The sequence below is a fragment of the Elephantulus edwardii genome, unplaced genomic scaffold, assembly GCF_000299155.1.
Source record: "Elephantulus edwardii isolate Elephantulus edwardi_28Jun2011 unplaced genomic scaffold, EleEdw1.0 scaffold00052, whole genome shotgun sequence".
Taxonomy (NCBI): Eukaryota; Metazoa; Chordata; class Mammalia; order Macroscelidea; family Macroscelididae; genus Elephantulus; species Elephantulus edwardii.
The window spans coordinates 7472562-7529257 of NW_006399802.1; the positions used below are offsets into that span (position 1 = coordinate 7472562).

At 39.8% G+C, this 56696-nt stretch overlaps 4 protein-coding genes across 6 annotated transcripts in view; 1 reads left to right on the forward strand and 3 right to left on the reverse strand.

Annotated features, from left to right (window-relative positions):
• Nucleotides 1-6469, reverse strand: part of BAAT (bile acid CoA: amino acid N-acyltransferase (glycine N-choloyltransferase)) — a 15589-nt gene extending 9120 nt beyond the window's left edge. The window contains exons 1-2 of the mRNA XM_006886974.1: nt 5998-6469; nt 930-1132 (exon numbers count right to left, since the gene is read on the reverse strand). Of these exons, the coding sequence (XP_006887036.1) occupies nt 930-1132; nt 5998-6469 (675 nt within the window). The remainder of the gene's footprint in view (nt 1-929; nt 1133-5997) is intronic.
• A 9884-nt stretch (nt 6470-16353) lies between these two features.
• Nucleotides 16354-18246, reverse strand: MRPL50 (mitochondrial ribosomal protein L50). Its single transcript, XM_006886887.1, has 2 exons — nt 18155-18246; nt 16354-16741 (listed from the first exon to the last, which is right to left on the reverse strand). The coding sequence occupies exons 1-2, from the start codon at nt 18244-18246 to the stop codon at nt 16354-16356; spliced, it is 480 nt and encodes a 159-aa protein (XP_006886949.1).
• A 550-nt stretch (nt 18247-18796) lies between these two features.
• On the forward strand, nt 18797-31096 carry ZNF189 (zinc finger protein 189). Of its 3 annotated transcripts, none has more exons than XM_006886888.1 (3): nt 18797-18829; nt 19530-19656; nt 29117-31096. In XM_006886888.1, exons 1-3 carry the CDS (start codon nt 18797-18799, stop codon nt 30835-30837), a joined length of 1881 nt encoding a protein of 626 aa, XP_006886950.1. In that variant the 3' UTR covers nt 30838-31096. The 3 variants fall into 3 exon arrangements, with proteins under 3 accessions (XP_006886950.1, XP_006886951.1, XP_006886952.1); XM_006886889.1 differs by having other exon boundaries at nt 19572-19656; XM_006886890.1 differs by having other exon boundaries at nt 19575-19656.
• An 11960-nt stretch (nt 31097-43056) lies between these two features.
• ALDOB (aldolase B, fructose-bisphosphate) lies at nt 43057-52058 on the reverse strand. Its single transcript, XM_006886891.1, has 8 exons — nt 51947-52058; nt 51391-51602; nt 50266-50320; nt 49244-49404; nt 47095-47178; nt 45316-45490; nt 44711-44910; nt 43057-43152 (listed from the first exon to the last, which is right to left on the reverse strand). Exons 1-8 carry the CDS (start codon nt 52056-52058, stop codon nt 43057-43059), a joined length of 1095 nt encoding a protein of 364 aa, XP_006886953.1.
• Between the last annotated feature and the right edge of the window lie 4638 nt (nt 52059-56696).

Sequence of the window (56696 nt, forward strand, 5' to 3'; positions counted from 1 at the left end):
AGGGAGGAAAGGAGGAAGTAAGGAGGACAAATAGATTTCAACAAAGAAGAAGACTCTCCAAGAGAAGGCTTGGCATAGCGACCTCAACAAGTGTGAACACAGAGGAAACAGTGAGGATGGTACAATATGAGGAAAGGTTTGATTCTGTTGTACTTAAGGTCTCTATGATTTGGAATCCACTTGACAGCACTTAACAATTACAACTACTTTTATATATACTTTTGGAGTAGAGTACTATCCCATGAACTGCCATAAGAACAAAGATATGTCTTGGGAAAAGTGCCGTCAGAGTTCTCCTTACAGCAAACATGCTGAAATTTTTCTCATACTTGGGGTATGATGTTAAGAAAGGCTATTCCTCCTAAAAGGACATCAAACTTAAATGAAAAAGTGGAAGATCAACAAAAGAGAAGATGAGTCTCAGTGAGATGGTTGGACAGAGGCCTGCAACAATGGACTCAAGGGTGTCAGAGATGACGAGGATGGCTCAGGACAGGACAGGATTCTGGTCTCTGTTAACAAGGTCATTACAAGCCATATTCAACTCACTGAAACCTAACAACAACAATAATACATATTTTACATGAATAGAAACTATTAATCATTTTATACATTTATTTAGAACTGTATTCTTCTTGCTATTATGTGCTATTTAGTCAGAACCAACTCATAACTGACCCTCTAATGGGTTTTCAGAGGCTGTAAATCACACAGAAGAAGATTGCCTATATTTCTTCCAAGTGAGTTTGCTAGTGAGTTTGAATTGCCTGACTTTCGGGTTGACAGCACAACTCCTTATCCAAGAGGTCACCCGAGCTCATATTTATATATATATATATGTGTGTGTGTGCGCGCGCGCGCATGTATTCATATGAGAATCATATCACATCATATCATATTTAAAAATATTCTGAAAAGGCAAAAATTACCTTAGGATGTCTCAGGAGAAAGTTGACAGCTTCCTCAAAATATTCCAAGTCTAGTTCTTCTGAGTCAGAAGGCAGCTCTTCATAGTCAATGAAAGCCAAGGCCAAGGTGGCAAATCCACGACTGGCCAGGAGGCTGGCCCGGAATTCAATGAGACCGCCAGCAGCACCAAACATATCAATAATTGCTGGGAAAGGGCCCGCTCCTGAAAAACAACAGAACAAAACAGACTTGTGTATGAAGACACTGAGGAGAAGTGAAGAAAAACATGAGACTACAAATGTTGCCGTTAGGTGTCATTGAATAGACAGACTCTAACTCATGGCAATAGTATGTACAACAGAATTAAGTGTGTCTCATTGTGAGTCATCTCCACAATCCCATTGGGCTCAAGTCCATTGTTGCAGTCATTGTGCCAAGGTATCTTGTTAAGATCTATCTCTTTTACTAACCCTCTGTTTTTCCAAGCATGTTGTCCAACTCCAGGCTAGCCACTCCTGAAAACATATCCAAAGCCGGAGCACGTCCTCAACATCCTTGCTTCGAAGGAGTGCTCTAGTTGCACTTTCTTTAAGAAGGGTGTTTGTTCTTTCGTCCACAGCTTCGGTTTGCTCGGCTCCACAGTCAACACTCTTGGCACCAGCAGCCAGGAAATAAAAAAACGTATTGCGATGAGAAAGTCTGCTGTTAGGGACCTCTCCAAAGTACTCAAAAGCAACAGTGTCTCTTTGGAGACGAAGGTACACCTGATACAGGCCATGGTCTTTGCAATCACTTGTTATGCATCAGAGAGCTGGACAATGACTAGGGAGGATAAAAGGAGAATTGACGCCTTTGAGCTGTGGTGCTGGAGAAGAGTATTGAATATACCATGGACTGCCAAGAAAACAAACAGATTCATCCTAGAGAGGGTTAAACCAGGCTACTCCTTGGAGGTAAGGATTCTGGGGCTTCGTCTGACATACTTCAGACATGTTGCAAGGAGAGACAGGTCTTTGGAGAGGGACATCATGCTGGGTAGAGTAGAGGGACAGCGCAGGAGGAGAAGACCCTCCATGAGGTGGATCGATTCAGTGACTGGGGTAAGCGGGATGGGTGTGTCAGAGGCAATGCGATTGGCACAGGATAGAGCAGGGTTTAGGGCTGTTGTACATAGGGTCGCTATGAGTCGCAAACGACTCGATGGCACATAACAACAACAACAAGTCTATTTACAAGATTATTTGTCACATTTATGAACTAAACTATAGTTTCAAACACAATTCTAAAATTTCAAAAATTTCTGTTTGGTAAAGCCACTTGCTTGAACCATCTCTATTATAGTAGGAGTTATAGCTAAGGCAGCTATGGTGAGTAGGGAATTGTGCTGCCAACCTAAAGGCACATGGTTCAAATCCTCCAACTACTGCATAGGAGAACAATGGTCAGTGAGTTGAGCTGTCAACCTACAGGCAAACAGTTTGAATCCATCAAATCTACCAGCTTCTCCACAGGAGAAAGATGGGAAATTCTCACTCATGCAATTTATAACCTCTCAACTATGAGCTGGTTCTGATTTGAAAGCAATAAAGTTTTGAGAGGTAACTAAGACAATGTGCACCTTACTAATGATTCAGTAAATAGAGTTCACTGAAACCTCAAAGAAGTGTCTTTCTCAAGAATGGTAATGAAATATTATGTGAGATAAAATCTGGACTTAATACATTTCTCTGTTGCATCCATCTGACTATTCAGTATCAAATCTCAAATAAGAAGATACAAATGATGAACCCTTTAATGAACCCATTAACACCATAAATAATTTAAAAAGTAGTGATGGCTAGTCTATATTATACTTCACCCTTTATGTATGCAACCTGTCTTCAAGATATAGAATAACTGAGTGAAGTTTACTATATAGTTATAGGGAATATTCTATATTGTCTAATTGATTTTAGATAAAATAAATCTTATTAATATGTTAAAGGAGTTACTTTATTAAAAGATACATTGAGAATTTGCTCCAGAATGCCTATATTGTAATTACATTATCTTGAGAAAATAAGAAATAAAACTATACTGAATATATCTTAATCTTAAAAATATTATCTGATGCACAGCCACCAAAGCTTATTAGTGGGTACCCACTGCAGGGAGGAAAGAGAATGAGGGGTGATTTTTAAGAAGCACTGAGTTTTATTTATGATGATGGGATATTTGGAGGAGATGTTGGCAGTGCCACTCAGTTGTATATGTGAAAAACATTGAACTATCAAGTGTTGTTTGTTCTTTCAGCAGGCCACAATGTATTTAATACTCTCCACTAATAGGACAATTCAAAGACATCAATTCTTTTTTGGGTCTCCTTTACTCATTATTCAACTTCCCTATGCATGGGTAACATTTAAAATATGATTATCTGAATCAGACACATCCTGGTCTTTAGACATCCTCACTCATTCAAACTTTAAAGAGGTCCTTGATAGCAAAGTTAACAAACCTCTCTTGAAGGAAGAATAATCAGAGTATTCTTTAAAGGCAAGGATGATGAAACTCTGTCTCACAAACTTTGGGCATGGTGCCAGGAAGGGCCAGTCCTTGGGGAAAGATATCATGCTGGGGGGAAAAGCAAAACTCCCCACAGTGATGACAACAGTGAACTTGAATGTGACACAGGTTGTGAATATGGTGCAAGATAAAGCAAGCTCCAGATCTGTTCTGGTGCAAACTGCTGTCAACTCAACAAAAGCCAATTACATGTTCTCATGCATTAATTTTAAAAACATATCATTTCAACAAACTAGTAAGGGTATCAGGCAATTAAGAGTTGCTGCTGTTGTTACAGCATCAAATCAGAACTGATTCATACTGACCCTCCAGCTGATTTTCGGAGGCTATAACAGCACAGGAGGCAATTTTCCTTCATTCTCCCATGGAGCATGGAGCAGCTAGTGGATTCTAACTGCCTGCCTTTGGGCTGGGAGCACAATTCTTTATTCACTAGGCCACAGAGCATTGAGACTGTTTTTTTTTTTATTATTATTATTTGTGTGTACCGTCAAATCAGATCTGAATGGTACAGGAGGAGACTGTCCCTCCTTCCCCAGCAGAGCATCTGGTGGATTCGAACTGTGCACCTCTGGGATTGCAGTGCAGCTTCTTGCCACTAGGCCACCAGAGCTCCCCAGCATTGAGACTCTTATGTTAAGACTTGACTGAACTATTTCATGGCTTCATACACTCAACCCTTTTCTTGTCTCCCACTGAACAAGAGCCTCCCTCAGGAGATCAACCACAAAGTCCATGAGCATTCCTAACAGTATGCTCTAAACCAGCACATCAGCACAAGGTGGAAGTACCGCATTGATATTTAGAATTTTGATTGGGATAGAGTCACAGCAGGATGTGTCAGTAACTTCCTATACCCCACACACAATAAAATGTTTGTATATTGATTGCTGTATGTTAAAGGAAACAACTCAAAAATGCAAAACAAAACAACAACCAAACAAAAAAAAGCCCATCCAGATTCATCCGTATTGTGGTGGTGGTGGTGGTGGTGGTGGTGTGTGCCACCAAATCGCCTGTGACTCATAGTGACCCTATGTACAACAGCTTTGAACCTGCTCTAACCTGAACCAACCTTTTTGTCTCTAACACACACCCCCCCAATACTCCAGTCATTGAATCTATACATCTCGAGGGTCTTCCTCTCCTGCGCTGTCCCTCCACCTTCCCAATCATGATATCCTTCTCCAAGGACTGTTCCCTCATTGCAACATGTCCAAAGTATGTCAGATGAAGTTTCAGAATCCTTGCCTCCAAGGAGCATCCTGGTTTCACCCTCTCCAGGAAATCTGTTTGTTCTCCTAGCAGTCCACGGTATATTCAATACTCTTCTCCAGAACCACAGCTCAAAGGCATCAATTCTCTTTCTATCATCTCTAGTCAGTGTCCAGCTTTCTGACTCCTAGCAAGTAATTGAGAAGTCTAGAGCCTGGATCAGGTGTACCTTATTCTCCAGACTCATTCTCATTGCTTTTCAGTATTCTGGAGAGATCCCTGACAACAGACTTTCCCAATGCGATTTATCTTTTGATTTCCTGGCTGCTGGTACCAAGAGTGTTGATTGTGGAGCCAAGCAAACTAAAGCTGTTAGCAATCTCAATCTCTTCTTCATCGTCTACCATGATGCTGCCAATGTGGTGAATTTTAAAAAGGAAGCCTTTACTCCTATGCTTTCCATAATTACTTCTTGTCATGAGCCATAAAAAAAAACAAAACAACAAACCACACACACATAAAAACACCTCAGGGTTTTTTTTTATTCATCTCCTTTCTACTAGTGGATGACATTCTAATAAGGTGATGATTATGTCTCAGATTAAAATTTTAAAGAAATAGACCTGAAGCCTGGACCTCCTGAGGGTGCTTTGGGATGGTGACTTTGCTGTATTCAGTTCTATAACAAATTCAGAGGAATGTGCTCCCAGATCTTTTGCATTATTGGTATGAATCCTCTGATAAGTCTTGGAGCCACTAAAAATTGGGTTATGTGCCTGCTAATTTATGCAACATTCTAGAAATATGTTAATATTGATAGAACAAAGAGTATAAAATTTCTATTTGTCACCTATCTTTGTTGCAATCTTTCTAACAGTCATATGACGAACTTACTGTGGCAACTATACAATGACCGATGCCTAAATTGCATCTTAGATATAACAAGTTTCCCAAAGGAACAAGGGTATGATTCCTTGATAAATAGACCTTTTTCAGATAGATAATGCAATCAGATTGCTCATAAATCCAAAGATATAAAAATGTACAGTCAGGGACTTCAAAAACTACTTGGTGTTTTATCTTAACACAAGCTGAAGAATTGGTAAGATGAAACTTGAATGTGAATGAGGTATTGTTGCACTCTTATTATTATTCAAAGTTAATCCTTCGTCTAAGTCAGGTACTCTATCTATAACCATTAGTCTAAGTGTTTCTTTATGTATTTTCTCCATCCAAGGTAAACTTCTAAAATAAGACATTCAAAATGGGAAAATAAATGATGACAGTAGCTAGAGTAATTCTACCCACCTGGAGGGATAAAGAGGGCTCCCCGAATGCGACCATCTCTGACCTGGGTCCTTGTGACACCGGGTGCCACATACCACCTCTCCACAGTCAGGCTTGCCTTTGGAATATCTTTACTCTTGGCGAAAGGGAAACTGCTTTTATTTAAGTCATAAAGTTTCAACTCAACCAGATCGGGGCTGTTCATCACTCTTCTTTTGATATTTCTAGTTAACATCTTCTCAGGTTTCATAGACCAGAAGAGACCCATGGGATGCACCCCAACATAGTCGCCACCGAGAGCAGAAGCGTGCTCCAGATCCACCTCACCAACCTCGTTGGCCCTATAGAACGCCTGAGAAACGAACAAGTTTCCCTTTTCATTTTTCATTGATGCCACAAAAACTACAACTTGAAAAGGATTCAGTCCTGTAGCTCGGATATGAATTGGTTCATCAACAAGGGCACTTGTAGGAGAAGCTGTCAGTTGGATCATTGTGACACAATGGCACTCTGGATGATTCTTCAGGAATACCTTCAGTAAAATCTCAAAACAGAAAGAAATAAAGAAGAAGTAAGGTGGTGGTAAGGTTAACTAAAGAGAACATTGACTGGAAGTCAGGTTCCTTAAATGCAGACCTGACATTCTAGTTACTTAGTGTTGTAACGATCTATGCAAGACACTTGAGAGCTTTCAATAGATTGACTAGCAGATATACCACTAGTAGATAAGTTTTAGAATCATGGTGAACCAGGATTAAAGAAACAGCGGATAGTAACATTTATGAATAGTGTACAAACACTTCCTTTATGGGACAGCTGACCCAATCCACTTGATTATTATCATCCTCCTCTTCCGAGGTCATCCTTTATACTTAATCATCTGCAGCCTACTATAATTTCAGTATAGAAACAAAGATGGATAGTGGAGATAGGTCTTGAGGGACATCAGCAGTATCTTGCAAGACAACCAGCTCAAGGAGACTCTCAGAAGTTCTTCAAGAAAAGCTGCATTAATCCGCTAAGGCAAATAAGGGTGAAAACTGCTTCTACAGACAAAAAGTCAGGAGATACCTACTGACCTACCTGGTCAGTAGATACCTACCTGGATTTAAGATACCTGGGGATTCAATACCCCCAGCTTCATCAGGATTTGTCTACATAAATTCCATTCAAATAAGCAGGATCTCATTCTATCCCGATCATTTATTTAAATAGCAAACTCCCTGCAAGGTTTGAAATTCCCTTGACATTGCCTTTCAAGAAACAAAGAGATTTTTGCACTTTATAAAAAAAGTCATGAAAGAAAGGTTAAAATATTAGGATGGCATAGTGGAATCAAATTTTTTTTTCTTTTTAAACAAAGTTTTCTCTTTCGTCCTGAAGCACAGCTAGGCCTATTGCTTTCTGGTTGTGAATCTCTACTTCCTGTAAGGAATCAGATGTTTCATTTCAGTTCCTAAAAGGTAGTAATTGGAAGTTCCACTCTATACAGTCTGTGAGTCAGAATAGGATTTACAATAACTACCAACAAAAACAAAGTTCCTAAATTGTATGTCTTTGGAAGTTGCGAACATTTTACTCAAAACGTTTTCACAGAAGAGTAGTTCTACTGAGATTTTTGTCAGGTTATCACATAATCCTCTTTTAAAGAAAATAAAGATTGCAGATTTATTATTACCCATTATAATGGAGACTAATTCTATTTCCTGTTTAACATTTTATCATTTAAAAAAATGAATGTCTTTTTTTCCAAGTCATATTGTTGGAAATTTATCCATTTCTATGGGACGCCAAAATATTAGAGTGGGTAGTGGGATAGAACATTTGTTTTTCCTCCCTCAATAACATTTCTCTGTTCTCCTAAAGCAAAGCTATGTCCTTTGATAGCTGGTTGGGAATCCCCATGTTGTTTAAAGAATCAGATAGGACAGTTAATTAGCAGTCTAAACTGCAGTGAATTAGCAGTTCTGAGGATGCATAGAAATACACTCAGATTCAAGGTACTACTTTATTTTTGTGTACATGAAAAACTTTTGAGCATACAGATTAGTATAAAGCATTACCTATGTGAAAGAACTCGATTTTGAGATAAATTGGAAACTTAAATGTGTATGCTAAAATTTTAAACCTTTATTCATTCACTTGTGTAGATAAATTTGTCATTCCTTTGATAACTGCTGTGGTCACTGCTAAAAGTTAAAAAAAAATACATCTTAAATATGCATCTTTCTATGGGTAGAATAAATCTAAATCTATTACTACTGTAGGGGTACTTTCCAGTAAATCTACTGATCATGCTTGGCTAGGGAGAGGAATGAGAACACGAAGAACCAGGGAACACATCACAGACTGAGATGATGGCAGAGTTTCTATGACTTAAGCAGATTACTTCTTAAAAACTTAACTCCACCTTGAAAGTGAAGTGGGTATTAATTATTTTGAGTATCATTATCATTGCAGAGTATATATGTCTCTTAATGATGACATAAAATTGCCTCATTCAAAAGGAATTAATTCATATGCATTCCTAAAAAAGAAAGACTTTATTATTGGGTGTAAAAAAAAATCAAGTATGTTCCATTCCAGTCTCTAAATAGCCATAATTAGAAGCCCTACCTGAAAAAACAAATGTTCCTAAAAGTACAAACACATACCTGAGCGCTTGTCAAGACACCACTGCTGCCTCAGACGCTGAAATGAAAACAGTATCTGTCTTCTTGAGCCGCTAAGATTCAAGGTCTGGAGAAATTACCTCTATTTAGTTCTGTAATTTAAACAGTAATGATTACATAAAAAAGTACTAATCTCTTTAATATTGACTTTGTCTTTACAATAATAAATGATTAACTTCACTCTTTTCCTGGCGCCTCTGAAAAGCCTAACCTCTAAACGTGCCCTCTGCAGTCTAAGAGAGCTAAACTAAGAATACTGTGGATAGTCTTCACCCGCTGTGTCCATGCGACCAGGATTGATTTGCAGCTAAGCCACTGGACTAGCACCAAGGACTCAACATTTCGGTCCTCACTCTAAGATAACAGCGTATTGTATTATAGTTTTATCCTCGTAAAGATTTATCCAGATTTTGCTGTTTTTCCAGTAGTGGGCTTTTTTTTTTTTTTTGTCATTGTTGTTTTTTATCCTTTAGGGATTTGAATGAAAATAATCTATGTTGTTGTTGTGTACTGTCAAGTCAGAACCAAACCATACCTGACCCTCCGATGGATTTTCAGAAGCAGTTAATCACACGGGAGGAGAATGCTCATCCTTCTCCTGGGAAAATAATACCTAAGTACATAAAATGGGAATTTAAGAAAATTTAATTGTGCTCATGAGGAAACTATACAAAGACTAAGAAGCAGTAACTTGAACAGAACAAGGGAAATCTGCATGGTCTTAAATCAGGAAGGCTGTGCTCCAGGACTGTGCCCTTAAATTGTACTTATTTGTACGATGAGCACTAATCCAAGAGATGGGCTATGTGAAGAGGAATATCATAGTAAAACCCATTGAGATGCTCTCACCATATTGTGCCTAGAAATCTGGAGGACAACCACTTGACCAACTGACTGGAAGAGATCAATATTTATGACCATTCAAAAAAAAAAAAGGTGACCTAACAGAGTGTAGAAATTATCAAACAATATAATTAATACCACATGCAAGCAAGATCCAACTGAAAATTGGCCAAAAATGACTGGAAATGCACATCAGGTGAGAAATGCCAGATGTGCATGATGGGTTTAGAAGAGGCTGTGGCACTAGGGATATTATAGCCAATGTTACATAGATCTTACCTGAAAGCACAGAGTACTAGAGGAATGTCTGTATTTCATTGACTATGCAAAAGCATATGACTGTGTGGATCACAGCAAACTGTGGCTAACTTTGAAAAGAATGGGAATCCTAGAACACTTGACTATCTCATGCGAAACCTTTGGACCAGAAGAGTTATCAGAATAGAGCAAGGATAAAAATCAGGAAAAAGTGTATGCTAGTGATGCAGCCTGACATAACAGATTTTCTGGGAGGCTTGGCTCTATGAGGAGGAATGTGGCATCAGGATTGAAGACTCATCAACAACTTGCCTTATGCAGATGACACAACCTTGCTTGCCAAAACTGAGGAGCATCTAAGGCATTTGCTGCAGAAGGTTAAGGACTGCAGCCTTCAATACAGATTGAAGCTCAACATCAAGAAAACAAAGATTCTCACCAATTGGCAGCATTATGATAAGATAGTGAAGAGACTATTAACAGTTTCAGCTTGCTTGGCTTCACAAGCAACACTCTTGGTTCCAGCAGCCAGGAAATCAAAAGACAAATCACACTGAGAAAATCTGCTATCAGGGACCTCTCCAGAGTACTGAAGAGAAATGGTGTCAGTTTAGAGAATAAGGTATGCTTGAACCAGGCCAGTCTTCACAATCATGTGCTATGCATCAGAGAGCTATACAATGAGATAGAAGAATCAATGACTTTGATTTGTAGTGCTGGAGAAGAGTACTGAATATACCATAGAGTACCAGGAAAACAAACAGGTCGGTTATGGAGAGGGTGAAATCAGGCTGTTCTCTGGGGGCAAGGTTTTGAAACTGTATAACATACTTTGGGCATGTTGCCAAGTGGGAAAAGTCCTAGGAGAGGAGTATCATGCTTTGAAGGGCAGAGGGACAGGGCAAGAGAGGATGAGCCTGGATGAGATGGAATGACTCAGTGACTGAGGTAATTAGGATGGGTATGTCAGAAATGATGAGGTTGGCTCAGGACAGAGCAGGGTTTAAGAGTTGTTGTACACAGGATCGCTAGAAGTCTCAAGTGACTCAACAGCACATAACCACCTAAACTCTCGTCAAAATAGTGCTACTGCTTCAGACGCTGAAATAATCAGTGTCTGTCTCTGAGGTGCTAGGATTCAATGTTTGATGAAAGTACCTCTATTTAGTTCTAATAACTTTAGAAAGTTATTGATTACACAAAAAGACTGCCCAATTTTTTGTTGTTTTTCTTTCCAATAATCAATTATTAACTTCATTCTTTCCAGGTTTCCCCTAAAGATCCTAATCTCCAATTGTAATGTCTGCAGTAATAGAGCTAAAATAAGAATATTGTAAATTGTTTGCTTTCAGTTCATCTGCTTTACCAGGGCTGATTTACAGCTAATCTAGAAAAAAGTTCTAGGAATTCAACAATTTGAGAGTAACTCTTAGCTAAAATAGCAATAAAATATAACAGCTTTTTCATTTTTGTAGATTTCTTGAAACTTGTTCTTTTTCCAATAGTGTTTTTAATTTTGTTATATATTTGAATGCAAATAATATATGAAAACAGAACTAGAATTCCAGAACACTTGTGTTCCTAAGGAACTTGTTGACCAAGAAATTATTATTGCTGTTATGTGCCATTGAGTCACCTGCGACCCATAGTGACCCTATGTACAGCACCTCTGAACCCTGCCCTGTCCTGAGCCAGTCTCACTAATTCTGACACACCAACCCCTATTGCCCCAAATAAAACAAGAGAGCATGACATCAATCTGTGTGTCAAGCCTGTTTCCTTCAAACAGCCTTATTCAATCTGTGTGTTAAGCAATTAATCTGAAACCTGGACTAAATGAAGAAAAATGTCATGTCAGGATTGTTGTTGTTGTTTGATGCCGTCAAGTCGTAGACGACTCATAGCGACCCTATGAGCGAACAGCCTGAGCACTATTCGTACATACAGTTTCCGGAGGCAAGCCATTTCGGAAGTGGATGCCGCTCCTGCTTCCAGCTCTTGGCACTGCTAGGCAACAGAGGCCTGGACAATGGCCAAGGATGACAGAAGAATTGATGTCTTTGAGTTGTGGCTCTAGAGTAGAGCACTGAACACGCCATGGACTGTTCATTCGCTTGGCTGTCCATGGGATATTAAGTGCTCTTCTCCAACACCACAACTTAGACATCAATTCTTCTCCTGTCATCCTTATTCACTGTCCAGCTCTCAGATGCATAGCTATTAATCAGAAAGACCTGAATCAGACACACTTTAGTCCTCAAACTGTCATCATTACTCCTCAATTATTTGGAGAGGCTTATTAAGAATATGTGGTAGAGAGATGACACAATGTTGTTGCTGAAAGTGAAGTGGGCTTGTCTTTACTTACAGATAAACATGAAAATCTATAAACTTCACTATGAATTATAACTCAGTATTTAAAAAAATAGAAATCCTCACAGCTGGACCAGTAAGTAATATTATGATAAATGAGGAAAAGGTTAAAGTGGTCAAGAATTTCTTTTTACTTGGCGCAATTATCAACCTTCATGGAATTGGCTTTACTGTTTTAAGAGGGTCTCAGACAAAACAGAAGGGAAATGTGGAACAAAACTCATAATGACAAGAATGACCAAGCTTCCTGGCCCAGGAGAGACTATTAGGACCCCAGGCTATTACTGACCCTTTGAGCATAGAACTAAACTTGCCTGTGACTCCATGTTCAGGGAAACAAGAGACGTGCTTATAAAGTGAGCATGTCTCTCACTGTAACACCAGGGAGAGACCCCTTAGGGAAAAGAAATCAAATGACATATTCCTTGGGGATATATGCAATAAAGAACCTTTTTAAAGTGCTAAAGAGAAAGGATAGCGCTTTGATGAAGGCAACCCAAACCATGGTACCTTTAAGTCACATCTATTGGGCATGGGGTCACTATGAGTCAGTTGACTTGATGGCACGTAACAACCCCAATGATATGTTGCAGTATAATATATGAGCACAAGGGAGGGTAGAAGGGCGGGCAGGTTTTTTTTCATATCAGGGCTTTGAACTGCTTCATTCTGGCTCAAACTCTGCTGAGTTGCCTTTCTACCCCAGGTTCTTCTACATCTGACAGAGAAAGAAATGCCCACTGAGGTCAGGGTACTGCCAAGTCATGCAGGGAGGCAATAGCAGAGCCAAACCTTGAACCTGGATCTCCACTCATGCAGTTCAAAGCAGGCAATATCCTCTAGAGTGATTAACCGCTTGTGAAAACCCCTGCAAAGTCAGGTTTAAGTCGATTCTGACTCCACAACACACAATCCAAAATTCTCTCAACATGACAAAGATGGGCAATCTCCTCCCATGCAATCTACTACCTCTGAAAACCCACTGGAGGGTCAAGTATTGGTAGGTTCCAACTAGATGGTGATTCACACTCCAGGAATAACAAAATCTAAATCTTAACACAATTCCCAGGTGATTTTTATGTGTCTAAAGGGTTCTATAAGAATTGTTGACCTTGTTAACCTGTTGATTTTGATTCCATATACCTGGGGGGATGGAGGTTGTTGTGTATTGTTGAGTTGAAACCAACCCATAGCTGACCCTCCAGTGGGTTTTCAGAGACTGTTAATCTCAGAAGAGGAGACTGCCCATCCTTCTCCCACAGGGCTGACAGTGGATTCGAACCATGTGCCTTCGGGATTGCAGAACAGCTTCTTGCCACTAGACCACCAGAGGTGGAACTCTAAATTCTCAGCAAGCGGTTGTACAGGAGTGGAAAAGTTTGAAGCCTTGTTTTATACTGCTTAAAACATACTCATTTTTATTGGCCTTCACTGTTTTATAAGCAAGTTTTATACAACTCTGTTTACTGACCTTTAAGATGATCCAGATAAGTAAAACTGCGTTGAAATCATATATATTTAAAAAAGGAAAAAAAATCCTAAACTCACTTAGAGTCCAACTCCCAACAACTCATCAGTATTCTGTGGCTGAGTTTTTACTGGAGGCGTCTGACCATCTTTCTACCAAGGTGGAGTGTGGTGTTAGTGGTTGGTTAACCTGTTGGTTAGCAACCCATTACTCACTGTTATCTCCAGGGCCCCTTACTAGTTAGTTATATGCTGCTGCTGTTATGTACTGTGGAGTCAGAACTGACTCACAGCTGACCCTCCAGTGGGTTTTCAGAGGCAGTAAATCACACAGAAGACTATCTTCCTCCCACAAAGTAGCTGGTGGATTTGAACCTTAAGCCTTTGGGCTGGCAGCCCAACTCCTTATCATTAAGCCAACAGAGCTTTCGTATTCATTATTTAGGGATTATTTCCCACCCCACCCCCCATCATTCCAGTCTTTCTCAAATTGCATACTTGGTTATTACAATAAACAAATCAGCAAACCACATTAAATCTATTCAGGAAAAATAAAGGTCATTCTGATACATTCATTGCACCCAACTATAAACCAGCAATGCCCTCCAAAGTTACTGACAAAAATGCAGTTAACTTGTAGATAAATTTATAAGGGCTGTAGTCTCAGGTAGTGATCCTGCTCTCTCCCCTCAACCCTAGCAGCAACCTAGGACCATGTTGTTGGGTGCCATCGAGTTGCGTATGATTCACTGCAATCCTACAAACACCACATCTGAAACCTGCCCTATCCTGTGCCATCCTCAGCTCTGCCACACTAGAGCCGATTGTTACAGTTACTGTGTCAATTCATCTCATTGAGGGTCTTCTCCTTTGCTGACCCTTTCCTTATTCAAGGATGTCTTTCTCCAAGGACTGGTCCCTGCTAACACGCTCAAGTACAGTTCCTGGGAACATCAACTGAAAGTTTATTTGAAATATGCTCACAATCCATTCCACTCCTATTAAACTAAAATCTACACTTCAAAAGACTCAAATTATTGATGTACACACTAGATCCTGAAAACCACTGCTCTAAGATAGCACTGCTTACAAAGAAGTCATTTCTTCTGCCTGAACAAGCAGCCTGATTTTTGCCGAACTTCTCCAGCGGTAGCCAAGTCTTCTGCTTGGACTAACTCATCCCTCATTTCCATTTTACCCATGGTAGTCTTTTCTGTCTGCAGGTAATATGGGAAATGAATTAACCAAATGTTGTATGTAAAATTCAAGTGTTTTCACACTGAGCCCCATTTTGTAGTAGAAACTGAAGGCATATAATTATGACAACTCTGTTTAAGCGCCACCTTTCTAAATATAAATCTAAGGCACATCCAGAGGGAGTCATGCTTTAAAGCTCTAACAGCCAATCTCACCTCCTCCCGTTTGACTTACAATCTTGAAAATTTGACTTAGCTGAAGATATTTCAGGGCCTAATGATAGCCTGATTTTTCTAACAAAAAGGCCAGAACTAACATTTCTATTTTAATTTCCGCCTCTTCGGGAGTCACCTTGGGGAAGAGAATAATGTCTGTTATTTAAAATTTGTGTTCTTTCAGAATTCTTGGATGAAACAAAATAATTTAAGCAATTCCTTCCCTATCTCAGTTTGACCACAGAAAATTCCTAATCATAACTTTTCCCACTCAGAACCATCTGATATCTTAATACATGAGAACTCTGCACAACTAAGTACATCCAAGTGCAGTGACCCTATTAGTTACTCATATTTGTCACTGGTACTAAATTTCAGAACTCATAAAGGGCTTAAAATAAGCATTACTTCCTTTGTGGTGGAGGGAAAGTTATTTATTAAAATCTGGTATAAGTTGTGCTGCAATCCCCAAGGTACGCGGTTCAAATCCACCAGCTGCTCCCTGGGAAATACCAGAATACTCAGGGGATAGGCAAGCTCTTCTCCTGAAATTAACTGCCTCTGAAAACTGGCTGGAGGGTCACCTATGGGTCGGTTCTGACTCGACAGCACACAACATATTGATGAGTAGAAAAAAAATAAATGGCAGCAGTGAGTACTTAACACTTATGACAACTTTTTCAAAGTTTTCACACTTAAGGCATTACCTTGCTTGGAAAGGGGGAAGAAGACATCAATGCTTCTTTTCTAAACTGCCCAGGAACCCACTTTCCAAACTGGGAGGCAGATTACTAAAAATAAGGTCTTCTGATATAGACCTACTTTAAATATTGAAGAAATAAAGAATATCTCTGACTGCACATTTGATGAAATTCTGAGTTAGGCACAAGTCACCATCAGTTAAGTGTGTCAAGAGATTATACCTCAGATGACCATCTTCTAAGACGTTCTGTCAAATTTCACCCTCAAATTTTTTAAAACACACTTCACAAACTCTAATTCCAAGAGAGATGAATACAGAATGCACTTCTTTCTACTTTTGCTAAAGAAAGCAGTTACCTATAATAAGCAAATCAGCCTTTTATATTTCTTTTATTAATAACTTATCTGTTTCTTAGATTTAAGAGTTTGAACAGGATTAAACATTTTTTTTCCAGCAACTATTTCATGCCTACAAGTATAAAGGCCATATCTGAATTTTAATGGCTGTCTTAGTTAATAGAGTTGAATCTGGAAGCAGAAGAGAAAAAAATACATTGTTAATAACCGATTATTATTATCTCACACAGTAAAATATTAACAAGTCTTCGCAAGATGAAATGAGATTTTATTATGTTCCTCTTCTGAACTGCTCAGTAATTCCAAGTGATTTTCAAATTGGGAGGCAGATTATTGACAATAAGTTCATCAAATTTAGACTGATCCTTAACAGGGACACTGTAGAAATCAAGCACGTCTCTGACTGTGCATATCTGATGAAGCCTTGAGTTAGGCACTGCGTGGCCCAGGTCATCAGCTAGCTGTGCCAGGAGACTAAACTTCAGATGACCGTCTTCCAAGGAGATGTCCTGCCAATCCCGAGGAACAGATGGGCCAAAAACTTCCTTGACTCGAGATTCCAGATGACTCTGCAGATCATCAGGTGGCACATACCTTCTGCTTCGTAATGGTGGACACACCAGGACGGGTTCCTTCTTCACCTCCTCTACCAGCTCAGCCACCACCGGCTCTTTCTCATTTCTGGAATCATCAAATGCATGTTATGTGAGTCTTTAGTTCACTGCATTAGTGACAAACACCTGACCCAGTCTTACCCACCAATCAAAATAAAACACATAAATATGCACACTTAACTACCATTCTGATTCCTGGAGAACAGAATTATTACAGGGTCTCTGGACCAAGGCTGTGTATAGTTCAAACTGACATGGAGAGAAAATAAAAGCTAGCAATAATATTAATGACTGTGCAAAGGCATTTAACTGTGTGGGTCATTAACAAACTATGTCAGAGACAACTAGACAGCACATAACCGAAACTGAAAACTTCTATTCCTGTCAAGAAATGGTTGTTAATGCTACTCCCCTCTGACTATTCAAGGACTTTCTTCCAGCAGTTAATTCCTCTTTATATACAAATTTCATATTGCTTCCTCCACCTTTACTAGCATATCCCCACAGTCAAACAATCCTCTATTATCTTCTATCTTTAAGGGGGGAAAAAAATTCTTCCTAGACTACATGGTCTCATCCCTCAAAACAGTTTCTTAAACAAGATGTCTCCTCACCTCTATTCTCTTCAAACTAGTCTCATCTCATGACTAGTTAAAATGTAGTTTATAAAAAAACCCCTTTTTAATGTAGTTTATTCCTTTTATCTCACTAATAAACTTATTCTGCTGTACTTAATTCTTCCTAAAATAGGAAACTCTGGTGGCCTAGTGGTAAGGGGTTGTGCTCCCAATCCAAAGGCAGGTGGTTCAAATCCACCAGCAGCAACAAAAGACAAAAATGAGCAAACTCCTCCCATGAAATGTACTGTCTCTGAAAACGCACTGGAAGGTCAGCTATGGCTCGACTCGACAGTACATAACAACAAAATATTCTATTTTACATCTTTCTTTCTTTCATTGCAACATACCCTTCATGAGGACAAAAGCTCTGAACTTTAGCTTATTCACTACTGTATCACTAGGCGCTTAAACTGCAACCTAGAATAAAGCTCTTATGTGCCAAAGAGCAAGGACGTTACTTCGAGGACTAAGGTCAGCCTGACCCAAGCTGCTGCACATTCCAGACCCACGATGATCATCTGAGCCGAGTTATTTGTTTCCTGACACTTCACCTGGCACCTGATAAGTAACAGAGTCTGCTTAATACATTACTGAGTGCACTGGAGGAGGAGCAATATTTCTGTTGTAACTGAGGCCAGGAGAAGTGCCTGCGTCCCACTCCCGTGGCAAGCCCTGCGGAAGCTTGTGAATTCAGGCACCTCAGGCATAACGCTCCCTTCTGAACATTTCCCCTCCTGCTTCCCAAGAAACTTTCAAGCTATTCAATCCAGTCCCGTTAACATGATGCCTCCTTCAGAATGCTCGTCACTTCTCTCTTTACTGTCCATCAAAGTGAACCACCCTCGAACCTTCGGCTTTACCTGGATCGAGACCAAAATTCCCGGCGTGGCACCCCAGAGACTAGCCGCGAGAGGCCTCTCCCGGTAACACGTAACATGCCGAGGGCCGCCATTTCCGCGGAGACCCGAGGGCGGGAGTTCAGCCTCCGTCAGCATAGACGCCGCCAGACCAGCCAGTGGGGTGTAAGCTTTGTAGATGACGTCACTTCCTCCTGTTGGGGCTCGCCGGCTTCGTCCTCTTCCTTTGCATGCCGGGAAATGTAGTCCTGGACCGTGGCGCTCTCTCAGAGCATGACGGGAATTGAAGTTGAGGGGTGCGTCCCGGGAAGATTCTGGGTGACGCCTTCTGGTCCGGGGGCGGGTGGTCACAGCTCTCCATAGGCTGGAAGGAGGAGGTCCTAGCAGCTGGGAGGAGGCTTTAGAGAGGCCTGCAAGGCTGCGCACGTTGGCAGCGGTAGGGGCTGAAACCTAGGAGCTGGCCTTGGAGCGCATCAGATATGGTGTTGGGGTCGTGAGCTCCCGGGAACCGAGGTGAGACCTGGCCGGACCCAGCCAGGAGACCTCGTCTCCGTCGGGTCTAAATCTCCAGTGGTCAAGTAGGCCTTGCCAGAGGCTTCCTTCCGTGCAGCTGCTGCAGGTTCCTGTCCAGTTGTCTGGTCAGTGATGGCCACTTCGAGCCCCGAGCCTGAGCTGAAGGTGAGTCGCCTGCCTGTAGCGCGCGGTTCTCCATTACCTGAGCTAGGCCGCGCCACGGGGCCACCCCCACGGCGTTCTTTAGGGTCAGTACCTGCAGGGAGCTGCCCCCTAGTGCTTTGGGGTGGGGTCGCGACCGTACGGCCCACGGACACCCTTTTTTGCCCTACCACCGCGACTTGATGAATCAGCTGGAGAGAATTTGTAGTGCTCCAGGGCGAGCTTTCACTTACGAGTTCCTCCAGATGAAGCTCTTATCTGTGCCTTCTGTCCCTCCCTTGTATCTTCGTGCCAGACACTGCCTGGACCAAACGTAGATGCCTAGAGAAACTGGTGGAACTGAATTGAGCAGGGTCACTAGCGAGTGCAGTCAGAGAACAGCAGAGCAATAAAGTGAAAGAAGCTGGGAGAGGCCTTGGAGTATAACTTACTAAAATTATTAGGGCACAGTTATTAAACCAGCGATGCTTTATTAGTAGGCCTGAAGCCAAGGAGGACAGGGATCTAGCTCATTTACCCCACCTAGTCTGAGGAACCTGCCTGTTACAGCCTCTTCTCAGAATTGGTCCTCATCAGGAAGGAACTCTCCAAGTTACTGCATTCAAGGCTACTGAGTGCTGATAAGTGATTGCTTCTGCCACTTCTAGTTGTGGAATTGTCCTTGAGGCAACAGGAACTGATGACAGAAATCGTACTATTTCAGGGGTTGCTGACTTTTGAGGATGTGGCTGTGTTTTTTACCCAGGAGGAGTGGGATTATCTGGACCCAGCTCAGAGAAGCCTATATAAAGATGTCATGATGGAGAATTATGGGAACCTGGTGTCTCTGGGTAAGAATCTTATTTCTCTAATTAAACTCTCTGAAGGACCACTGGAAATCAGACTCTGAAAGCACAAGTGCCACTAGCAAAATGGCTTTATTCCCAAGTTCTGCCCCAAACCTACAAGCCCATTATTGTTCTGTGACTCTCATCCTTAGTGTCCTTGCAGTGACCAAAATGCCAGCCTTTCTGGCCGCCTGTCTCATAATCTTATTTCCGTGTTGCTCTGTACGTTCTTTCCTGGCTCATTCTCCCACCACTTTCCTCCCACCCCTTTTACTCTGCCTTCTGGAGCCCCTGTTCCTCTTCACATAATGTTCCTCCTGAGTTGAACCGAAACCTGGCACGTTCTCAAGGACACTACTTCTCTGACAGCCCTTCAGATGGGGGCTACTTGCTCTCCCACACCTTTCCTCCTTTCCTTCTTTTCAGTGCAAGTCCCGAAGCAGTCAAACCAATGTGTCCAAGATCTCAGCAATCTGGCTTTACCCACTCAATTCCTTTTCACTGTCCTCTGTCTGCTTCTTCACTTCCCACATGTAAATTTGATCACACATTTTATGGTCATGTCCCCTTTATAACGTTCATACTATGTTTATACTAACTTTATAATATTTATATTATGACATATATACACTGTTAAAAATGTCAGCACATTAATAGAGATTTATTTTTGTGTACATTAACCAGATCAACTTTGAGGTGTTTGCTTTCCAGTTTTATCACACATAGGATCATACTCTCAATTTTGCTATAACGTACAAATGTTAAACCCGGTTATCTATATTCTGATTAGTTATTTAGGCAATTGATGTTTATTGACTACAAAGGGGTGACTAGAACAAATATTCTGTCTGCTTTTGTGGAACTTCCTATAACTAATCTTCTATTCATTCTTATTAATTTTTCCAATCTTTTGATTTCTCAGTTGTTCCTCCCACCCCTTAACTCCCACAGACTATCAGTTCCCTCCCGGCTGGACCTCCTTATTATATAACCCATAGAACTATAAATAAATCAGTCTCTACCGATCATGCACTCATGCCACATTGTCATGTCAGTAGTATACCTGCTCTGCAAACTTCAAATCCTGTTTCCTTCGTAAAATCTGCCTTTCCTCTTCCCTATCTGAGTTGTAGGAGAAATTCTATAATCAAGAGGCTTGATGCTTCCTATATATATATGAATTAGTTTTTTCCCTGTTTAGTTTCTCAGCAGATTTATTTTTTGTGTTTGATTTGCTCCTGCCCCTTTTCCTTTCAGTGACGATGGTATTCCAGAAACAGGGGGTCTGTCATACAATGGTAGAATTCAACTTCTGTTTCACAGAGAACAGAGAGACCACTAAATATGAACTGTATTTTGCTTTGCTTGCAAACGTAAACCTGCTACCATCTTCTCATTTCAGCAGAAACTTAATGGTGGTAGTAATTGAGTGTTGCTGTAACAGAGCTGTCCTAAGATGATGCCTTTAAAAAGTAGAAATGCATTCTCTCTTCTGTGGAGCAGCTGGTAAATTCAAACAGCCTGCCTTCAGGATTGCAGCACTGCTTCTTGCCATCAGGTCACCAGTGCTCCCATTTCGGAGACTAGAAGTCTTAATTCCGGGTATTGGCCCTGGGAAAAGGCTTTCTCTGTGTGTCTTCTGGATCTAGTTTACACCACACAATAATTAAATGATGCTGAGAATTCTGGCCTAGCCAAGTGGATCTATATTTTGGGAAGACACTTAAGCTCTCAGCCCTCCTTTTCTTCATTGCATCAGTCTCTCCTCTTCTGTGACTTTATGGTGATGATAGATGTGTTTATGTCTATATCAACTGGTGAAGAAAGAAGGCGAGAGGGAGAGCCTTTGAATCAAGGTCTAATCCATTGTACTTCTCATGCCGTGCCACTCATTCTGCATAGTTAAGTTTTTCTAAGAATAGAATCATTAATTCATGCTCTACATTTTTATCTCTTATTTGTCTCCTTGTATTGTCACCACCACTCCCCATAACTTTTTTCTATGATTTTTTTTTCTTTCTAAATGTTACTTCACCCAAAATGAGCAGTCTCCTGGGGGATTTACAGTCTTTGGAACCCAGTGGGGAGTCAGCTATGAGGTGGTTCTGGCTCAGAAGCAAAGAGAAAAAGTAAGAGTTGTGGATATTTGGAACTCTTGTTTGTATTACGGCTTGCATTTTCATACTTAAATCAGCCCATATGCTTTCCTTTCCGTGGGGGACCTTATCTATGCTAACTTCATCAGCTACCACTGTTGTTATATGCCGTCGAGTTGCTTGTGACTCATAGCAACCCTATGTATACTAGCCCTAAACCCTGCTTTATTCTGTGCCAAACTTATTGTCTCTGACACACCTACCGCCATTACCCCAATCACTGAATCAATCCATCTCATCGAGGGTCTTCCTCTTTTGCGCTGTCCCTCCTCCCTCCCAAGCATGATATCCCTCTCCAAGGACTGGGCCCTCCTTGCAACATGCCCAAGGTATGTCAGATGAAGCTTCAGAATCCTTGCCTCTAAGGAGCAGCCTGGTTTCAGCCTCTTTAGGATGAACCTGTTTGTCTCCTAACAGTCCAAGGTATATTCAGTACTCTTCTCCAGCACCACAGATCAAAGGCATCAATCTCTTTCTATCCTCCCTAGTCATTGTCCAGCTTTCTGACGCATACCAAGTAATTGTGAAGACTATGGCCTGGATCAGGCACACCTTAGTCTTCAGATTGACATCATTGCTCTTCAGTACTCTGTAGAGATTCCTGACAACAGACTTTCCCAGTGAGATTCGTCTTTTGATTTCCTGGCTGCTGGTACCAAGAGTGTTGATTGTGGAGCCAAGCAAACTAAAGCTATTATCAATCTCAATCTCTTCACAAATCCCAAGATGTAATAAGGTGCCTGACTACTTAGGTCCAAATGAGGACTTATCCACTTGCTGATCTTATGACCATGGGTGAACAATTTAGACTTTTTGTGCCTCAGTTTCTTTTATAAAAAATAGAGAGGATAATAACACTTCTTCAAATTATTTTGAGCTTTTTAACTGAGTTAATATCTGGAAATCACTGTAGAACATTGATTGACACATAACAAGTATAAGCATTTTTGCTATTGTCACCATTATCTTCTCTATTTAGCTCCAAATTTCTAGACTTCTCCTTTGAGACCGAGACCCAGTGCTATCAAGCCAATTCTGACTCCTGTCAGCCCTCTATCAGGTTTCTGAAGCTATAAACCTTCACAGGAGATCATCCCTCCATCCTTTAGATTAGCAGAGCTATAGGCTATGCCACTGGAAGTCATAAACTACCTAAATAACTCATACCTGGCAAATCTCGGGTAGTCTATAGTTATTTCAGGGGTCTTCTCTTCAGGAAAGCATGCATTTTTATTAAGCATACTACCTTGTATGGGAAGCCAAATTTTGAACCAGTAACCCTTGGATTAGCAGCTGAGTGCTTGCTCAGTGGGCCACCAGGGACCCTATGGGAAGCCAAATTTTATATTAAGTATTTGTAATAAGCAGAATATTACTTCAGGTTAAAAGGGAGGTTGATATCAGCTGGAATTAATCCTAAAGCACTAAGGCAATCCTTAAGCATTTACAGGATTTTTGCATTGCCCCTTCCTCCTGAGTCAAGCAGAAGGTTGTCAATAGAGAAAGCTTAGCTTCACCTGTATTGGATTCTCTTGGCGATTTACTTCCTGGCAATTTTCAATAAAGACAGGAAAGCTGGAATCAGCAGCTAGTTCCCTTCAGTGGTTCGAGAACTGTTTGCTTCCTGCTTTACCTCTGTTTTACTCCTACATTCCTGGTGTTCTGTTTCATTATTAATACTTATAAAAATACTTTGCCCCTGGTCAGCAACAACCTTGTATACCTTTGTGTTGTTGAATTTATCATGTATCCTAAGTGCTATCATGTGGGCTCTAGCTAAGCAATCCTATGTACAATAGAATTAAACCTGCCCAGTCGTGCCTCATTCCCATAATTTCTGCTGTGCTTACACTCATTTTTACAGTCACTGTGTTACTGCATCTTGAGAGTCTTACTCTCTTTCATGGACCTTCAAGGTTTCTAAGCATGATATCCTATTCCAAGGATTGTCCTCTCCTGATAACATGCTCAAGACAAAATCTCATTATTATCCTTGCTTCTAGCAGCACTCTATCTACACTTCTTCCAAGACATACTTATTTGCTCTTTTGGCACTCGGTGACACATACAGTATCCTTTTCCAACACCACAATTCAAAGATGTCAATTCTTCTTTTCTCTTCCTTACACATTGTGCAACATTTTCACATGCAGATGAAGCAATTGAAAATACCATGGGCTTGAATCAGGTAAACCTTACTCATTAAATTGACATTCTTGTTTTTTAGCACTTTAAAGAGATCTTGAATGGCATATTAGCCCAATTCTCTGTGTCCTTTGATTTAACTCATTTCCCTAGGTGTTGATGTGGATCTAAATAAAATCCTTGACAACTTCAGTCTTCTCTTTCTTCATCATAATGTTGCTGATTAGTCCCATTTGTGAGGATTTTTGTGTTGTTTTTGGTTTTGTTATTTGGGGGTTTTTTGTGTGGTTTTGTTTGTTTGTTTGTTTTAAGTTTAATCCATGCTAAAAGCTATTGTCTTTGATCTTCAGAAAGTACTTCAGGTTCTTTTCTGTTTCAGCAACAATGTAATAACATCAGTGTACTTTAAGTTATTAATGCATCATCTTCCAATCCTAATACCACATTCTTCTTTATATAGTCAAAGTTCTTGGTTTATTTTCTTAGTATGCAGATTAAATAAGTATGAGGAAACAATACAACCCTTACATACACCTTTTCTAATTTTAAATTGTGCAGTACTTCTTCTTTTTGAACAACTGCTTCAAATTGGTGTGATATCCCTTTGTTCAGTTTGAATCTATACAGATTCTTCAAAAATACAATTGTTTGGAAATTCTAATTCTCAGTGTTAGTCATAATGTATTATGATCCACAAAATCTAATGCATTTACATAGTCAATAAAACACAAGTAAACATCTCTCTGGTGTTCTCTGTTTTCAGCCACGATCCATCTGACATCAGCAGTGACATCCCTCGTACCATGGCCTCTTCTGAATCCAGCTTGAATTTCTGGCAGTTCCCTGTTGATGTACTTCTCCAGCTGTTTTTGAATTATCTTCAGCAAGATTTTACTTGTGTGTGATGTTAATGATACTGTTTGATAATTTCTTCATTCTGATGGATCACCTTTTTTGGAATGGGCAGAAATATGGATCTCTTCCACTCCTTTAACCAGGTAGCAGTTTTCCAAATTTGTTGGCATAGACAAATGGTCCCACCAAGATTGCATCTGTTCATAGAAACACCTGAATTGGTATTCTATCAATCCCAATCCCGGGAGCCTTATTTAAAAAAAAAAAAAAGCCTTCATTATAGCTTGGATTTCTTCTTTCAATACCATTGGTTCTTGATCTTATGCTACCGTGTGAAATGACTGAGCGTCAGCCAGTTCTTTTTGGTACAGTGACTGTGTGTTTCTTCTGTTTTCTTTTGATGCTTCCTGCATCATTCAGTATTTTGCCCAGAGAACCCTTCAGTGTTAAAACTTTCAGCTTGAATTTGTTTTTCCATTCTTATGAGAAATGCCCAGTTTGTTATTTTCTTTTCATTTTCTAACTCCAGGTATTTGCACATTTCATTATAAGATTTTGCTTTGTCTTCTTGAGCTGCTCTTTGAAAGTTTTTGTTCGGCTCTCTTAATGCATCATTTTTATCTTTTTCTTTACCTTTTCTATGTTTTACAGACGTTTCAGAGTCACTTCTGGCATCCATTTTGGTCTTTTCTTTTTTTCCTGTCTTTGTAATGACCTCTTGATTTCTTCATGTGTCGTTGATGTCATCCCACAACATATTTGGTCTTTAGTCATTAGTATTTAATACATCAAATCTATTCTTGAGATGGTTTTTAAATTCAGGTAAGATAAATTCAATGTCATATTTTCGCTGCCTTGGACTTGTTTTCCTTTTCTTAAGCTTCAGTTTTGACTTGCATATATGCAAGTGATGATTTGTTCCACAGACTCTGACATTGTTCTGACTGGTAGTAGTTAGTTTTCTACCATCTCTTATCATAGATGTAGTTAGCTTAATTCCTAAGTATTACATCGGTTGAGGCCCATGTATAGTAATTGGTTATGTTGTTTTAAAAGAGTATTTGTAATGATTAAATTATTGGTAGCACAAAATTCTGTTAATTCTAGCCTTATTTCTATCATGAAAGGCATATTTTCTTAAGGTCAGTACATCTTTGTTTCCAGCTTTTGCATTCTAAACACTAGTTACTAGTAATGAATCTTGATTGCATGATTTATTAATTTCAGACTACAGAAGTTAGTAAAAATCCTTAATTATTTTGGGTACAGGGATTGATGGGTAATGAATAATAGTTGGATTATCAGATCTTTGTATGTCTATGGATTGGCTCCTATCACTGACAACATTGTATTTCAGGATAGAGTAATTGCAACACCATTCTTCTTCAATTTGTGGTTCCTACAATGTTCGGCCATATGATTAATTCAGAATGGCCAATACCAATCCATTTTGGCTCACTTATGCCTGTTGTTGTTGTTGTTGTTGTTAATGTGCCATCGAGTCGCTTGCGACTCATAGCAACCCTACATACAAGAACCCTAAACCCTGCTCTATCCTCTGCCAACTCACTTGTCTCCGACACACTCCCTCCCTCCACCCCAATCACAGAATTGATCCATCTTATCTCCTGCACCATCCCTCCACTCTCCCAAACATTATGTCCCTCTCCAAGGACCAGTCCCTCCTTGCAACATGCCCAAAGTATGTCAGACGAAGCTTCAAAATCCTTGACTCCAAAGAGCAGTCTAGCTTCACCCTTTCCAGGACAAACCTGTTTGTTCTCCTAGCAGTCCATGGTATATTCAACACTCTTCTCCAACACCACAGCATGAATTCAAAGGCATGAATTCTCTTTCTATCATCCCTATTCACTGTCCTACTCTCTGATGCATAGCACGTAATTGTGAAGACTATAGCCCAGATCAGGCGCACCTTAGTCTCCAGCCTTACGTCGTTGCTCTTCAGTACTCTTGTTAGGTCCCTGACAGCTGACTTTCCCAATGCAATTTGTCTCTTGATTTCCTGGCTGCTGGTACCAAGAGTGTTGATTGCAGAGCCAAGCAAACTAAAACCGTTAACTATCTCAAGCTCTTCACCATCATACTGATGCTGCCAATTGGTCCAGTGCTGAAAGTCTTTGTTTTCTTGATGTAGAGCTTCAATCTGTATTGAAGGCTGCAGTTCCTGACCTTCTGCAGCAAGTGCTTCAAGTATTTCTCAGTTTCGGCAAGCAGGATTGTGTCATCTGCATAACGCACGCAGGTTATTGATGACTCTCCCACCAATCCTGGTGCCACATTCCTCCTCGTATAGTCCAGAGTCTCGGATGATCTGTCTGCATACAGATTGAAAAGGTCCGGAGACAGAATACATCCCTGGCAGACCCCCTTCTTGATTTTGAACCATGTAGTGTCTCCTTGCTCTGTTCTGACGTCTGCCTCTTGGTCCAAATACAGGTTTCACATTAGCACAATCAAATATTCTGGGATTCCCATTCTTCTCAAACTTAGCCATAGCTGTTTGTGATCCACATGGTCAAAAGCCTTTGCATAGTCTATGACGCACAGATACACATTCCTCTGGCACTCTCTACTTTCTGCCAAGATCCATCTAACATAAGCTATAATATCCCTAGTACCACAACCTCTTCTAAATCCAGCCTGCACATCTGGCAGTTCTCTGTTGACAAAGGAGCTTGCTTGGAGTCAAATAGAAATTTTACTCTCCTAGTATACTTATCCAGGCAGCAAAAGATGAATAATTAGGAAAAAAATATGAAGCAAACATTTGCTGCTTTGTTTCATCATAAACCATTATTTTCTCTTTTCTTCATCACATGCACGAAATGTCATACATCTCATTGGAACAAGATGATGAGCCTTTGGTCTTTTATGTTTCATTGAGTTCAAATTAAGTTATACTTGGTGATAAAAAGCTATCATTTGTGGCAAGTGGAGTTAGTCTCTCCCACAGTCTATTCTCAGTTTCTACCATTAACTCTGACCAGATTGTTTTATACCTTCTTTAGCCTGTTTCTGTGGTGTTCACTCCTTGTCACGTCAGCCTTTTTTTCAAGTCATTTTTTAAAAATAATTACCATTTCTATTTATTTAATATTTGCTTTGTCTTATTTTCACATTTGTGCTTATACTCCATTCAGATTGATAAAGGGCTTTTTATCTTTATCCTGACTTAGTACACAGTGCCTGGAATACTTTTATGTAGTAAATAAATTCTTGTTAATAAATCAATTGTTACTTCTCCTAGTTTTTCCTCTTTATCCTTCTCACTAACTTTTTATGTGTTCTTTTCTGTCATTTGACCAATTGCATTGTAATAATGCTGTCTTATCTTAATTATTTCTCAACTTACTGATTTCTTTCCAGGCTCTTTCTTCATTGATAAACCAGTATATCTGCTGCTATTTGTTTTATTTTCTTATTTGACTCTCTTACCTTACAGAGTTCTGATGTGCCTGGTGATAAGGATTTGTGCTGCCAATACAAAGACAGCATTCAAGTCCACTAGCTAACTACTTCACAGGAAGAAGATGGGGTGTCTCTTCTTGTGTGATTTATAGGCTCTGAAAATCCCAGGACGATCAACTCTGAGTTGGTTCCAACTCACCAGCACATAACAGCATTTTACCTTATATTGTTAACTATTAATTCTGTTAACCCTTCTTCCTAACTCACTCCCACTTGTCTAATTCTTTGCCTCCTAAATTCCCTTTACATGCTTTACCCAAGAAAAACTTTTCTTTGAGTTATATGAAATATTAGTTAAATGTTGTTGTTATATGCTGTTGAGCCAAATACAACTCATAGCAACTCTATGCACAGTAGCTCTGAACCCTGCTCTATCCTGAGCCAAATTCAGTAACTCTGACACAGCTATCCTCATTACCCCAGTTATTATATCAATCCAGCTCATCAGGGTCTTCCTTTCCTGAGCTGTCCCCTTGACCCTTTTAAGCATAATACCATTCTCTAAAGACTGGTCCCTCTTGGCTGCATGCCCAAGGTATGTGAGATACAACTACTGTTGCCAGCAAGTTTTTTCCAACTCCTACCAACTCTCCATTGGGTTTCTAAGGCTGTAAGGAGCACAGAAAAAAGACTGCCTATTTCTCCCACAGAGCAGCATAACCTTTGAGTTAGCACAGATGTACAGACTCTGCCATCAGAGCTCCTTTTTTTTTTAATAGATTTAGTTCTCTTGTTTGCTTATTCTGGTTGGTTTTTTAAAATACTTCTTAGTAGGAAAAAACTTGACTGATGTTTGCATTTTCTTTTTATTGTTCTAGATGTTTTGAGTAAAGATAAGAATGAGAAACCAACTGTGAAACAAGAAATTGAGGAAATAGAAGAAGAAGTGGAACCACAAAGTGTAATTGTTACAAGAATCAAAAGTGAAATTGACCAGGATCCCATGAGTAGAGAAACCTTTGAACTTGTTGGTAGGTTAGATAAACAGAGAGGGATCTTCTTATGGGAAATACCAAGGGAATCTTTGACTCCAGAACAACGAATATTCCGAGGAAACACTAATATAATCCATAAGAGACCAAATTCAGAAGAAAAATGTCATAAATGTGAAGAGTGTGGAAAGGGTTTTGTCCGCAAAGCCCATTTTATTCAACATCAAAGAGTCCATACTGGTGAGAAACCTTTTCAGTGCAATGAATGTGGGAAAAGTTTTAGTCGCAGTTCATTTGTTATTGAACATCAGAGAATTCACACTGGGGAAAGACCCTATGAGTGTAATTACTGTGGAAAAACTTTTAGTGTAAGCTCAACACTTATTAGACATCAGAGAATCCACACTGGGGAAAGGCCTTACCAGTGTAACCAGTGTAAACAGAGCTTCAGCCAGAGAAGGAGCCTTGTTAAGCATCAGAGAATTCACACAGGTGAGAAACCCCATAAGTGTGCTGACTGTGGGAAAGCTTTCAGTTGGAAATCACACCTAATTGAACATCAGAGAACTCACACTGGTGAAAAACCATATCATTGTACCAAATGTAAGAAAAGCTTTAGTCGAAATTCTTTGCTTGTTGAGCATCAGAGAATTCACACTGGAGAAAGACCTCATAAATGTGGTGAATGTGGGAAAGCCTTTAGATTAAGCACATACCTTATACAACACCAAAAAATCCACACTGGTGAGAAGCCCTTTCTATGTATTGAATGTGGGAAAAGTTTCAGTCGGAGTTCATTTCTTATTGAACATCAGAGGATCCACACAGGTGAAAGACCGTATCAGTGCAAAGAGTGCGGGAAAAGCTTCAGTCAACTTTGCAACCTTACTCGTCATCAGAGAATTCACACAGGAGACAAACCCCATAAATGTGAGGAATGTGGAAAAGCTTTTAGTAGAAGCTCAGGACTTATTCAGCATCAGCGGATTCATACCAGAGAGAAGGCTTTTCCATACAGTGAAAGTAAGGAAAGTTTTGATCCAAATTGCAACCTTGTCATACAGCAGGAAGCCTATCCTAAGGAGAAATCTTATAAATGTGAAGAGTGTGGAAAGACTTTTAGTGTCAGTGCTCATCTTGTACAACATCAAAGAATCCACACTGGTGAGAAGCCCTACCTTTGCACCGTGTGTGGGAAAAGCTTCAGTCGGAGCTCATTTCTTATTGAACATCAGAGAATCCACACTGGTGAAAGACCCTATCTGTGCAGACAGTGTGGTAAAAGCTTCAGTCAACTTTGTAATCTTATTCGACATCAGGGTGTACACACAGGAAATAAACCCCACAAATGTGATGAATGTGGAAAGGCCTTTAGCCGGAACTCAGGACTTATTCAGCATCAGAGAATACACACAGGAGAGAAACCTTTTAAGTGTGAAAAATGTGACAAAAGTTTCAGTCAGCAGCGCAGCCTTGTCAACCATCAGAAGATCCATGCTGAGGTGAAAATCCAAGAAACTCATGAATGTGATGCATGTGGCGAAGGCTTCAATTGCCACATTTCTCTTATCCAGCATCAAAAATTGCACACTACATGGCTACAATAGATGTAAAGAAATGTTAAAGCTCAATTTGATTTGAGACTAGCTACCCAAGTGCAGTTTCAATGTGGCTCAACATGAGTCCAATTTAATAATAAATAAATTCTTCCTTGGCCTTAGCCAGTGGTGTCTGAATGCCCATGGGCAATTATAGACTTCCATTACTCTGTTTTGATTGTCATAGAGAAAGTCTCAGTAATGATTCTAAGGATTACTAATCTTTAACTAGTCTTTCAGCAGAGAAGTTAAACCCAGGCCCAGAACACTGAGTATATGAACGTAGGGAATGGCAGCAGTGTTGAATTGGAGCAAGAGAGTGGGAGCAGATGATGTCAGAAACAGAAAATAATGATTGAAAGAGTCCTTTGCCATCATTTTTGGTGGGTCTCTGGGTTTCATGATATATTTGGCTAAGCATGTAAGAGTACAGAAATTGATCAAATGATTAACTTCAAGAAAACAAAGCCTAGATGTTTTGTTTGAAACCCGTGTCCAAAAGTGTGGTTGAAAAAGCTAGTTGTTTGGTATGTGAGTTTCCATGCCTTGTGGTCCCTATAAGCTGTGGTATGAGTGGACCATTAACTTTACATGTAAAAATTATGTGATAAACTTAGCAAAAATATTACCAAGAACCCTTTGGGAGTGCCTTTTATCCAAAATGGCTCAAAAAGGTAAAAGAGGATACTGTGCTTTGGAATCTTCTGTATGTGCGAAGTATTTGTAGTACTGTCCATATCTTGTTTCTCCACATCAAGAGCATGTAAAAGTATACAGATTCTGATCAATCAAGATAAAAATTTTAAAAGGCCTGGAGTCTGTGCTAGAAAGCTGAGCTTTTGTTTTATTTGAGGTTTTTATATTGCTTTTGCTTTTACGGTAACTAAATTTTGCATGCAATTTAAAATCATTGTTTCTGATTCTAGGGCTTACAGTTAAAGGTCATTATAAATTGATTAATCTCTGTTTTAGTCATTAAAACAGGTTTTGTTCTGTTTTTTATAACTTTGTAAGAGTTCTTTATTATTTTCGTGTTAAATCTATTCTCTGTCAGGGAAATTGTACTAATTTATTCTCCCTGTGACTAGTGAACCTATTTTTGGAGTAGTTAATTTACAGATTTCTGAGGATAAAATTCTGAAACATCGAATAGCTCTTAATTCTAATTTTCTTATTGTTTAAGCAAATGATCTACCTGTCTTTTGTAGCCTGAAACTATATAATCACTTCCAACGTAGTCTCCCCACCTCTTAATGCATATGGTATATGTGCATATGTTTATACATAGCAGTGGAGGCTATGATACATATGCAGAAATACGCCTTCCTTTGTATACTTCCTTGTAAAAACTATTAATACTCAAAGTAACTATACACTTAATATTTCAAAACAGTTTGTAGCCCAGTGAAAACTACAAAAAATTAAAGCCACCTGATTTGTCAAGAATATCCTTCTTCCCTGAGTCTTCTCAATTTTACCAATTGGTATTCCATTTATACTAGTGTAAGGGTCTCAACTAATGATGAGGTTCTTGGATCAGCTTTATGTATTCTGAGAACCCTGAGTAATTGGCACTGCAGTCTACTGTTGGCATTGCATCTACACTGTAATACTGCTTTTGACTAAAACTGGTTATCTGTTTTGTGTTATGGTTACCTTGCTTAATGGAATTTCTGGCTGTTTTTGACATTGTAATTTGAGGCCAAGAGTGTATGAGATTCCTGTCAGAATGTTTAACAATTGAGCATCCATGTATATGAATCTAGAATAGCAATCAAAATTCCAGTAGCAGTAAGCAGTTTTTAACTGTATATAAAATTCACTGCTTATAAAACAAAAAAATTTGAGGGGGGGAAACAACATAGTAAGCAAGTTATCCTGGTTTCACTTAGTTTCCTCAGAAAATTATAGAAAGTATATAGAGAGCTCTACAGAGAGAAATGAAGTGTCTGGAAGAGGAAAATTAAATATCCTTAAAGGAGATGATGATTAAAATGAGATTAAAGTTGCCAAGGAACATAAATAATGTTCCAGGACCGAGAGTTGTAAGAGAACCGGGTAACTGTAACAGAGCGAAGGCTGCCGTTAGGAAAGTTTAGAACTTAATTCTTCAGCCTAAAGTTCAAAGAAGAGTTTCATTGATGTAGTCTGTGGTGAGGTGCACTGCCAACTCAAAGGCCTCATGTTTCTGGTAATTCAAATCCCCGTGTTTCTCTGCAAGAAAAAGATGGGGAGTTTTCGCTTACTGCAAGTTGTAGGCTCCGAAACCAGTGAAAGGTTACTATAAGTTGGAACCAACTTGATGATAGGAAGGAGTTTTGGATTTTTCCAAAAGTTCAGAATCTTTTAAGTATACAGCTCACTGAATTGTCAGGATTAAGTATCTAACCATTTTAAAAAATTAATAGTGTACCAGGTGAATAACTTCTTTTGCTCCCTTCATATACTGTACAAATACCTTGTAAAGCTTCTATTTTAACTAGATAAGAAATACTGACTTTGGTACTATGGTTCTGGATCTTTCTTAAACCTGTGGGTCTTAGCCTTAAATAAGTATGCATGTAAGACAATATTGCAAGAATGTGCAGGGTTTTTTTTTCTGAGAACCTCAAAAACCACTTAAGACATTAAGGCACTTGACGTTGACAGTTTATCTTCAGGTAAGACTGTGGGAATGAGAAGCAGATAGGTTTGAGAAATACATACATATGCACACACACACACAGAGGATAAGATTTGCTCACTTAATTAGATGAGAGAAGTGAGGAAGAATAAAGATTCAAGATGAGTTTGAGTGATTAGTGCTCTTAACTTACTGAGAAGGGAAATGGTATACCTGATGTGGAACGAATATGTAAAAGATACTAAAGTTATTTTGAGAATTTAACATTTGGTCTATTTATAAGTGTAAAGTAGAGATATTCAGAGGCAACTTAATATATTGGTATAGTGTTCAGGGGAAAAATCTGAGCTAGAAATTTATTTAGATATTCACTAAGTTTTAAAAATAGACTAAAATATTTAAAAAGAAAGCAAGACCTGGAGAAGGTCATGCTTGGAAAAGTAGAAAGTTGGTGAAAGAGAAGGACACTCATGGAGGTGGATTGGTTCAGAGTCTTCAACAATGAGTTTAAGCACAGTAGATTAATTAATCACAGAAGATTGTAAGGCTGGCACATAATCAGGCAAGGTTTCGTTCAGGTGTACTACGAGTAAGAGCTGACTTGACAGCACCTTACAACATAAACATCAGGGAGTATAAATAGACAGCCCTAGCAACCATCCATCTGGTTTCTGAAGTTAACATTTTTATGGGAGGAGACGGCCCATCTTTTTCCCAAGGAGCAGCTAGTAGATTTGAACCAACAACACTTTAGTTAGCAGTGCAACATACTACAAGCCATATACAAATACACAAAAACCAAATAAATCATTGTCATAAAGTCCGAATTGACAGCTGACTAGAAGGTTTTCAGAGGCTGTGAATCACAAGCAGAAGATTATCTGTCTTTCTCAAAGTCACCAGTGGATTCAGACCTGGAGCGATGGGCCAGTTTGGGGGTAACAGTGCAGCTCCCTATGGATTACACCACCAGAGAACCCTTTTGCATGTGAGTAAGTCATCAAAACTTCTTTTAAAATAGAATAGAGAAAGAAAATTTTGAGCTTTGTGGTTCTGAAAAGAAAATCAATTGATGGAACATTTGCAGGTAAAATATGCAAGAGAAAAATAGAATAATGTTACTAGAAAAGATAAAGTGAATCTTGACACTAAATGAGATAATTATTTGGGGACTAATTCCTCCAATTTGGAAGAAAACAAGCTAAATTTAGTAGCTGCAGGGGGAAAAGGAAGGAAGACAATTCACTTAAGCTGACCTAATTTTAAAAATTAAGCAGATTCATCTTTTGAGAGTCAGGGAAGGAAAATAGGTGAAAAACCTGAAGGATACAAAAGATTTGGAGTAGTTGTCTGGGGAAATAGGAGAGGGGGCCAAATGGAAAATTGGGACTTGAGGACCCAGAAAAATTAAGCAATGTTATTTTAATGTACTTTTAATGAAAGTACTCAAAATTCCTTGTAGAATTAGCAATGGAAAGACTCTGAAAATAAATTAGTGGTATATGAAACAAATTATTAGTAGATAACATTGTAAAACAAGCAAGTGAAAAGGTTTTTTGTAAAAAAAAAAATCAGAAGGCACCAGAATATGCCATTTCTTTGTAATTTTGACAAGGGAAGCTTTCTGCACTGGTTTTTTGTTTTGTTTTTTGCAGTTTTTTTATACACATAGATCAATGTGTATGTAAGTAATCTGCAAAACTGAAGGCATATACATAACATTACTAGTTGAACATTTGGTTTAGGGGTCCAGTTCAACTCCTAATATCTAATTCAGATGTTGTAGTATTTTTCTGTTTATTTGTTACTGTTTGCCGTTATTTTTTATCTTTGGTATTCTATTTCTTCAAAAGTGTTTTATGACTTTGAATGGGTTATGGGACAACTTGATTGGTTTATATTTTAAATTAAGGCGTTCATGCTTGGAAAGGTGGCAAGTCATTGAAGAAGAGGAAGGCCCTCAAGGGGATGGATTGATACAGTGTGGCTGTGGACTCAAATGTTTGCAGGATGATAAGGATGGCATAGGACAGGAAAGAGTTCAGATCTATTGATCATGAGGCTGTTATGAGTCACATTCATATTTAACAGAATTAACAACAACATAAAGAGTTCTGATGGCCTAGTGGTAAGAAGTTGCTCTACCAACCCAAAGACATCCAGTTCTAAGATGGGTAGCCTTCTACTATGTGATTTACTGCCTCTGAAAATCTGCTGGAGGGTCAGCTATGCATCAGTTCTGACACAACAGCGCATAACAACTAGAATCATGATACATGGACAAAGATGAAAAGGACAGGCATATTTACTGTGTGAGTGGTACTAGTTAACATAATAGATATTTTTAAAATCCCTTCATGGTACTACATTCATTTCATAGGGATTGGTCATAAGTAGTTTGGGGTTTTGGTTTTGAGGTTTTTTTCCCCTCAAGGAGACTTTGAGGACTGGATGGTAAATCACATGTATTAAAGTCTAGGATCTTCGACCTAACACTGAGCTTAAATTAACTGTGGATTTTGCGCCTCTGTCTGTGCCATTTCCTGTACTGGAGTCATGTTCTTGGAAATGTACTGTCATGTCAGTCCAATGACTAAGGAAAACTACCATCTCACCATAGTCACTGCATCCCTGGAACCAGGTAAGTACATGCTCACTTCTCTGGCCTGTAAATTTCCCTCAAGTGGAACCAGGACAAGACCAAAAAGAAAAGTTGAAAGTGGCTCAAAAAGGTGTCTTTTTTCCCCTTAACAGTAGTTCCTTATTTATTTTTACTAGAATTTACCATCCAAAGTAAATCTCTAACATTAATGAATAATTTATGCATTAAAAAATGTATCTTGCCATTGGCTATCTTAAGAGGGCAGATAGATTTCCCTGACACCTGATCCTTGGACTGTAGTCCAGCCTTGGTTATTCTGAACTGAATTAGATTTCCTATTTCCCCCTGTGTCCCAGACCTCAGAGGGCTGACTCTGTTCATATAGGTCTCTTTCTTGGAAAAATTAGAACTTTAATTTGTTGCTTGGATTGAAGTGTAGCACAAAAATGTTATTAGGGTGCTGAATAGCTATAGTACATAACAAGAGTTTTTGTTATGGTTTCCCTAAGTCTAAAGATGTCATGTCAACTCACCTACCCTAGTAACAAAGGCCAGGCCCTAGGTAAGATTGTTTCTGTGGATGGTGAGCTAACTCCCAATTTCTTCCTGATCCTCTGCATTGTAACCTAAGTTTTAACAATATGCTTCCTTCGTGTTATTCCTTGCTCAAAAAATAATCTACAGCTCCCTCTTTCCCATCACTTTCAGGCAAGACTTTCCACAAAACCCTCTGCATTTTGCCACTCCATTTGGCTTCATTTTAGTCTAACCTCTGTAATTCTCTCAGTTCGTACAATCTATACTCTTAGCCAGGACACAAATAATTTCCGTTCATTACCACTCATGATGCCCTCACCATTTTTAAAGAATTAGACAATAGAGAATGTATAAAAAAAATCAATAACCTAGGCATTAGTGAACTAAAATGATACCAAACATTCTTATTTGGGTAATTATATGATCTAGTATGCCAGAAATGACAAATTGATGAGGGATGGTATTACATTCATTGCCAAAAAAAAAGCATTTAAAAACTTCTCCTGAAGTACTACTATTCCATACGTTCTCTCTCCTGCAGCATTGCTGTAGTGCTGTCGGTGATAACTTACATACCATACAAGGAATACCTATTAAATATTTTCAAATTTATACATAAATACTAAAGCGAATGATGAAGAAACTAGGTGTTTAAACTGATTTATACAATCTGGAATGGTAAAACATGTCATTAAACTGCATGGGTAAGCATTGGTATACAAACATAGAAAACAAAAAATAATTACCTGTGTGTGGAAAATATGGCCTTGGTGCTAGAAATGCCAGCGGACAAGAATGGCATTTATCACAATAAAAATCAATCAAAGGCAACTGTGCATGTGGACTTCACTGGATGGAATTTCATGGAATCAAATTGACTACATCTGTGCAAAGAGATAATGAAGAACCTCAAGATTGTCAGTGAGAACAGGGCCAGGGGCCAGTGGTGGAACAAACAGTGATTTCATGAAGAATAAACACAATTTCACGTTGAAGATGAAGAAAATAAAAACATTCAATGAAAGCTAAAAATGCAACCGTGTGTATCTCACCTGGATTTTGAGACCATCGCAAGAATAGATTTGATGCATTGAACACTAAAAACCAAAGACTAGATTAGTTGTGGGACAACATTAAGGACGTTGCATATAAAAAGCACACACACACACACACACAACCCAGAAATGACTTCTTGTTCTTGTTGTTATGTGTGGACAACTCAGAACCAACGCATACCTCACCCTCCAGCGGGTTTTCAGAGGCAGTTACTCACACAAGAAGAGCTTGCCCATCGTTCTCCCATGGTGGATTCAAACTGCGTGCATTCAGAATTGTAGTGCAGTTTCTTACCAGCAGATGTCAGAAAAGATTCTGAAACTTGGTATGGAATGCAGAGAAGCTAAAGCAAAAGTAAGAAATGATTGTGTAAAAGAGCCACCCCAAGATCTAAAAGGGTGAATTGCGAAGACAGTGTTAAAATGAAATGTGCAACAATCTGGAGTTATAACACCAAAAAGAAATAACACTCTCAGCATTTCTCAAGTTGAAATAACTGAAGAACAAATTTAAACCTCAAATTGCAATTCTGAAGCATTCTATGGGCAAATTATTGAATGACATGAAGCATCAAAAGATAGAAGGAATATAATGCATCCCTGTGCCAAAAAAAAATAAATTGATTGATGCTCAATCACTTCAGGAGGTAGCATCTGATCAAGAACCAATGATGCTAAAAGAAAAATTCCAAGATACAAAGTACAGTGAAAGCATTGTTAATAAGTAAAGCTTTAACAATCAGGAAAAAATAAAGTAGATGAATGAGTCCTAAGAATCAAATCACTTTGCACATAAAAAAAACTTCTCCAAAAAAAAAAACAACAAACAAAACTTCTCCAACATGGTAAAAAGGAAACTCACAGACTGGGAAAAATATTTGGCTAGGACATATCTGTTAAAGGACACATATCTAAAATTTATAGAATACTCCAGCATCTCAATTTTAAAACATGTAAATAGCCCAATCACAAAATGTTCACAGGATATTAATAGACATTTCACCAAAGACATTCGGATGGCAAACAAACATATAAAGAAATGTTCAAGATCTATAGCTATCAGAGAGTTACAAATAAAAACAACCATGAGATAACTCAGCAACAATAACAAAGTTCAACAGAGAAGAAAACAACAAATGCTGGAGAGATATTGGAGAGATGATTGGAACGCTTACTGCTGGTGGGAGTGTAAAATGGTGTAACCACTATGGAAGGTGATACAGGGCTTTCTCAAAAAGTTGGAAATAGAAATAACATCTGACACAGCAATACTACTACTAGGAATATACTCTAAAGAAACCAGAGCTGTCACGCAGAATATTAACAATATTAACATTGTCAGTGATTTTATACTACTCAGGTCCACCATCAATGCCTGTCTTCAGCTGGATTCTCTAGAGAAGCAAAACCAATGTACCACATTATTTATTTTATAAATATATAGAGATAGTTATGTTGTTGTTATGTAGCATATATACACATACATACATGCATGCATAAATACATATATCCGGGAGGGTAGGCTCTATATAACATCAGGATTGGAGGTAGACTCATCAACACCCTGTGTTCTGCTGATGACACAACCCTGCTTGATGAAACAAGAGGACATGAAGTGCTTGCTGCAGAAGGTCAAGGGCTGCAGCCTTCAATATGAATTGAAGCTCAACATCAAGAAAACAAAGATTCTCACTACTGGGCGAATTGGCAGCATCATGATAAATGGTGAAGAGATTGATTGTTGACAGTTTCAGTTTGCTTGACTCTACAATCAACACTCTTGGTACCAGCAGCCAGGAAATTAAAAGATGAATTGCATTGGGAAAGTGTGCTGTCAGAGACCTTTCCAAAGTACTGAAGAGCAATGATGTCACTCTGGAGACTAAGGTGCACCTGATACAGGCCATGGTCTTTGCAATTACTTGCTATGCAACAGAAAGCTGGACAATGACTAGGGATGAAAGGAGAGTTGATGCCTTTAAGCTGTGGTGTTGGAGAAAAGTATTGAATATACCATGTATTACTATAACAAGTTCATCCTGTAGAGGGTGAAGACAGGCTGTTCCTTGAAAACAAGGATTCTGAAGCTTCATCTGACACACTTTGGACATGTTGCAAGGTGGGATCAGTCCTTGGAGAGGGACGTCATGCTTGGGAGGGTGGAGGGACAGTGCAGGAGAGGAAGATCCTCGAGATGGATTGATTTCAGTCACTGGGGTAATGGGGATAGGTGTATCAGAGACAATAAGATTGGCAAGGGGTAGAGCAGGGTTTAGGGCTATTATAGGGTCACTGTGAGTCTCAAGTGACTCAATGGCACGTAACAACAATATGCATGTATGTGTGTGTATATACATGTGTGTGTATTTAAGGAGCTTTGGTGGCCTAGTGGTATTTGCATTGTTCAAATCCACCAGATGTTCCACAGGAAGAAGATGGAATATCTCCACCCATGCAATTTACAGCCTCTGAAAAACTGTTGGAGGGTCGGCTATTGGAGTAGGTTCTGACTGAGTAGCACCTAACAAAAAATTTCTAACATATCAATGTTGTAGATCATATCTGTGTATCTATATAGATATGTCCCCTCTACTTCTATAGACTGGAAAGTTCCAGGTCTATAGGTCAAACCTCAGTAAAGAGACATTTATGAACCCTATTAAGTTCAAATCATCAGCAAACAGAGTCTTAGCCTACTGGATTACACAATATTTGTCTTTGCTTCAGAAGATAAAAATCTATAGCTTTCAATATTGATTGAATTTCATTAGCAAGAAGACAAAAATCCTCACTTCTGTACCAATAAGCAACATCATGATAGATGGAGAAAAGGTTGAAATTGCCAATTATTTCATCTTACTTTGACCCACCACCAATGTCCTTGGTATCAGCAACTAGAGGATCAGGAGACACATTGCATTGGGAAAGTCTGCTGTCGGACCTCTCCAAAGTGCTAAAAAGCAATGGTATCAGCTTGAAGACTAAGGTGTGTCTCATTCGGGCCAGGGTTTTTCAACTACTTGCTATGCATCTGAGAGCTCAACAATGAATAAGGATGACAGAAAAAGAGTTGATGCCTTTGAGTTGTACTATCTGAGAAGAGCACTGAACGTCCCATGGACTTCCAAAAGAATGAACAGATAGATCTTGGAGAATGTCCCAGTGAGAGTGCTCCTTGGAGGCAAAGGTGATAAAGCTTCGTCTCACATACTTTGGGCATGTTACTAGGAGAGGCTATTTCTTGGAAAGGAAATGATGCTTGTAAAGGTAGAGAGTGGTCAAAGAGGGAAAGATCCAGATGGATTGACACAGCCCCTGTAACTCTGGGCTCAAGTATGTCAGAGATTGGATGGCACAGTATAGGACAGGGTTCAGATCTGTTGTTCATTTGATTGCTAAATCATACTCGATGGCACGTAACAACAACAGTAACTTTATTTCTCCACCTCTTCCTTCCATTCTTCTCTTCCTTCAGAGGAAAAAAGAAATTCCTTTGTTTTATTCTTCTCAGCATTTAATATTTCATTTTGTGGACTTAGCTCTTATTAATTGCACTTTCAAGGTATTTTTCACTCCCACTGGCATAAAAATTGTTTTTGTGCTGCAATCTCAAAGACACAGTTCAAACCCACCACCTGCCCTTGAAGAGCATAATGACAATCTCCTGTGCGATTAACTGCCTCTGAAAACCTGCTGGAGGGTCAGCTATGGGTTGGTTCCGACTCAACAGTACACAATAGCACTAAGGCAGCTTCCGAGCAATCTCTGCCTTTCTGTGATCCTCTGTTGACCACCTCCTCCCTTTCTGTGCCCCTGTTGAACTGACTAAGCTCTTCTTCCCTATTCTCAGTTACTTTTACATCTCTTCTTGTTGTGTACTGTTCAGTTGGAACTGACTCATAGCTGATCCTGTAGTGGGTTTTCTGAGGTATTTAACCACATGGGAGGAGATTGCCCATCCCTCTCCTGAGGGATGGTGGATTCGAACCACATTCTTTCGGGATTACAGCACAGTTTGCTTAGTATACAGATCCTAAAGCTGCCCTGCTAACGCAGAAATGTCTCTTTATTACTTTCAGTGCCTAGTACCTGGTTTTATTTTGGGTAAGTATCCAATAACTACTCGGATAAATCTGACAAAGTACGCAAGACTAGGACATCAGTAATATATTCACTCTTGATAGATGTTAATATAGTTAATAGAAGTTTGGTGTCTGTAGACTCCCAACTAGTCTTTACATTCCTCTGAGTAGAAGAAATTATTGAGGGTAAAATCACAAAGGCAACTATAGTCCTTTAATCCAGAAAATGTATTAGTTGATACCAAACAGTACTATTTAAATTTTCACCCCTTACCCCAAAATCCTCTGCCATTGAATTGATTCCACCTCGCAGATAGTGTGTTTGAACTGTCAGTCCTTCAGATGGCAGCTCGACTAAACACTCCACCAGGGCTCCTTTCTCACCCCTAGTGAAACATAATTCAGCCTCGACTAATAGATATAAATTAAATACCTTAGCTTTGATTATAATAAACTCATACTCAACCAGTGAGAATTGCACCACTTGTAGAGAAATGTTGCAAACCACACTGATTCTTCTTTATTATGCTCCACATATCTCTCATAATCATGCTATGTTTTAGCTTGTTTCATATTATGGGTGGTTTTAATAGTAAAATATTCTTAAGTTGAAATATTAATTGGTAGTTCTCAAATTTGACTGAGCACTGGGATCACCAAAAAGGCCTTAACAAACCCTAATATTTTGAAGAAATTAGCTATCTAGAGTCTTTGATTTAACTGAGCTGGAATGTGGCCTAAACATCTGGGTCTTAAAAATGTTGCCACGTAATTGCAGTGAGTAGCCAATGATAAGGAACTGGACCATTAATGTCAGTCATATCTAGTGCAGGAAACAATAATGAACTATCCTGAGCCCTTTGAAAAAAAAGCAGAAAAATAAAACCTGATACCAACTAATGGCATATGAAATATTTCCTATTTCAGTTACAGCTCTCTGTATCATCTTTTACTCCCAAGACTTTTAATAAGATATTCTACTCTGTAGTCAGCTTTTGAGATGTTTTACTTGGTGGTTGTCATGTGCATGGAGAACTGATTTTGTTTTAAAATCTGTTCTTGTCTTTTAATGCATACTCTGGGCAGTGGGGAGCTAGAAGTGTCACAAAGACGAGTTACATGAAACTTTTGTGCTTTTATATTTGAAGAATTTATTTTTTTTCTTGTATAGAATACATAAATGTGTCTCCAGTCGCTCTGATCTAAATTTGTCTCATTTTCAGAGTCAGTGGAAAGGTACTTGGTTTTGGGTTTTGGGTTTGTTTTTTTTTTCCAGCCTTCTGACCAGGCCATCTAGAAGAGCTAGAACAAGGCTGGCCACCACAAGTCCTAGTAGGTATAGCAGGCAGTGAAGAGTGACTGACTGGAAGCACCTCCGGAGGAACCTGTGTGGACATACTGTCCCTTGGCTGCTTGGCAGTTAGCCTGAAAAGTAAGGGAGAAAGAGAAGATAGATTCAGCCCAAGCTTTGTTCTTGACACTCTTCGCTTTTCATGCAATATCCCCTTGTTCTTTTTAAACAGGTACTTCTTGGTTTATATATAACTTCTGTACAAACATAACCAAGTGTTCTAGAATTTCCATTCTTCTCAATGTCATACCCATAATTTTTTATGATCCATACAGTCAAATGCCTTTGCATGGTCAGTAAAACACAGGTAAACAACTTTTTTATAATGTCTTCCTTCAACCAAATTCCTTCTCTAAAATTGCATGCTTCTTCTATGACCTTGACAGCTTTTTGAGCCTCCCTGGGTCCCTTCTGTCCTTTTTTTGCCTCATTGCCAAACTTGTGACTACACTAACCTCTAAGTGAAATGGCACTAACACTAAAATTCCATATTCTTCAATTTCTGCATTAAATTTTTACTCACAATTCTCCTATTTCCTGTTCAGGTTTATCTGACTCTTTCTGCATGCTTTAAGTAACTGTTAGGAAAATTCAGGAATTCATCTCAGCTGCAACTTCCCTTGTGCCTGGCAAGGATGCCTGTCTATAGCATTTTGTCAGTTTCTCAGGTGACTCCTTCAGCAGCTTCTCAATCCTCTCCCAGTGTAAGGTTGAAATCTGCACATCTTTGTATTCCTCAGATTCCCGTCATTCACTGTAATAAGGGTTGAACTGCTGCATCTCCTCACCTCTACAGCATTCATTCCCAATGAATTCTTTCTTTTTTCCTTCCCTCCTTTCTAAGACCAACTCTAATAAATCTATTTGATAGTTTTATGAACTGTCATTTTTAGTCTTTTAAGCCCTTATCCCTCCCATTATGTCCACTTTCCTCACCTTTATTTACTCTTTGTTTTTATATTGAAACATGTCAAGTTTATTTCAAAGCTCTAAGCTCTCTAATGACAAAGATTATATCTGTGTTTACCCCATAGTTTGGTGGATAGCAGGTTTTCAGAAAGTAATGCTTTATAATTGAATACAATCTTTTCTTTTTTTACTTATTTATCCTGTTAACCTTTTGGGTTATTTCCTGACAGTCTTCTTTTTTCTTATCCCTCTTGAAACTGTTGAGACCCATGGAGATGCTTGTAAACACGAATCTCAGCAATCTTTTCTCAGCCTTCATTTTTAATCTCTCCACAGAAAATTCCTTAAACTTTTTTCTGTTTCTCCCTAAAATCTTTGATTTATCCTCTCATATTATTACTGTTTTTCTCAGAGGATTCTCTTAGTCTCAAAAAATGGTATCACAGGTTCACTCCTTAATATTTTCCTCCTACCACATCTTTGTTCGAATTGTCCCTTAATCTACTGTTATCAACTATTCCCTCAATGTGGATAACTCAAAACTCTCTCTTGCCCTAATATTTCCTCTGTGTTCTAATGTTAGTTCTTATTTTCAAATACCCTGTAGAGTCTGTCTGAAAATACTTTTATGACTAGAAAAAAAAATCACTGGATCCCTATGTGGGAGATTTAGTTTGTGTTAACTTAACCAGGCTCATAAGAGATAGTAGCATGGCATCTCACCAGGGCCCGCTTCATAAAGGCATCCTGGGTGGCCTTCTTGTTGGCAGCTTTTCCACCCCAAGCAGCAAGTGCGCTGGCCTGCAGTGCCCGTCCATAGGAGAAGCTTAGTTTCCAGGGCTTTGGTAGAGGGCAAAGGTTGATAGCATTGAGGTTGAGAGTCGCATCCTCTTCACTCATGCCCCCAGACAAGAAGCAGATGCCTAGAAGGAAAGAAGTAATTTCATTCAACTAGTCTTAGCTCATTTACCCAGCCTGAGAAAGCGAGTAATGAATCAAAACCAACAGTCTTGTCTCAGTCTCTTTTTTCACTTGATATGCAAGGTGTTCTTGATCAGGAAAGTGAGTTTGCTTTTGCTGGAGATAGTTGAGCTGAGAAAAGAAGGACTGTCATGAACAAGGAGGGCAGTCATAGTTTGTGGAAATGGATCTGTATGCATTTGGATGCACTTAGGACAGCCTATCACTGAGTGAGGGGGCAGTGTCGACAGTCTGTCAGATGGTCTACTTCATGGACAGAAGCTGGATCCCGGAGAAAAAGGTGCTTGTGGCACGCCTTCAAAAGGTAAGAACTGGTACTTAAGCCTGGAGAAGGCTGGTGGCCTTACCAGGGACAGCTGCAGGGACGGTGCGGTGGAGGGCTGTGACGGTGGCCATAGCCACTTGCTCTGGGGTATACTTCTTAGTGCAGGCGTGTCCAGCAGTCACCATGTTTGGCTTAAGCAGGGTGCCCTCCAGGTAAACATGATGGTCATTCAAGGCCTTGTACACGGCAGCCAGGACCTAAGTCAGGCACAAGAGGTTCAAACAACTGAAATTTAGAGCTAATCATTGAGTCCCATTACTTTAGCATTCCTACACTACAAGGATGCCCAGATAGTGTTGTTTAGCCAGTGTTTCCCAACTAGTCATGAGACTTCAGCAGGCAGAGCAGTAGAAACCATGACCATTGAGCACGGCCATGCTGGATCATCCCTGCCATCCCTGTGCTAGCTGCCTTATTGCGTGGGCTTGTTGGCGTGGCCCTACTTCCTAAAGACTCTCCCCTTCTTTCCTTTCACTCCCTTTGGCTAATTCCACCTCTTTTTTTTTAATAGTCTATAAAATTTTTAATTTTTTTTTACTTTTTTAAAGTTTTTAGAATTCATATACATTGTATTTGATACATTCCTTCATTCACATTGTATTTCATATGATCATTCCCATATACTGTGTCTTAGAAAATTAATCACCATTGATGTATGTCCACTATTAATCCATCTTTTTCAGAGAGATTCCATTGCCTCTTTCCTAGCTCCTCCATTCCAATCCTCTGCCCACCAAACACTGCACCCCCATGACTTTTCCTTCCCCACCCTAAGCCCTCCTGCCCTCTCCAAAGATAAATGATGTCTTTGGACATTTATACACAGTTTACTAGCTATCCTTCAATTTTCACAATAATGATCTTATGCAGTATTTGTCCTTATGAGGCTGAGTTATTTCACTCAGCATAATGCACTCTTGCCTGTCCTAGGTTTTACAGTATTTTTTAAATTGTTTCTCCTTAGTACTGGATAGTATTCCATCATGTGAAAGTCCAACAGTTTCTCAATCCATTAATTTGATAGATATTTGGGCTGTTCCCATGTTCTTGCTATTGTGAATAACGCTGCTGTGAACATCAGTGTGCAATCTCCACTTGTGTCTCAGTTCTATTTTCCTTGGGATATATTCCTAGCAGTGGAATATCTAGGTCATATGGGATTTCCAGATTAATCTTTTTTAGGAAACACTAAACTGCCTTCCACAGTGGCATCTCATCCACTTCCTTGTGAGATTTCACAGGTTTCATTGGGAAGGTCTAACCTAGCTTCCACTCTGCACCCCACAGAGATGCCATTAAAAAACATACGGTTTAGAGACAGAGTACGTTAAGAGATCATTTTAGCCCTTCTACATTTGCAAGGAAGAAATCAGGTCAAGCTACTTTCTGATTTGTTATTCACAGTATATAAGAAGAACCACTCTGGTTTTGGCATTCTGGGCAAATTCAGAAAATCTGATGTAAGCGAACTACTTTATAATTTTTCTTCATGTGAACTTAAGATCTTATTTTAAAACTTTATAGCTTACTATAATGAAACTAAGATCCAGAAAGTAATGTGACTCACCTAAATCCCTACAAGCCAAGTTTTAGTACAGGGGAAAAAAAATTCTATTCTTAATCCATAAGCAGTATATCATGTACCAGAAAAGCACAGATTTAGAAATGCTTTCTTAATTCCTCAATGCTACATAATAACTCTTAACTTGAAGAATATGCCTGATATAGACTAATCAAAACAGCTTCGACTTAGAAACAAGGCTTTTCAACTAGACTTTTGGTCTTTCCATTCAAGACTTACCTTCTCGGTAACATACTGGCAGTGCTCCAGGTCATGACTTCCATCAGGAATGACCTCTGGTTCAACAATGGGTACCAACCCATTCTGAAAAAGACAAAAAGGAGGGGAGGGCAAAGTAAAGCTGTGTTCGCTATTAGCCTTTCCTTTGCAGAAAAGTTTGCAATCACAATTCATAGAAAATGACGTCTTTGTGGAGAAATGTTCCATAGGTGACCCAAAAGTGGTGGGGGAAAAATTGGTGGGCTGTCCAGTGAGCATTTGCGGGTTAGAGGAAACAAACAAACAAAAAAAAAAAAACAAACCAAAAACAGAAAAATATGAGGCAAGAACAGTTATTTAAAAAATGAAATTAAAGGGAATAAAGCTTAATATCCTATATCACCGTATTTTACTCTAAAGACTACTCCAGTTACCCAGAACCTCACTTAAATCACTAAGATTCTCCCTTGTGTGAGCTGATTAAGATTTTTGAGCAGTGCTCATACACAAACTCTTACAACTGGATCAATAGGCAACATCATGTTAGATGGAGAAAAGATTGAAGTTGCCAAAGATTTCATTTTACTCAGATGCAACACTATGGTAGAAGCAGTCAGGAAATCAGAACATGGGTTGCTGTTAAGAAAATCTTCTGTCAAGAACTTCACCAAAGTGTAAACAAGCAAGGATGTCAGTTTAAGGATGTCTAAGGTGTGTCTGAGACGAGCCAGGTTATCTTCAACTGCTTCCTATGCATCTGAAAGTCGGGCAATTAATAAGGAATGCTGAAGACTTTATGTCTTTGGACCACAGTGTTGGCAAAGAGTATTCTATATACTGTGGGTTGCTAAAAGAACAAACAAATCTGTCCTGAAGGAAAGTGCAACCAGGGTGCTCCTTAGAGGTAAAGATGGAGAAGCTTGGTTTCAGATACTTTGAGGCGAGATACAGGAGGGACGAGTGCTTGGGATAAAACATGCTGGGAAAGGAAGAGGGTCAGAGAAAGAAAGGAAGACTCTCAGATGAGATGTTCCAATGACTTGAACAGTGAGCTGGAACATGGCAGAGTCAGTAGGACATCCCAGGATGGGGCAAGTTTTCCAGTCTATTGTTCATAGGGTTGCTACGAGTCTTACATCTTAAATCTAACAACAAAAATATATTTCTAATTGGACATCTCAGATTACCACAATCCCAGTAACCTCTCTGTAGTTAACACAGAAGAACATGAGATTTCACTGGATTCCCAGACTTTTCAGCACATCTTGAAAACCTCTGGCCTTAAATCACTGTCCTCTTAGAAAGTGTTTGCTAGTGGCAAGAAGCTGCACTGCAATCCTAGAGGTGCAAGGTTCGAAACCATCAGATGCTCTGCTGGAGAAGGAGGGGCAGTCTCCTCCAGTACCAGTCAGATCTGATTTGATGGTACACACACACAAAATAATAAAAATTTTTTTAAAAAAGTGTTTGGATTGGGACTAGATCAGAACTGTCCTTCGGCTGGGGGTTTGCAAGGATCATGTCTGGGACTTTGTGGAACCTAGCAATGCAACAGTCCTGATCTCAAGGACCTGATTGCTTTCAACACTCAGCTTCATAATGATTTGACTGTTGACTTTGAACTTTTGCTCATGGCTTTTTGCAACTCCTCTGGCTTGTGTGACCATGGCTTTTCCTATCCTACCTGACTAAAGCAAAACGAATGAAAAATGCCATCAGGATACAATGGAGAAGTAAGAGGAGGACTTATGTGGGATGACAGTAAAATCACAAAGAAAGACTGCGAAGGAAATATGCCAGTCCAGCACAGATACTGCTGAGCTGACTGATATGGAGACTCCATATGCATCAGAGTAGAACTGTTCTTTCTAGGGTTTTAATGGTTGGTGGTGAGGACCCTCTGTGTGGATTCAAACCACTAACTTCCATTAGAAGCCAAGTACTTAACTATATACATCATCTAGGAACTCCAATGGCACCTTACTGGTGGTTCGAATCCCCAGTGGTTCCTGGGAGAAAGATGGGCAATCTTTTCCTATGGGATTTACAGCTCCAAAAAAAAAAAAAACTGCTGGAAGGTCAGTTCTGCCTCAATGACAATGAATTTTGAGAGACTCCAAAGAAAAGCACTAGTCTGCAGGTGTTTTAGCCCAAGGGGAAGTCAGAGCACCTGCTGGCAGATGCTGGCGTAGCGGGCCAGGGCATTGGCATTCTCCTGGATTGCGAGATTGGATGGACACTGGTCATCAATTCTCAGCACAGCACGCCACTTCCCAAAGTCAGCACCATCCTTCTTGTACTGTGCACAGCGCTCAGAGAGGCCATCAAGCCCTGCAAGTGACAAAAGAAAGAAAAGCTCCTCTGAGGCCTGTCCCTGCTTCATCTGGCCTCTGCTGTGGTGAAGGCTCTCTCATAACTTCCTGCAGAGCGTGAACATGGAAAACATCCAAGCCAATAAATATTGCTCGTAATACTGGGCCAGGAGACCTGGATGGAATAAACACGCCTTTGCGGTACATAAGTAGAACAGGGGAAACTAGTATTTTTCTTTTCTTTGTGCTTTCCTTGTTCTAAGCATGATTCTAGGCATTTTTTTATACCTCATCTCTTAATTATCATAACAATCGAAACAGTTAATATTACACTCATTTTACAGGTATGTAAAACAAGATTTTGAGCAATTAAGTAACTTTACTAGATGTATATGGTTAAAGGGTGATAAAGTTGGCATTAAAATTCTATTTAACTAACACAGATTGTATTAACAGTGGTCATCATGATCAGTGAAGTATTCTACAAAATGGTTTAAGTTGTAAATGATAGAACTAGGATTCAAACCCATGTATTTCTGAACTCAATGCCTGGGATATTTCCTTTCCACTGCTGCTGGATTTTTCTCTAGAAATAATAGTGTTAGGAACAGCACATACTCTTTGAGCAAGTATGATGATACACTCTTCTTGTACTTTATCTAATTTATTGCACATGAATAACTGCATCCTGTTTTTCAGGTAAGAGAGCTGAGACACAGAGCGCCCAAATGGTTCCTGAAAGCTACACACATCTAGCATCACCAGGTGTTTATATGGCTCTAAAGCTGGAGTAAAATCACATTTTGTTTTCCCTTCCTCACGTTGCTCCCTTCATTTCTAGCATCTGTGGACATGACTTAAACACAAGCAGTATCCTTACCTTGAATAGTGGTTTCTTTGTTTGTTCCTGCAAGGGGAGCAGCTCCTTGGTCTAACTGAAAACAAATCGTTCACAAGCAATTAGTACATGTTAGATGTCAAATGAAACAGGCAGAGCTCGTGGTGCTGAGAGTTCTCATCTTTCACAAAACCAGTAATTGAAATGAAGCTGAAGTTACCTTGAATAAACAGTATAAGAGGCTCAACCCAGAGAATATGCAAACTCTGGTTTAGAGCTTAGACTGTAAGCAGCTGTACTTTGGACAGAACCTGGGATGCAAGCACAGAATAAGAGCAGCATTCTTTGGGACGTTTATTCATTTACTCAAGAGATAGTTACTGAGCTGCTGCACATACCAGACTCTGGGCTGTTACAAGGAGCTCTGGTGACGAGTTGCACTGCTAGCCAAAAGGCTGAGCTCCTTCAGCAGTTCAAATCCACCAGCAGCACAGCAGGAGAAAGATAGACCATCTCACCTCATTGAGATTTACATAATCAGAACTTGATAGGGAGTTCTGCTCTATCGTTCAGGGTCACTATGTGCGGATGGAAGTGAATTTGAGTTTTCTGACTTGTATTTCATTACAAGATGTCCAGACAGTAATGCTGCAGATCCTTAACAATGGTGCTAAGAGTTTCAAAGTCTTGGTTTAAACCGGCTGCCCCTTTCACTGACCATGTCACCTCTAGGAGCTTGATATTTTCATCTCATCTCTACAGTAAGGTCAATAATTGAGCCTGCTTCCTGAGTACTTGGCATTATGTGCATGCACCAAATCTGAATGTTCACTTTTGAGACATCTGTATTGTAGCAGCAGTTATGTGCTGAAGTTTATGTAGTTTTAGCTGCAAGGTAGAACTGTGCTTTAATAATACTAGCTATTTTTAATTAAATGATTATGTGGCAGGACCTATTTGTAAAACTTATTTAGTCCATACAAGGAAGCTGTACATTGAGTAGTAGTATTACCGCTTTAGAAATGAGGAAAGTGAGATGCTGAGAGATTACTTGACTGAAAGGAGAGGATAGAGAAGAGAAGCATGAAGGCGCTCAGATGACAAGGGTTGGGCCTTGCCCGCCAGCGTGCCCCGAGCTTGCTGGAGGGCGGCGCCTGAAGTATTCACCTTGATCCCCACCACGATGCCCTTTTCCTTCAGGATGGTTCTGAACAGCTTTCCCTGGCTGTCCTTCTGATAGAGGGTCTCGTGGAAGAGAATCACACCCCCGATGCTCTGGTTGACGGAGTTGTCCACGGTGAAGAGGATTTCTCGGAACTGCCGGCGGTTCTCCTCCGTGTTCTCCACCTTGATCCTCTGCAGGCGGTTTCCCATGGTGCCTGAGGTGAGTGGTTCAAAGACAGTACAAGGTCAAGTGGGGTTTTCCGTTCTCCCGCCTCCATACTACTCATTGACCCCCACCATTGGACCAAACAAAACTTTTTTTTGGTTTTTTTTAATCACAGAAGGTGAACTTCCCTCCCTCCATTCCCCGACTCAGATTAACAAAGCTTCTGCCTCTTTCTGCTGTTCCTGGGTGGAAAAGCCTTAGTTTCTGCCTGGCTGCTGGGTGGGAAATGCCCAGCGTGGAGGCATCCATGGTGGAGGTAATTACCACATTGCTTTTGCTAAGGGTGGAGACAGAGGATCCTTGTTGTGTGTTGTGACTGTGTTTTACACTCACCTACAGACTCATCTGCAGCCAGGATCCCCTTGCCATTTACAACAATGCGCTGGGCAATTTCTGAGAGCTCCTTCTTCTGCTCTGGGGTGAGGGCTGGGAATCGGTGGGCCATGATGACAGGTCTGGAAAAGAACGCAGGCAAGTTGTGCACAGAACCCTGAGTGGCCCACAGAGGCCTGTACTCGGATGGATTCACTACCCCACATGGCTGGAACCTACAGGCAAAGCATGTGGCCTCCTCTGACACTTCCGGCCCATTACCAGGGTCTGATCGGTACCTAAGGCCAGCTTTGCCTGCCCTTCCCCCTCAACACACACGTATAACCCAGTAATTATAATTAGCCTGATTGATGAAGACAGGAGGCCTAATGTTCACAGTGAGGCTAAACGGAATGGACCGCTGGGATCACTGAGCCTGACATCAAGCAAGCTAATTAGTAACTGACTTGAATTTGGTAAATAATGGTAGTTGCTGTAAATTACTCCCTCTCTAGTCTTTGAATTCTTGGTGCCATCAGATGTTCTGAAGGTTCTAAAGCCAGGATAGTGAGGCACTGGCCTCTATGGCTGTCCCTTCACTTGTCTGTTAGCTTCTAGCCTCTCCAGATTACCCCCTAGGTACTGAGCTTGAGAGCAGAAGCCCACATTTGGCCTTGAAGTTACATCTCTTCAGCTTTGAATGAGAGGGCCGCCTATGAGACCACGTTGTAGAGACCCCATAGACCAGAGGAGAGGCATCGCAGTCTTTCTGCGTAACTCTTTTCAGGAGCAGACTACTTCATACTTCTCTCGTGGAACAGCTGGCCTGTTAAAACTGCTGTGAGTTAAAATCTGACAGCAGTGACTTTTTTTTTTTTTTAAGGAAACCATGTGGCATAGAATGAAGAAGGTTTTGTGGGTTGTTTTTTTTTTTACCTCAGTGCCTTGAGTTGGGAAGAATTGTTCCTTGACTTGTGAGGGTGCTGAAACTAATATCATGATCTAGTACTTCACAGCTATGTCGCTTCCACAAGGCTCAAATCTCCTGAGCAGGGTCCTTTCTGAATGAGATCATTGACCCTGATGACCTGGCCACTTTGACTTAGTATGAAAAATACTGGCTTGTAGGTCTTTGGCTTAGTATTTAAAAAAAACCACTAGCTTAGAGAGCTTTCACTTTAGATGTTGGAAAGAAAGAATATTATACAGGTTGGGTTATCAAGGGAAAACGTGTAGTGAAGACCATCTTGCGTAGCCCCATGGCCGCTTCTCACCACCTCTTTCCAATTACTCGTGTACATATTTGCAGTACTTCCAAGAAGCCCAGTGACAATCAAGCTATCATTTGACCCACTTGGAAACCTAGTTAGGCAGGTTATATTATCAATAACTTAGACACAAGCTAAGACTTAGAGAAATTCATTGACTTGCCTATGGTCCAAGCTAGAATAAGGCAAAATCTACCCCTTCATTTCAAATCCTTTCTTCACATTTTCTGAATCCTTTCAAGGTGGGTACTTAGTATCTGAGGGTACTTAGTACTTAGTCGATGGCTACTGGAGTCATTAATGAGAAGATATAATTGATAATCTTATGTGATCCACTATGACAGTGGTTCTTAACACATAAGAACACAGCCTTTAGGAAGCTCTGGTGGCCTCGTGGCAAGAAGCTGCACTGCAATCCCGGAGGCACACAGTTCAAATCCACCAGATGCTCCACTGGAGAAGCAGGGGCAATCTCCTCCTGTGCCAGTCAGATCCTATTTGACAGTACACACACACACACACACACACACACACACTAAAAAAAAAAACTCAGCCTCAAGAGTGTCATTGGGCATTAGGGCAGGAGAGTGGGCAGGCAATCTTCCATGGTTGTCTGTACTCTACCTGCAGGTGGTAGTATTTGTCCTGTTTTAAATATTTGTTCTGAATCCTGTAGGCGAAGAAGCCCTGCTGGTATCGTGGTATCAGGTTGCTGGTTGAAGAAATCTATTCGAATCCACCAAACACTCCATGAGAGAAGATGGGCAATCTCCTTCCATACAGAATAGTGTGAGTTAGAACCAGCTCAGTAGCAATGTGAATACAGCATGGGGCCTTTTGACTCTGTATCAGATCTCCAAATCCATTCTAATAACAGTCAACTTAGGGATAACAGCCTTCAGGCCAAGGCCAATTAAGGTTCAATTAGGCCAAGGTGCTAATTTTGTCTTTCAGTTTATCTGTTTGCACAAAGGAGTTGACAATTAACAAACAATAAAGACTTCCCTTTAAAGAAACCAAAGTAGAGGAAGAGCTAAATAATAATAACAACAAAGTATAAATTATTGCCATGAAATCTGCTAATTGCTTTACATCCATCATATAATTTATTGTTCATAATAATTCCAGAAGGTGGTTGGACTTGTTTATCTCCCTCCCACGTAAGAGATAAGGAAAGATAAGACAAAGTTTAGATTTGTTGTTCATAGAGTCACTAGTTCAAGGGTCATAGTTGACCTCACAGCACCTAATAAGAGTTTAAATTTTTGTCTAAGGACATGTAGTTAATAAGGCATAATACAGTTCCCTAAGGAACTGTATTCTCTTCTAAGAGAGATTTTGGCAGAAATCTTAGTATCCTTAATGACACCCACATAGCATCTTAAATTGTAGAGCTTTGTCTCTACATCACTGTCATTATCGTCATAAACATATGACTTAATGTTCCTCAGAAGTTTGTTGTTAGTCAATAAGGAAGACCTGGGTTCATGAACCTGCCTTCACCTCACCTTACCTGGTTCTCTGGATGAGTTAGATAACTTGCCCTTAGTTTACTGTGGGTTAGATGGTGGTGATATCTACTCCAGATATCTGTTCGCAAAGTGGATCAATCCAATGAAACCATGAGCATTTGGCTCATGATTGTTGTAAATATATCTGTTGAATTGCATAGCAAATGTGAAGGTGCTTTGGAAAGTGCTAAGAACGTGGAAAGTATGACTTTTTCAAATTTAAAAAAAAAATAATTACCTAAAAGATCTTTATGTTTCTATTCGCTACCTTGCTATTTTTCAGTCTGTCTGGTTGTGCTGACTCAATCAGAATAACAGAGGAAAGGTCAAGTTGAACTAATACCATTTACAAGAAGTTAAACTTCTACAGAAGGATTAAAGGTCTGTACCACATCAGCCGATTGTTGCCCGTCTGTTAATCATAAAACAGGATTACAGGCCAATGTTCACCACTGGGAGACAATGGAGCAGCAGGAGAGGGGCAGAACAGTGTGTCCCTGCACCTCTGCTCAACTTTTTTAAAGTACAATGAGAACTTGTTCACATAGATTATTAAGTGAAAAAAAGGTTCATCAAAGTATGCATATGCATAATCCTACTTTTTGTTGATTAAACAATGGTACACATGCACAGTGTTTCTGTATGTACACAAGCGAGAATCTACACACCTGTACTGCCCCAGGTTATGTCTGGGGAAGAGAATGAAGTAGGATGATTCTCACATTTCCCTTTATGTGCTTTCTGTAATGTTTGCTTTCTTAAGGAACAGATAGATACAGATGTAGACATCTGATGTAGCTATAGCTATAGTCTAGATTAGTAGCAGTTAGGGAAAGTTTGGGGTGTGAACATTTATGAAGAAAATGTAAACACAGGAAAAAAGAGAGCAACAAGAACTCAGAGATATCTGTGCTAACCCTGCCACTTTAAACTTGAGGAGGCTGAGGTCCAGGGAGACACCTGACACCTCTTCTAAGTTGTGGTATTCTAAGACCCTGAATCACATTCCACTGGTTATGACTTGAAATCCTTCAGTCAAATAACATATGGAACCCATTTTTTTTTCTGCCTTCTTCAGAGAAGAAGGTTGACATCAAAGATGTTGTTTTCAAAAATATATTTAACTTTTAAGAAGTATAGTAGGCAACAGAGTAAATGTAGTTCTCCAAGTGCAAGGCAGATGGATTTTTCAAGAAGAAAGATAAGAAGAGGTTGTTAATGGAAATCCTATGATTGCCAGAGATGGTATGCGGGACGTTTATTTAGGAGAGAATGAGGATGCCGGCTGCTCCATTGTCCACCATGCCAACATGGCAGGCACAGAGATGTGCCCCAGTGCAGCCTGATCCCTGGTGCCTTTGAACACACGTGGAGCTGCCCAGAGAGAGACCTGAGCAGGGCCCTTTCCTTTAAACTGGCAATTGTCTAAACCCGGTGCTACCAGGTCGATTCCAACTCATGGCAACTCGTCATAGGGTCTCCAAGGCTGCAGATCTTTGCAGGAGAATGCTGCCCACCTTTCTCCCACAGAAAAGCTGGTGGATCCAACACATTGAGCTGTTTGGCAGTGCAACACGGAACTCACTGTGCCACCAGAACTCCTGGTACCTAAGCTGAAGGAACTCCCAGACTTGTAACGATGTACCCCATTCTCTGCTTCAGCTTTTTGGGGTCTAGCTTAGACCCGGATATTCCCAGGTGACCCTTGATTAATGTGATGGATACCAGAGAGAAGAGGACCATCCCTGTGGCCCTCAAATTGGCTAAGGGAGCCCTAAGGAACTATCTCAACTCAGGATGTGTGAAGCTGTAACTGTGTTCCATGGAGTTTTCTATTGCTGATTTTTCTTAAATTGCCAAGTCTTTCTTCCAAGGTGTCTTTAGGTAGATTACAACCACCAATCTTTTGGTGAGTATATTACCCATTTACACCACCCAGTGACTCCATGGGCTGGAATTAGCTTGATAGCAACTGTTGTTGTTGTTGTTGTT

Excerpts from the sequence above, each read along its gene's own strand:
- MRPL50 (XM_006886887.1), bottom strand. The coding sequence starts at position 18,246 with ATGGCGGCCCTCGGCATGTTACGTGTTACCGGGAGAGGCCTCTCGCGG. Across the intron at positions 16,742-18,154 it reads GAATTTTGGTCTCGATCCAG|AAATGAGAAAGAGCCGGTGG; the intron begins GTAAAGCCGAAG and ends TGATGATTCCAG.
- ZNF189 (XM_006886888.1), top strand. The coding sequence starts at position 18,797 with ATGGCCACTTCGAGCCCCGAGCCTGAGCTGAAG. Across the intron at positions 18,830-19,529 it reads GCCCCGAGCCTGAGCTGAAG|GGGTTGCTGACTTTTGAGGA; the intron begins GTGAGTCGCCTG and ends GTACTATTTCAG. Across the intron at positions 19,657-29,116 it reads TGGGAACCTGGTGTCTCTGG|ATGTTTTGAGTAAAGATAAG; the intron begins GTAAGAATCTTA and ends TTATTGTTCTAG.
- ALDOB (XM_006886891.1), bottom strand. The coding sequence starts at position 52,058 with ATGGCCCACCGATTCCCAGCCCTCACCCCAGAGCAGAAGAAGGAGCTC. Across the intron at positions 51,603-51,946 it reads GGCTGCAGATGAGTCTGTAG|GCACCATGGGAAACCGCCTG; the intron begins GTGAGTGTAAAA and ends CACTCACCTCAG. Across the intron at positions 47,179-49,243 it reads ACGCCAGCATCTGCCAGCAG|AATGGGTTGGTACCCATTGT; the intron begins GTGCTCTGACTT and ends TGTCTTTTTCAG.